The sequence below is a fragment of the Rana temporaria genome, chromosome 1 (genome assembly GCF_905171775.1).
Source record: "Rana temporaria chromosome 1, aRanTem1.1, whole genome shotgun sequence".
Classification (NCBI taxonomy): Eukaryota; Metazoa; Chordata; class Amphibia; order Anura; family Ranidae; genus Rana; species Rana temporaria.
In genome coordinates this window covers 242596267-242647519 of record NC_053489.1, presented here as the reverse complement: position 1 = coordinate 242647519, position 51253 = coordinate 242596267, and the positions used below count along the sequence as shown (strand labels likewise).

General features: G+C 42.3%; 1 protein-coding gene across 1 annotated transcript; it reads left to right on the top strand.

Annotated features, from left to right (window-relative positions):
* The first annotated feature begins 7878 nt into the window (after window positions 1-7878).
* PES1 (pescadillo ribosomal biogenesis factor 1) lies at window positions 7879-50983 on the top strand. Its single transcript, XM_040352099.1, has 15 exons — window positions 7879-8018; window positions 13902-13981; window positions 15714-15867; window positions 17481-17590; window positions 22436-22607; window positions 30057-30146; window positions 37785-37901; window positions 39194-39271; window positions 39477-39569; window positions 43980-44110; window positions 44795-44920; window positions 47690-47874; window positions 49581-49732; window positions 49831-49998; window positions 50655-50983. Exons 1-15 carry the CDS (start codon window positions 7995-7997, stop codon window positions 50730-50732), a joined length of 1758 nt encoding a protein of 585 aa, XP_040208033.1. The 5' UTR covers window positions 7879-7994; the 3' UTR covers window positions 50733-50983.
* Window positions 50984-51253: the final 270 nt, after the last annotated feature.

The following is a 51253-nucleotide window of genomic DNA, read 5'->3' as shown; positions in this document are numbered from 1 at the left end:
CGCTTCTGGGCGCTAGCTGTTCGTGTCTCATGACATCAAAAGAGCAGAGTTTTGATCCGTCTTCTGAAAGTCAGGTGGTTTTCCTCCAACCGAATGCTGGTTGGTAAAGCGTTCCATAGTCTAGGACCCTGAAATGGAATAAGTCTGCGTAGTAGGCGCAACAAATGGTGCGCTCCGCTGACTACTGACCCTATTTGTGCGTCCATTGTCATGAAGGTGTCGAATATGACTCCTAGACTTTTGACTTTGGAGCTAGGGGTGATGATTTGGCCCAGAATGGGCGGCGGTGTCCAGGTTGTTGCCAGTTGACTCTTTCGGCTAGCGCGAAACATAAGCAGTTCTGTTTTGGAACTGTTGAGTTTAAGATAACTCTTAGGCCCCGTACACACGACCAAACATGTATGCTGAAACTGGTCCGCGGGCCAGTTTCAGCATACATGTTCGGTCGTGTGTAGGCGCGAGCGGGCCGAATTCCAGCAAACATTTGCCCGCCGGGCCTTTTCCCAGCAGACAAATATTCCTGGACGTGTTTTAAAACCGTCCGCTGGAATCCTGCCCGCTCGGACATGTACGGTCGTCAGTACAGACCTACCGTACATGTCCGAGCGCCCGCCGTCCCTCGCATGCGTCGAATGACTTCGACGCATGCGTGGAAGCCTTTAAATGGCAGGCCCGCCCACGTCGCCGCGTCATCGCCGCGTCATCATCGCGGCGACGACGCGGACACGCCCCGCGTAATGTTTACGTGCGGACTTCTGTACGATGGTTAGTACAACCATCGTACAGAAGCCCTCTGGCAGGCATGTACGGTGAAAACGGTCCGACAGACCGGTTTCACCGTACATGTTTGCTCGTGAGTACCCGGCCTAAGTCATCCAGTTTTCTATTGAAGAGAGACATTTCTCTAAACTGAGATGATGATCCTTTTTGTTGCAGATGCGAAAATACAATTGCGTATCGTCTGCATAAGAGTGATAGAGTAGTTCTTGACTACTGATAATATCAAAGAGAGGGCGAAGATAGATGTTGAAAGCACTGGTGACAGGGGGGATCCTTGGGGGACTCCACATGGCACCGTGCGCTTTTCCGACGTGAAAGATCCCAGTTTCACTGTTTGCAAACAGTTTTCAAGAAAGGAGGAAAACCATGGTAGATCCGCTTCTGCGACTCTGGCTACCTCGGCCAGTCGCATCAGTAACAGTTTGTGGTCTACCGTGTCAAAGGCTGCGCTTAGGTCCAACAGAACCAGGAGACAGGATTCTCCTTCGTCTGCGGCCTCGAGGGCGTCGTCCCATATTTTGAGTAAGGCCGTTTCTGTCCCGTGTCCTGGACGGGAGCCTGATTGTAATGGATCCAGTAGATTGTAGGTATCTAGATGCTGTTGCAGCTGTTGTACCACTATTTTCTCCATTACCTTGGAGAGAGCGTTTAGGCCTGTTATGGGGCGGCGGTGTGCTGGGTCCTTGGGATCCAGGTTGGGTTTTTTCAGGATGGGCTGGATTGTGCCCTCTTTCAGCAGGGATGGCACTGTGCCTTCCTTAAATGACTGGTTTATAAGCTGTGTGATAGGCGGTGCCAGGATGTCGGCACATTCCTTCAGCAGTTTGGTGGGGATGATGTCATTGGGTGCTGTGCTGTTCCGCAAAGCACCAATGATATTTTTTGTGGCATCGATGGAGATCGGTTCCAGAGTGAACTTTGTTGATTGTAGAGCGTTTCTGTGGGTATTTTGTGGTTGATTGAAGGGGGGGTTGAGGGGGGTGTTGTTTTGCGGTATGCTTTCCCGGATTCTTTCAATTTTGTTGATGAAGAAATCCGATAGTTCATTACAGAACTCTTGGGTGTCTGAGTTGGGGACTTCAAGACATCCCGGATTCATGGTCTGGGTGACCATCTTGAAGAGTTCGCGGGGGCGGTTTAAGGCGCTGTTAATCGCCATAGAAAAATTATGTTTCTTGGCTTTGAAGATTTCTTTATGATATCGTGTTGTTATTGCCTTGTAGATGATGAGGTTATCATCTGAAGGTTTTCTTTTCCAGGCGGATTCCGCCCTTCTGCGCTCTTGCTTCAGTAGCGATAGCTGGTTGTTGAACCAGCCAAACTTTTTTTCCCGGATGCAGGCTTTGCGTTTCGGTGCTACTAAGTCGGCTGACTGTAGCAGGGCTGCGTTTATGGCATCCAGTGTATCTGCGGCTGTTTGATGAGGATGGATTGTTTTGATTCTGTTTTCCAAGGTAGATTTGAAGAGTTCCGAATGGAGCTTCTTCTGGGATCTAGCCCAGTGTATTGTCACCGGCTTGGGTGCTTTTATCACTGGGGGAATTTTGGAAATTATGAAATTAATTGCATGGTGGTCTGTCCATGGCAAAGGTTCATTTCCCAAAATATTTATTTTCAGATTTTGTCTGAAAATTAGGTCGAGTGTGTGACCTGAAGCATGCGTGGGTCCGCATATAAGTTGCTGTAGCCCTAATCCTTCCAGGTGATTGATGCAGGCGTCCGCAATGGGATCCTGTGAGGAGTTGGCCCACAGATTGAAGTCCCCGAGCAGCAAAAGATGTTTGCTGTTAAGGGTGTAAGTGGATATGAACTCCGTTAATGATGGTAGAAGCTGCGATTTTGGCCCAGGTGGCCTATAGCAGAGGAGAATGTGAACAGTCTCCTGGGGGGAAGTTTGAAGTTGAAGAGTAAGGGTTTCCATGGATGGAAGAGGATTTTGAAGGGCTGGCTTAGTGAATGCAATGTGATTCTTGTGGATCACCGCCAGGCCTCCTCCTCTTTGCCCTATTCTGTTTTCCGTTATAATGCGATAGTTTACTGGCACCAATTCTCCGAGAATGGTGTTGCAGTCGTCTGAGAGCCAGCTTTCTGTAATAAAGAGGCAGTCTAGATCATTTTGTAGTAAGAAATCGTGGATTTCTGATCGGTGTTTTACTGCCGATCTTGTGTTGATCAAAGCACATGATATGTACTTGAGCTGGGTTAAATGGTTAAAATTTTTGAAAGTCGATCGTCGATCGACTCTCCAAAGTTGCTCTATTTTTAAGGCCTTTTTGGTGACGGCTGGTAATATTGTTGCGAATTGTCTCAGACCCCGAATAGTCTCTGCAGAGTATCGCAAATTAGCCATTGTCGCCAGTCGCCGGGGGGGGGGGGGGGGGGGGTGATTACGGTGGAGGGAAGATTCGCTGAATCCTCTCTCTAAGGCCTTGGTCCAGAGGAAGGCAAAAAAAACCCTGGCAGTGCTAAGCCAATGTGCTGCCGCAGGGAAAAAAATTCCTTCCTGATCCCTGAGAGGCGATCGGACAAAACCCTGGATCAAGTGCTGTTGGGTCGAAGAGGGAAGGGGGGATGAGAGGTGTCACTATTGCTGGGGTGTACCAAGATGGCCGCCGACCGAGACACAAGCCTCAGGTTTGGGGGCTGCCAGCTTGGTAGGTAGAGCTAGAATGGTTATCCGGGGGAGGAGGGGTCCTCCAGGGATAGGGGGGGATATTGCTGAATAATTTCTAAATAATTCCGGAGAATTCCGGGCTGTTTGTGGGCCTGTATGCGGCGTGCCGCTAGGCCGCGGCTGAAGCCGCGGACTTTCCTGATTGCGGCGGCCGCGAATATGGGCAGTCTGGCGCGGATGCGGAAGAGCGCCGTGAATCGCCGCGAAAATCGCTACTATGAGCGACGGGGGGCCGGGGGGGGGGGGTGCTCAGATTGTGGGTGGCAGAGAGGGGAGCGAAAAAACGGCTTTAAAGAGAGGTAGAAAGCCGCCGTTTGGGTCGCTGAGATGGCTGTCCTGAAAAGGACGGTCATCAGCGACTCCTGGGGGGTGGATGGCCCTGAAAGACAGGGTCTTACCTGAAAAGAGGGGGCCCACGAGGGGGCCCAAGGGAAAGAGGAAGCCGGTCCTATGAGCTGCAGTTGTCTTTTGCAGCAAGGGTTGAAGGAGCCTGCCTGTCTGCAGTAGCTGCCTGTCTGACTGGTTCCTGGTGAGAGCAGACTCGAGCGGAAGGTCCGGAGCGTACTACTCCACCACTGACCCACGCTGTGCCCTGATATTGTCCTCTGCTCTCGGGTTTTTAATGCTTTTGGGGCAATCTAATACACCCGGCAGATAATCTAGGTTAGGCCCGAGGAGGTGGCAACATCTCTGATGTTGCCACTAGTGCTCCGGTCCAGCCCCCCAGTGATTTAGCAGAGATCTGCGGAGGTAGGTATAGTGTCTCTTATGTGACTGGTAATTTTCCACCTAGTCCTCAGGGGCTATTTCAACAGCGTGTATGGTCTAAGAACTTATAGTCCGTATATGCTTAAGCTCCTTGAGTGGAGCAATTTAACTTTTCCTTTTTTGTTTTTTTTAGTTAGTAGCCAGACTAAATTAATAAAATGAGGCATATTGGGTGTAGGCCTCTGGTGTTTGCCAACTGTGCTCCAGTACAAAACCCCCTCCGTGATTTACCTATAATTTACGGAGGTAGGTACAGTGACTCTGGGGTATCTGATGCTTTTCCACTTATCCCTTAGTCAGTGTCAGTGTCAATGTACACAACATACGGGGCTAAGAGATCTTGTAGACCATAAATGCTTGAACTCATTAGGTAGATATGAGGAGAAAAGAAATAGAACTTTTGCAAGACCACTACTAACACATGGAATGTTGTAAATAAAGTAGGTGGACTCCGCTTTCTTACCCTGCCCTCGCTGTTAGGGCTAGGTCTCAGGATCCACACATTGCTACAATACAGTCTTGTAACAGTGAGAAAAGGGTTAATATTACCTACTTGCCGATCTTCTTATTATATTTTTTTTTTTTCCACCTGGTGCCGAGATATCCTGGGATCACTCCGAGCAAGGAGGGGGGGGGCGGGCAGCCAACAAGCGCGCCACGGGTGGAAGCCTCCCTGCTGTTCCTCCATGCTTTGCTTCACCTGCTGCCGAGGGGGTGCGAGGGGGGCCGGAGGATGAGGGATTCCCGGAGAGCGGCGGGGGCTGATGTAGTCTGCGGGGTGAACGGGCTAACCGCTCGGTGGACTCCCTCTCTGCAACGCGTCCGTCGACGCTGGAGCACCGCCGGGTCTAGGTCCCTCCATCTCCCGCAGCCGTAGCCGGGTCAGATCCGTAGCGCAGGCTGCTCCTCCCTCAGACGTGCGTGCTTCACGTGCACCACGTCATCGCCGAAATTTGATTTTTAAACAATTTTTCTATTGGATATGTTTTAAAGCAGTAAGTAAAAAATATTGTTGTTTTTTTCTCAAAATTGTCGGCAGCGGCGGAGCGGATGCAATCGGGTCCTCTCTGCTGCTTGACATGGAGACAAGTGAGGGGGAAGATGGCCCCCACCTGTCTCCATATCATTGCAGGGCGGAAGCGACGTCAAAACGTTATTCCGCCCATAGCTCTTAAAGGGACTTTTTTTTTAATTACATTACATTTTTTTATTTTTTTTTGCATTTTAGCCTAAATATGAAATCTGAGGTCTTTTTGATACCAGATCTCATATGTAAGAGGTCCTGTCATGCTTTTTTTTCTATTACAAGGAATTTTTACATTCCTTGTAATAGAACATATACGTCAGTAGCCCCCACATATGAAAACAGTGTTCAAACGACGCGATTGTTAGAGCGAGAGCAATAATTCTAGCCCTAGAACTCCTCTGTAACTCAAAACATACGACGTGTAGAATTTTTTAAACGTCGCCCAAGGAGATTTTTAAGGGTAAATGTTTGTCACCATTCCACCAGCCGGTGGGTATCAATTTACTCGGTGTAACATTATCTTTCACAATATAAAAGAAATTGGGCTAACTTAACTGCTGCGCAAATACGGTGTGACAAAAAGTAGTGCAACAACCGCCATTTTATTCTCTAAGGTGTTAGAAAAAAATATATATAATCTTTGGGGGTTCTAATTAGAGGGAAGGAGATGGCAAAAAAAACTCCAAATCTCAGAAAGAAGCTTGGTCCTTAACCTGTTGACGCCCGCGCTAAAGATAAAAGACGTCTACAGTGTGTCGCTCAATTGCCGGGAGGCCGCCCCTGGACGTCCTCGTGTTTACTTCCACAATGTGCCCGCCGTGTAATGCGTGTGCCGATGCGTGTGCCTGGCGGCCACGATGTCTGTCAGTTACCCGCGATCGGCTGTCACAGAGCAGGGACGTGAATCTGTATGTAAACACACAGATTCACGTCCTGTCAGGGAGAGGAGGATGGTGTGTCCCTTGTACGTAGGGACACACCATCGGTCACCTACCCCAGTCAGTCCCCTCCCCCACAGTAAGAATCACTCTCAGGGAACACATCTAACCCCTTGATTGCCCCCCTAGTGTTAACCCCTTCCCTGCCAGTTACATTTACACAGTAATCAATGCATATTTATAGCACTGTTCGCTGTATAAATGTGAATGGTCCCAAAATAGTGTCAAAACTGTCCGATCTGTCCGCTGCAATATCACAGTCCTGACAAAAATCGCAGATAACCGCCATTACTAGTAAAGAAAAAAAAAAAGAATGTCATAAATCTATCCCCTATTTTGTAGGCGCTATAACTTTTGCAGAAAAACCAATCAATATATGCATATTGCGATTTTTTTTACCAAAAATATGTAGAAGAATACATATCGGCCTAAACTGAGAAGAAAAATAGTTATTTTTAAAAAAGGGGATATTTATTATAGCAAAAAGTTAAAAATATTGGCCCGGATTCACAGAGAGCGGGCGCACATTACGCCACCGTAGCGCATCTCAATGTACGCTACGCCGACGCAGCACAGAGAGGCAAGCAGGGGATTCACAAAGCCACTGCTCCCGAAACTGCGCTGGGTTTCGAAGGCGTAAGTCGGCGTAGGTGGAAGTAGGCGTGAGCCATGCAAATGAGGCGTGACCCCATGCAAATGATGGGCCGAGTGCCAGACAGATACGTATCATCAACGCCGGGACCTGGACGCATCCCTCTGCGCATGCTCAAAACCACGTCGGAACAACTGCCTAAAATACGCCGGATCACTGCCTACGGCATTAATGTAACCTACGCCCAGCCATATTCACGTCCAACGTAAACAACGTAAAATACGCCGGCTTGAGTTCCCTGGTGCAGTCCTTTGCATGTCTGCTGCTGGGTTACACCTGCTTTATGGGGCTTAACTTTACGCCGGACGTACAACTTACGCGCACATCGCGTAGCCTGCGTCGGGCTAACGTACGTTCGTGAATCGCCGTATCTCCCTCAGTTGCATATTTGAATAGAACATCAATGGGAGCGCCACATGCGTCCAGCGTAAATATGCGCCCACTCTACGCCGGCGTAGGCAAGTTACGTCAGTGGGATGAAGCCTGTTTTTAGGCGTATCTTAGTTTGTGGGTACGGCGCACAGATACGACGGCGCATATTTGCACTTACGCGGCGTATCTGGAGATACGTCGGCACAAGTGCTTTGTAAATCTGGGCCATAGTGTTTTTTTCAAAATTGTCAGTCTTTTTTTGTTTATAGCACAAATAATAAAAACCGCAAAGATGATGAAATACCACCAAAAGGAAGCTCTATTTGTGGGGAAAAATTATAAAAATGTCATTTGGGTACAGTGTTGTATGACCGCGCAATTGTCTATCAAAGTGCGTCAGCGCTGAAAATTGGTCTGGACAGGAGGGGAGTAAGTGCCCAGTAAGGAAGTGGTTAAAAGACATCAACTTTATAAAAACGATGAGATGTGATTCGGTTCAGTTATTTGTAAACCTTTCCTTTGTAATTTTAAACAACTTTATGTTACATATAAGGGAATGATTCCACGACGTCATACAGTACACAAAGCATTAGACTAGCACCAGTCACACACCAGTACTAAACTCATCGCAGAATGCCAAAAGCAAGGAAGGCCCCTTTGAGGCGTCCTTAACGTGCCTGTTTCCGTTTTCATCAGGCAAGTCACGGGCGGCCGCAGGGGTCCTGAACGGAGTGTGTGGACTACACGTGGGTTGTTCCGGTGAGGTCTGCTTAGCGAGACGTGATGGGTGGCTTGGAGAAGAAGAAGGTGAATATGACTTTTCAGACGTTTTCCTATCTAGTCACAGTGTGCTCGGTGTAATATTGGTTTCCCTGCTGTACACACAACACGACAAGGCCTGCAGTCCCAGTGATCCCAGCGTGCACATATACAGGCTGTGAGGAGACCATGTCGGCCTGCCCTGTGTGCTGTTTATACTGCAGATCATAGACGTTTACTCTGTACACCTACTTCTGTAGAAAATTGTTAGTAATTGACCCCTGCTTGCCTAACCCTGGCCTCCCTTAACCACTTCACCTCTGGAAGATTTACCCCTTTTTTAAGACCAGGCAATTTTTTGCAATACAGCACTGCGTTATTTTAACTGACAATTGCGCGGCCGTTCGGCGTTGTACCCAAATAAAACATTGTCCCGTTCCCCCCACAAATAGAGCTTTCTTTTGGTGGTATTTTATCACCTCCAGCATTTAATTTGTTTGCGCTATAACAAAGAACGAATGACAATTCAGGAAAAAAAACTGCAATATTTTTGGTTTCGTCCATTCACCAGTAGGGATGGGCTCAGGCGTGTTCGCAACTCCGCCTGCCCATGCCCACCAGGAAGCTGACACTGTCGCGGCACTCATCAAAGGTAGTGAGACATCTCCTGATCTATACAGCTCAGAGATGGTGACCTCGCCCCCCCCCCCCCATCAGGATTGGTAATGGAAGTGACGTTTCGCCGCCACCATCTTGTTACACCCACTGGAGTTTTGCATTTCAGTTATTTTTACCAGGAAATGGAGCTTATGAGGTAAAATACAGTATTTAGAAATCAGACAGACTGTTTAGATGTTGAATTTTAAAAGCAACGGTAAACCTACTTATCTCACAGGTTTGTTGCTGGTGGTCATAACCGCGCTGCTTTTAAAATTCAACATGTAAACAGTCCGATGGATTTCCAAATACCGTATTTCACCTTATCCTGTGAAAAATAAGTGTGAAATGCAAAACGCCGGTGGGTGTAACAAGATGTCCGCTTGTCCCTTCTCAGTGTATCCTTACTGTGGACGAGTGTGGGGTGTAGCAAGATGGCGGTGACGAAACGTCACTTCCGTTACCAATACTGAGAGGTCGCCTAATCTGACAGAACACAGCCGTGGATCAGGCAATGTCTCACTGCCTGTGATTAGCTTTCTGGGTGTCCGCTTCCTTTTGGGCATGAGGAGTTGCGAACGTGCCTGAGCCCATCCTTAATCACCAGGATCCATGTCTTCTGTACTGACAGAATGACACCCTGCCTTGTTTACATTGGTACACTAAGAGAATGCCAGTCTGCCTAACGATCAGCAGGGGTGTTGGCAGACAGCGAGCTGCCGGCAGCACGCACTCGCGCCCAAAACCCAGAAGTGCATGATCATGTATGTACACGTGATTTTGCACAACGTGGCCACCTTGTAGCAGTAAATCTGCTTTTGGGGTGGTGGGCAAGTGGTTAACTGTGTCTTTTATGCCCAAGGGATGATGAAAAGGACTGTTTGATCATAGTAGGTAAAGTTGAATAAAGACAATAGTCCATCCAGTTCAACCTGTGTAGGTGCACGTGTCAGTGTCTCTAATTATTTCCCATATCCCTGTATGTTTTGTTCTTTAAGATGCACATCTAAAAGTCTCCTAAAAATATCCATACTCCCCTCAGCCATCACCAATTGTGGAAGGAGTTACACATCCTTATTGCCTTGACAGTGAAGGTTAAAGCGGGGGTTCACCCTGTTAAAAAAAAAAAAAATGTTTTTTTTTTATTAGACCATTACATTCGGCATCGTAGCGCGAGCTACAGTATGCCGGTCTTACATTTTTTATCCCCGTACTCACTGTGCTATGGCTCATTGAAGATTCCGGGGAATGGGCGTTCCTATGGTGAGAGAAGGTGATTGACGGCCGGCCCTGGCACATCACGCTTCTCCGGAAATAGCCGAAATAGGCTTGGCTATTCACGGCGCCTGCGCATAGCCTGTGCGCAGGCGCCGTGAAGAACCGAGACCTACTCCGGCTGTCTTTGGGGAGCGTGACGTGCCAGAGCCGGCCGTCAATCATCCTCCCTCTCCATAGGCACGCCCATTCCCCGCGGGAGTCGGATTCTTCAATGAGCGATAGCACAGTGAGTACGAGGATTAAAAATTTAAGACCGGCATACCGTAGCTCGCGCTACTATGCCGAATGTAATGGTCTAATGATGTGAAGGAGGGTGAACCACCGCTTTAAGGTTAAACCGCTTCTCCTCCAATCTCATTGTTTAGCCCCGTGTCCTCTTACACTCCCTGAGACTTAATCGTTTTTTTCCTATGCTGAGATCGCCATTGACGTATTTGTAAATCGTATCTCCTTTTAAGCAAGGATACTTTTAGTACAAAGGGAAGGGTTTTTTGGATTTTTAAATGAGGCAATGGCCTTATGGTCCAATGCCTCAATTTCTATTAATATTGGGGGGAAAAGGGAGAAGTGGAACTTTACATGAAGCACGCGGTAGCAAATAAAACTAATTAGTGAAAAAATGTGTTTATTAATTCATAATATCTTATGTAAAATGTAAACACTTTATGATAATAGCATTACATAATTCATAATCCAAGAAAATATAATATATAAACATATGCAGTTAATACCAATGCGACCTGTTATCCTTCTGTCAATGTAAATAGAGGAAATTAAGTATGATGACAAAAAGTTTATAAAAAAACAAAACATATATTGAATAAACAAATGTCATAAAAAATCTTGTCAGCCCACGATTGATATAAGGTACGGACGGCAGTTGATAGTTCGATGTGTTTCGTGGCTTTTAGCCACTCCTCAGGAGCAAGATCGTAGCACACATTTATGAATAAAGAGCACTGAAAATTCACAAAAAAATAATATACTGTGTATATATAAATATTTTCTTTTTATTATATAATATAGGATGAGGGACCATTCCCCCGACCCCCCCCCCCCCCCCCAACTATATTTTACTTACAAAAATATCTGTTTGATGGTGTGGCTTTGAAGATTGTAAGCCAACCGAGGACATCAGTGTTTGCAGTCTTTCCTTGTAATTGAGGTCCTCCAGTCGTCTTATTCGTTTTGTTGCCCTTCCTTGGACTCTCTCCAGTTCCAGCACATCATTCCTGAGGACTGGTGATCAGAACTGGACAGATTACTCCAAATGTGGTCTAACCAATGTTTTATGTGGCCCCTGTGATTGACGGTCACACACTCAAGAGCTGGCCACGCTGGCTCCCAACCATTACTAGAGACTGTCTATTACAACTAAGAGCACACTTCTGGACACAGATGTCCTCAGCAAGGACCCATACGTGAGGCTGTCTGTTGCCATTGGGGAAAAACACATACTCTATTTGTCCCGGTGACTGTTATAACCCAGGGTGAAAGAAAAGGAAATGCCATGTTTGAGTGGTCACCAGAACAGGAATAGAGGGGAAATCTTCAAATGGGGACACTCATGCTGGTGACTTCAGGAATTTTCCTCACTTTGGAGCTAATCCCTTTAATTTCCATTTGCTTTTTTGACAGGGAGCAAATGGAAATCTCTCCAGTGGGACACAGATAGCAAACAAAAACCTCATAGGGGTTATAATCCTTGACCTTATGAATTTACTTTAAAGCGGAGGTCCACCCACTGCTGTAAAAATTAAAATCCAGCAGCTACACATACTGCAGCTGCTGGCTTTTAATAATAGGACACTTACCTGTCCTGGAGTCAGCTGATGGAAACCTCTCCAGTCAGGTGCATGCCGCCGCCATTGCGGGTAAGGGAACCCGGCAGTGCTTCACGCCGGGAACCCTACTGCGCATGCGCAAGGCTCTGCTCCTCTCTCCTTCTGGCCTGGCGACGGGGAGGAGGGGGGAGCCGAGTCGAGTGGTCTGCCGAGCCGTGGCGTCAATATCCGCGGCTGTAGCTCCCGGAAGTGGAAACAGAATACCCGTCAAAGACAAAAAGTGATGGAAGATCGCAAAAAGTTGTCACAAGGACAGGGTCACCCCCTGTCTTTGATGACTTGCTTATTGGGGATTTACCCTCACTCAAATTTTTTTTTCTCACTTCCTGTTGTATTTCTGGAACAGGACATGAAGGAAAATCTTTCCAGTGGGACCCACAAATCTGCCAGCAATTTTGGCTATACATACATGTTGGAGCCTTTTCACACTTGTGCAGTTGGATGCAGCAGAACTTGCATTTTGCAATTTTCTTCTTCATTCAAGTTGAGATTTACTTCTTCCCTCTCTGTGTTGCATACAAAGTAGAATTCTTACCTTTTAGCCCCTCTTTGGATACCTTCACTGTGAAGCCCCGGCCTTTACATGAAATATGTGCCAACTGCACCCTGTGCCTTCTGCAAATGCACATCCCTTGCTCTGTTAATTGCTATGGCAGGAGCCTTACCCCTGGTGGCCTAAGCTATAATATTAATGGGGCGTGCAGTTCACATGCACAGTAGGATGAGAACGTGTATGGGCCAGGTACCATGCAAACTCTCTGTGATAACAAATAGGACCTTTTTAACAAATGGAGGAACAAATAAATTCAAAGCAACTGTGGCACTAGTAATTAATCAGTTTTTACACGTGTAGGAAACGGCTTTAAGCCAGCCATAGATTGAGCGATTTTGGTTGTAGGAAAGAAATCGATTTTCGCCATCAACACAGTCAGTGTTGATGGGGAATCCCTCCCCCGGAGCTATGGTGTTCTTCTGGTGGGGAAAGCATTACCCACCAGCAGAATAAAGTGATCCCTGCTGCTGGCAATAATCACATGAAAAATCTGACAGGCTGGTTGTATCCAAGTTGATCAATCAACTCGGTTACATTCAGCCTGCCAATACATGGTTCGAATCTTTGCCGGTTCAGCCAGTCTATGGCTGGCTTTACTAATATCAGCACCACCTTCTAAATTATATGCGTTTTGTCAAGCCTATGTACAATTGTGTTTTCAGTCACTTTTTTTTAATTTATTTTTGTGAAAGAAACTCCATTTTTATTTCAAGGCATCCCATCTCATGGTTTGCTTGAGAAACCTTGAAGGTTAGACTATCATGGGTTGCTATCCAACACAAACATCAATGCTACCACACTGAAAAACACATTTCTGCCTCTTCTAAGGGGCTTTATTAAGGTATCAGCAAGGTGCACTAGCGCTTCACTGTTTAGTCTGTGCCCAATTCACACAGGGCATCAACTATCCCATTAAAAACTCTGATGGAGATGAGTAGCAGTGTGTTGTGACTGTGTTGGCCATCAACAAAAAGAGAATTTTGTGTATAGAGTGATATTACTCATGAAGTTATTATACAGAAACTTTTTTCTTTTCTTTTTAGCACCCAAAACTTTTTGTCAGGTTGATGGCATTTGAATCTTTGTTTCAGGTCTAAAATTGTTTTCTGACATCAGTTCATATTGCCTGAAGAGGTCAGGGTACCTTGAATGTTTTCACTACAATCTATTTAGTTAGCCAATAAATGCGATCACCCCAAACTACTACTTTTGCAGTTGAGATGAAAATGTGCCTCCACTGTGGTACCCCCATCACCTACACTCAGACCAAGGACAATATTAATAGAAGGTAAGTAGAGGCTTCAGAGAGCTCTTAAGAGTCACAGGTAGCAGATCTCCACACACCCGGAAGCAAGAGAAAAAACTCTTGTGTATTTCTCTGAGAGCCATCCTAGAAGTGTTAAAGGAGGTGAGGTCTGTGGGGGCTGCACCAAACATCAGAGCAGAAACTTAAAATTTTACCAAATCACCATGGGTGAACCAAACCTTATATGACTGGAACAGTCCTCGGTGATGAAATAGTTTAAGAAAGTAAATTCTTAGCGTTGGCATATTTGTCTTTCAATGAAATGGTGTACTCAAATGCATTTTCTCTTTCAGTACGAAAGTGGCGCTGCCACCAACTACATAACAAGAAATAAAGCACGAAAGAAACTCCAGCTGAGCTTACCAGATTTTAGGTTTGTAAAATTTTACCTGACATGTATTTGTAATTCCTATTTCTTTTAGAGTGGAAGTAATTTTGCATTTTCTTTAGCACTTTTGTTTTTCAAACCCCCCCCCCCCCCCCCATTTCATTAACACGGCAGTAAAAACTTGAAAGCAACACTCAAATTTATCCAAATAAATAGTTTTGACTGGAGTTCCACTTTAATCTACTTTAATCTAGTTGCTGGGGCGTATTGTTACTACAATCCATGTGTCCTCAGGATGTTTGTTGCAATGTAAAAGGTAACCCCCCCAATTAAAATTAAAATTGGAAATCATGCATTTAAATGTGTATTGGGGGCCACAAAAGATGTGTATACATATCCAAATTACCAGGGGGGACGTATTAAACCAGAACGCAGGGCGTTCTTTGGACATGCCTGATTTACAGCATTTAAAAGCACCCATGCTTGTAAAATATATATATTTTAAAGCAACCCTGTCAGTTTAAAGAAAATAAAATCCAGAAGAAAGGTCCTCCACAGTAGGACTCTCCTCTCCAGCAGCCCTTGTCTCCTACTTTTCCTCCATTTTTACTTAAAGCGGGAGTTCACCCATTTATTAATTTTTTTTTTTCTCCCCTTAGATTCCTGCTCGTTCGCTCTAGGGGAATCGGCTATTTGTATTAAAATATGATCCATACTTACCCGTTTTCGAGATGCATCTTCTTCCGTCGCTTCCGGGTATGGGTCTTCGGGATCGGGCGTTCCTTCTTGAGTGACAGCCTTCCGAGAGGCTTCCGACGGTCGCATCCATCGCGTCACTCGTAGCCGAAAGAAGCCGAACATCGGTGCGGCTCTATACTGCGCCTGCGCACCGACGTTCGGCTTCTTTCGGAAAATCGTGACGCGATGGATGCGACCGTCGGAAGCCTCTCGGAAGACTGTCAATCAAGAAGGAACGCCTATTCCCGCAGCCCATACCCGGAAGCGACGGAGAGGATGCATCTCGTAAACGGGTAAGTACTGCACATATTTTAAAACAAATAGCCGGTTCCCCTAGAGAAAACGAGCAGGAATCTAAGGGGAAAAAGTGCCCTCTAAGGGTGAACCCCCGCTTTAAGGGTACTTTCACACTGGGGTGGTGCCAGCATTGACGGTAAAGCGCCGCTAGTTTTAGCAACGCTTTACCCCTGTTATAGCAGTGCTTTTTGGCCACTAACGGGGTGCATTTAACCCCCGCTACTGGCCAAGGAAAAGGTTGAAAGCGCCTGTGTTTTGTGGCGCTTCGGCAGCGCTGCCCATTCATTTCAATGGACAGGATGTTTTGGGAGCGGTGTACAATACCGCTCCCGCACCACCCCCAAGGATGCTGCTTGCCCGTCCTGCAAGTGCACCGCCCCAGTGTGAAAATTCAGGCTTTCACACTGGGGAGGCATGAGAGGCTCTTTACAGGATATAGTGTGCTCCAACCTTCCTCTTTTCAATAACGCACTTATGAATGACAAGCCTGTGGTGTTAGTCCTGCCTACCTTATTCTGAAATATTACAAAGAATATTATCGCCAGAACCCCTACTTCTGCACAGGTAAAGGACGCAGAAAGTGATTGGCTCACAAGATTCCTGGCAAAATCATATTTGGCTAAATAAAAGGGAGCACGTTGGAGAAGTTTGTTTGGGTTTACAAACTCTTTTGCCATCTCCCAGTATGCAGCGTCACTATTACTGGTATAAATGGTAAATTTGTTTTTTCTTTTTTCCTTAGGCGGCTCTGTATTCTAAAAGGCATCTATCCTCATGAACCGAAGCATAAGAAAAAAGTAAATAAAGGATCTACAGCCCCTCGTACATTTTACCTCGTGAAGGACATCAAGTTCCTGCTGCATGAGCCCATTGTGACAAAATTCAGAGAATATAAGGTGTGTGTGTGTGTGTATATAACTTTTTAAAAATCTTACAGCGAAAATTAAAAAAACAAAATGTTAAAGTGGTTTTAAAGCGTTAAGGTTTTTTTTTCATCTTAAACGCATTAAGGTGAAAAACCTTCTCTTCTGCAGTAACCTCCCTTCCCCTTTTTACCTGAGCCCAATCCGTTGCTGTCTCCCTCCTCATTGGGCAGGTTGATAGCAGCAGGAGCTGTTGACTTCAGTTGCTGTCAATCAAATACTGTGACACAGGATGTGGGGGGGGGGCAGGCTCTGAGTCCCTCTTTATGGACACAGCAGCAATGCTCATGAGCGAGCACGCACGGGTGCCCCCCATGGTAAGTGGCTTTTCGTGGGAGTTCACCCGTGGAAGTGGAAAGGCCTGCAGCTCCAGCGGGTAACCCCAGAAGAAGAGGATCAGGCTGCTCTGTGCAAAAGCATTGCACAGAACAGGTAAGTATAGACATGTTTGTTTTAATAAAATCCCAAAGGTTTAATATCACTTTAAACTTCACTTTTATTTCTATATGCTTAAATTATCTGGGACCTATTTTTTTCCCATGGTTGGTGACTTATCTTTTGATACAGATCTTCAGTACTTCAGGTTGCTGCAGTCATAAGTCTGTCTGTCAGTCAGTCTATGAATTGCTTTTGGAGCTAGTCCCTCTAGCACAAATTATTAAATTAGGCTGAAACTTTTTTTTAAAGCACACAGCATTGATCACAGCCAGTGAGGATGGAGCTGATCCCCACTCGGTGTGTCTTATAGACATATAGGGGGAAATTTACTAAAACTGGTTCACGCAGAATCCAGAGAAAATGTGTGTAGTAACCAATCGGCTTCTAAGTTTTAGCCTTGGTTCACATTGATGCTGCTTTGAAATCACGCTACTTCACTTGAAGTAGCGTGATTTCAAAGTAGCAAGGTCAGCGCAATTTCAGGTCTACTTAATAGACATCTTTGTTGCTTCATGCACAGATATCTATTGATGCCACACCTGAAATCGTCAAAAGTAGTGCAGAAACTACTTTTGCAAATCGGTGTTGCACCGACTTGTCATGCAATTTTTATCTCTCAAATCTCTCCAATGTGAACCTAGGCAAACTGCTAAAGCTTAATTTAGAAACAGACAAACTTAGAAACAGATTTGTTACTATGCACAGCTGCACCAGATTTTAGTAGATTTCTCCCATAGAAGTGGCTCAGGAGCATGCATGAGCGAGTGCACTGAGCAGGGTGGGGGAGAAGAGCATCTGGGCTGCTCTGTGCAAAGGCATTACACAGAGCAGGTAAGTGTAACATGTTGTTTATTAAAGAAAAAAAAGCACTTAAGTCTTGCAGGTTTTTCTGCTCCTCCTCAAATGTATTATAAAGTAAAGCATAGTTCACTGTATTGGGTACCACCTGCCTTTTGAAGATTAAATGGCTTTTGCTCAATTGCCTCCACCAGAAAAAGGGCAAATTACTGCAAACTGATATGTAGCAGAATATGAATTCTTTAATATAGAATTAATTGTTATACGGGTGTAGAACACTCAGCACATGTAAATCTGTTGTATGTTCAGATGATATATACATTACATATGTTTGTCTATTTATTTTCAAGGTTTTTGTACGTCGTCTACGTAAAGCATATGGAAAGCAAGAGTGGGATGCAGTAGACCGAATTAGAGAGAACAAGCCAACTTATAAATTGGATCATATCATTAAAGAAAGGTAATCTATTCCCATTGATTCCACTTTGTTTCTACACTACTTCCTTTTTAGAACATTTTATTTAAAACAATAATGTGCATTGTGGCTACGTAATAGAAGACTGAGGTGCTGAACTTACTTGGCTTTCATGTACATTCAGTGCAGATTGCCAAGTAATAAGCATAGTAGTTCTTAATTGTCAGATTAGAGCCCACTATTAATCTTGTGTCTATTTATTTAAATCTTTTTATTTCTTCCTGGAAGCCCTGTTGATAAACTACAACATTACAGATGTATTTGCAAAGAACCAGGTTTGTATTTATGATGTCAGAAAAAAGAGCAGTCAGTTGTACAGCTGTTCAGGAAATACAGGTTCTCTAGGTGTGCTTAGTAATACGATCCATAGGGACCATGACCAGTCAGAAATACTCTTTCATCTCCATTCTTGGTTGCCTTTTGTTAATGCCACACCATGGCTTTTTACATGCTTATTTGATAAGCAAACCGATGCTCTAAAAGCCTTAGATCGTGGTACATCTGTTGTCCTCAAATATTGGTAGCCCAGCTTTCATGCTTATACTCGGAGAGAGAATTACTGGAGTGTGAATAATCTGTTGCAGCGCTGCATAGAAACCAATCTGCTTCCAGGTTTTATTATCATAGATTAATTGAACAAGCTGAAGTTTGAAGCTGGCTACCATGCAAAGCTGCACCAGATTCTGAGCGCTCCAGTTTTATTAAATCTTCCCCTTTGAGTCTTTAAAGTCATCAACGTTGGAACAGGAATGCTGTGATTTCTGTTTTTCATTTGCTGCCTATTTAAATCATATGAACTTTGATTTATTGAAGTCAGGCACAGCAAGGCAACTAACCTTCATCTTTTTTTTTTTTTTTTTTTTTTAAGAAGACCAGCAATTGCAGCCTTTTTTTCTTTTTTTATTAAACATATTTTTAGAAGACAGACATTCGGTGTGTCAACATGAGTCACCCACAAAATAGCAGCTACGCAGAACCCAACAGTCCTAACCTGACTAACATAGTCAACTAACCTTATCGTAACCCCCCCCCCCCTTGTCACAGCTCAGCAGTACGGGCGTGTCATACTGTAATCATAAGCGGTGATATTCCCTGTCCAGGTGATCACACTACCTCATAGTCACCATAAAAAGTGTTGACCACATACCAGGTTCCGGGTTACCTTGATGTTATCTATACATTATAGTCTATACCATATCTCCCCTACTTGGTACCTGCATTTGGAAACACCCCGCACCTTCTTGATGTAAAGTGGTACCCTAGGATGATTCAAACCTATCCAACCCTGCTGTTGGATTCATACCATGCCCTCCACACATTGTCAAATTTCTTACCACAACCCCTGGCCCTAGAAGTGGTTTTATAATGAGGTAACATGGAGTTTACCAGCCCTTTCCAAAATATTACATCAGGGGCTCTTGCATCCTTTCATTTTAGTAGTATGGCTTTCTTGCCGTAGCAGCAATGGCAGCCTCAATGTTTCTTTAATGGTAGGTGCCTTTTTACTCTTTTTCCCTGCATTTGCTTACCTTGAAGTGCAGAGACTGGAGAACCCATGAAACTCATCCCTTTATCTGGTCTTGTAGAAGCTGATTACTTACAGTTGCATACAGTATATCCCTTTCCAATCAGCTTTTTCCATTATGCCATTGTAGCACCATATTTGGCAATATTTTTTTTTTTTTTGACCTAACAGCTAAAGTAAGCATTTAATAGGCACTTTATATAATTTGCTCCTTTATGGAAACCTGTAGTGGATAAAGACCCAAGCTGTCCTTTTGAAGATACTAGTTTCAAGTGTAGATTCAATGAGTACTTTCAAGAGATAAATGTAAACGATAAACATTATAATCTGCATGCTTGTTCCAGGTCACCAACTCAATATATTAAAACCAGAGATAGCCAGGCACCTAGCATTTTTTAGGCAGGCCTTCATATTCTCAAAGTAATTTTTTTAATTTTCGGTAACCACTCGTCGCCTGGCCAACGTAAATATATATATATATATATATATATATATATATATATATATATATATATATTCTCTCTCCAGATAGCACATGTGTCAATTCGGGGGCGACATGGAAGTACAACCTCTTTCTCTGCCTCTCTGTGTGCCACCTATGCTATACACTGAAGAATGAAAAAACTGAGAGACAGGAACAATGTTGATAGAGCTGTGTTCACTATGGTGACCTACCGCTCTGATTAGTGATCATAAGTAATGCTCCATATTCCCATCGCTCAGGTTCCTGGATAAGCTCTCAAAAGTTTGGGTGCTTCAGCAACAACCAGCTGGAAACTGGTTCAGAAAGTCACACAGGAGTTATTTGCCAGCACACCATGGATCAACAAAGTAGCATCCAAACAGATTGTTTATCGCATGATCACGTGACAAGAACAGTGCAAAGTTTTGGAGTCACGCAGGGCCCCTTCGTCAGACATGCCTGATGAAGGGGGTCCTGCATGACTCTGAAACATTGCACAATGTCTGTGATCGTTGGCCAGAGCAGTACTATGTCATCTTGGTGACACCGCACTACCCTGGTGTCAGTGGTGTTACTTTTTTTTTTCCTTTTGTTTTCTTTTATAGCCTCATCACTGCCTGTGTTTAACCCCCTTTAAATGCTAGGCTACCACACCACAATCACATACATTGTGTGTGGTTGTGAGCCAGTTACAGCCCAGCAGTAGTGCCTGCTCAGCATGACATGGAGTATAATTCATGCTATTGTATGTGTACCCCCCCCCCCCCCCCCCCCCCCCCCCCCCCCCGGCTGCTACTTTCCCAGCAAAAAGGGGGAGTGGTTGAGGGGCAGTAAAAATGCAGCTGTGGGCTTTTACAGCCCCCCAACCACAAGTGTCAACAAGCCCTTACTCGCTAAACCAGCCAGTTATAGTGTCCCTGAAAACCACCAAACCAGTTCCAAAGTCACCATAAGGCCCTAGTCATATGGGACATATCAATGCATACCTTGTGCAAGTGCTGTGTTTAACCGCACATGAATGCAAAGGTGTTCCATTCTTCCCCATGCAGTTAGTCCTATTGGTGTCTATTGGGACACAGTTGCTGCACAAACACAGCTGCTGCTCCCAATCTGACATCTGTGTAGGAGCATAGCCTAAACACGGACCGTGTGAGATTGGGGACCTGCAACCGCATGGATGTCCGATTGGGAGAAGCCGTTGCATTCCAGTAGCCATAAATGGGGGACTGCCTGCACAGGAATGCAGAGAACACCTGTTTATTTCAATGACGGTAACACGGCCCTTGCATGGAGTACACATTGATAAACTCTTGTGTGAATGAGGCATAATAGTACATGCAGTCACAGTGCCCCCAATCGCATCCACACCAATCCCAGTGTCGGCATAAGGTCACGTTCACACAGGGCATATTAATGTGTACCCTGTGTAAAGGCCATGTTTACCCACATGGGAATGAACAGAACACCTTGCAGGCAATCCCATCAATGTCTATTGGTACGCAGTAGCTACAAAGACACAGCCACTGCTCCCAATCTGACGACATGTGGATGTAAAGCACCAAACGCAAAAAGTGTGACCATCCAGTCACAGCGTCTTTAATCGCCATCACACTAGTCAGTTTCGCTAGCCAGCAGCAGTGTTTCTGTTAGCTAGCCAGAAGTGCCAGTGTAGCCCTAAACAGTGTCCCTGATCTTCGCTGCACCAGTACAGTGTCACCAGAGCCAGTGCAACCAGCAGCAGCTTTCCTAATAACCCTCACACTAGTGCAGTGTTGCTGCTGCCTGTACTGATCCTGGCCTAATTATTGACAACATTTCTGCATGCTGTCTGGACCTTTGCTTGTTTATTGATCATGTCTCTGCCAGCCGCCTGAACTGACCCATGTTGGTCCCGCTGAGTACGTTCTTGAGGGACACCAGTCGGCCATCCCCTGTGGACAGCTGCACTGCTGGAACCACAGAAACTCTCTTGTTCACCCTTTGTTCAGCTCCCTGTACTTCCTGGCCGGTGAACATGGCATTCATGAGGGTAGCCACGTAGGTATGGCATTCATCGGTAGGCTTGTTTGGTTTATTGGAACGGGGACTGCTATAGGCGATGTTACATTAAAGTAGAACTATAGGCAAAACTTTTTTGTTTCCTTTATGGAAAGAGTAAGGGACGGTTATGACACCTATCGGATTTTTTTTTTACCATCTGTTTCCCATTGCAGAGATTTCCCTTCACTTCCTGTCCCATAGCCAAACAGGAAGTGAGAAAATCCTTGCAAATTGAGGGAATTCCTTGGGGACCTCTAGAATACAGGAACTAGTGTCAGTGTCCCCATTGGAATATTTCCTCGCCTTATAATTTTCTGGGGACAACCCAAAATTTGGGCTTTTCCTTTACTTTCACTTTCATTAATAATGGTAAATGGTACAAATGGAGAGGATGAATCTCCCTAATGGAAGCACAAACAGCAAAAAAAAACTGACACTCTTTCTTATCCATCTCCACTCTATCCAAAACTAACAAAAAAAGATTTGCCTTTTAGTTATACTTTACGCTATATTCCCTCACAATGCATACAGTGGCAACTATTACAGTACGTTGATTTTTGTGAATAACAAGAAGCAACGTCCGGAACATAATCGGTGAACATTTAAAAAGGCTCACACATGTGGTATCCCCATACTCGGGATGAGTAGTGGAATGTGTTTTGGTGTGTAATTCTAATATATATATATATATATATGTGTGTGTGTGTGTGTGTGTGTGTGTGTGTGTGTGTGTGTGTGTGTGTGTGTGTATACTGTAATAAAAGCTCTTAAATAACCCTGCAAGACATTTTTATTTTCTTAGGTATCCAACATTTATTGATGCTCTCAGAGACGTAGACGATTCCCTTTCCATGTGCTTCCTTTTTTCTACTTTCCGGCGGACTGGCAAATGCCATGTGCAGACAATACAGCTTTGTCGTAGGCTTTCTGTGGAATTTCTCAATTATGTCATTGCTTCCCGTTCATTGCGCAAGGTGAGTTGATATAAAGAAAAAAATCATCTATCTTGTTTTTTCGTATGTAGAGTTGTCTTAATTGAACACTAGATGGCGCTAATTGAATACAGGCTGTGGCTGATCTGTAATGGTAGTGTATGTCCACCCTAAAACTAAAATCCCTGCATCTACAGACATCCACAATCTAGTACTAACCTATATAGCCCTGTAAAGAAGAAATCCATATACATACCTTTTTTTTAAGCTGATCCCATCTCCAGCGGCAGAAGCTCTGCGGAGGACACAGCCGACATGCCATGGCTGACAGCGAAGTGTAGGATCGGGTCAGATCGGCTGCAGAAAAGGTATGTATACTGATTTCTTCTTTACAGGGATAGATGTGTTGGAACGTGGATGTCTGTAGAGGCAGGGATTTTAATTTTGGGGTGGATTTCTACTTTAAAGCTGATCTTTGGGAACTAAATAAACTACCCTCGCACTGGGGCTCCTACCACACTGAAATGGTTAAATGCTTGTTTTGTAACTGGGAAACTAGCACAAAGGGCACTTGCTTGTCTTATGCCTCATACCTCCAGCAGCAGGTTCTCCCCTTTTTTATCTACAAATCTCTCCCCATGTAACAGATTAAGCGTTCATGCATAAGGCAATTTCCTGTTGCTTTTTCATACCTGGGGAACTGTAGGTGCCATATACAGCCTTCTGTGTTCAGGAAATACATTGGACACGCATTTACAGGTAAATGCTGATTTAAAGGAGCATCTGTGTTTACAAGAGTACTGTTGCTTACAGCCGTTCAATTGCATGGCAAGCTGTATGCGGCACCTGCAGCTTGACAGACGTGGAAAAGCACTGAAAAATTTATGCTAGGCATAACAAACAAAAGCCTATATAAATCATGTGCGTGATCCCCCAACAGAATGGTAGAGCCAAAGTTACGTTAGTAAAGTGTGTTTTTTTTTTTTATTGTGGTCCTCTTGTGCGCACAGCCAGATGTTGGGCTTTAAACGTGGAAACTTAAAACAAGATGGGTATAAATTTGTACAAGAACAAAGAATTAAAAATGTTTTTATTTTGAGCAGTGGTGGACTAATGCACTTCTGTGGAGCTATTAAATATATACTATTTAAAAAGTGCAAGGTTTACAAGGTTCTGGGACTTGCCACATCTTGTAGCTGCATTTGGGAAAGCACTAACTCTTGAGTTGGTATAATGCCCAGGCAGTACACCTAAGAGTTAGGCAAAGATGAATGTTATTACTGTGTGTTTGGCTTTGTTTGCACAGCTTTTCTGTCCTGCCATTTATCATATTATACAGAAATAATATACGGTGTCTTTTAATTTAGTCAATTAACTTTTTTATTTATGTATGTTTGGGTATTGTTGGTTAATGTTGCATAAACCAAGGCATGGTTTATAATGGGTAAGTAAAATATTAACCTAAATGACTCTTAAAGGCTCATTATCTTTTAAGCTTTTATGTAACAAGTACTAAATACTTGGCTAGAGCTAGATCTGTTCAATAAAAGAAAATCAGTTCTGAAGATTGTTCTTTAAACTCTTCTTTATTACCAAGTGTCTTTTTTTTCTGTGTAATGTGCCTAGTTAGCACAATGGTTTATCATAAGGTTAATATTTTATGTTATCGGCTATATCAAACTGGGGAGACGTTGACTGGTAGTGCCCTTAGTAGGGTTATTTGTCAGCCAGATGTGCATTGCTTAGTAGAATATTGGAATGCTAATATATGGGAAAAAATTAGGGGTATATTTATAAAGCAGTGACTATGACATTCACTACAGGTGAATTTAAATTACCTTTTTTTTTCTTCCTAATGTTTGCTGTTGTTGAGACTACTGACAACTGCTTAAAGGGTTTGTAAAGCTGTCAGTGTTTTTTTTTTTTTTTTACTTTTTATTATCTTTACAAGTTTTTGTTTTTATCAGCCCTGTTGGGGGGGCTTTGGTGAGATATTGGGAGTCTTAACAGACCCCTGATATCTCCTCTTTGAGGAAGGGACTAAGAACACAGATTCCCCAGTGATCACTGACAAAAAAAAATCACTGGCTGTTCATTCGGAAAAGGGCTCCTTCCTCCGCTCTCCATGAGGACAAAGGGGGGGGGAGCTGAGGACGGCGGGGGACCTGAGCGGTACACCGAGGGGAGTGGAGCACGGCGGGGGACACGAGCACCACTGACAAAGTATCGGATTAGGCATCGGAGCATTTGCCCAAGTACAAGTACCCGGGCAAATGCTCGGTATCGGGACAACCCTAATCAAAACCCTACAATATCGTGTGGTGTCCAGTCAAACAAATTTTCCCTTTTATTTCCTAATCTGGAATGCTACCAAAAGTAAAAAGAAATTGCTAAAGTGAGATAAGTAGCCTATAGTAGACTGACAATTAAAGATTTACCCTCACTACTTTTTCTGATGACAAACTAAATTTGTAGATTGAAAAAATAAAATAGAGCCTGGAATATATGCAGTGGAGACACTTTTAAAGTCTATGTATAGCCCAAAATCGTTTTAGCTTTGGATATAGTAGGGAATGGTTCAAAAGCCCTGCTAGGTTTTTTTTTTTTTTTTGTTTCTGTAATATTGGAGAGGTTTGCTTCCTGTCCCAGACTCAACCGGAAGTTAGAGGAATTCCTCTCTTAGACACTTGTTCCTGGAGCATGTGTCTCCTGTGCAAGCAATAAAAATTGGAAGCGTTAAACATTATTTTTGTCTGTAATCTCCATGCCGTTACCAGCCATATAGCATCGAGGAAGCATCTTCCCACTGCTGCTCCTGGTTGCAAAAGTCCCACATGGAACTTTGCTATTTGATCTGTTTGTGCTGCCCACCTACAGTGGCTTTGGTCATCTTCAGCCTTCTGACCCTCATCTGCTGTTGGGTTTGTGTGCCTGAGGCCTTGCTTCATACTCTGAGCCTTACCGCCTCGTGGTTGCATTATGTCTCATTCTAGAAAAGGTGAGGGCGAAGTCCCTCTGTAACGGGGGCTTTTTTTTCACACCTTATTTATGCATACTGGGTTGCTTGAAGTGCTCCTATAGGTGGTCCAGTGTCTGCAGTCTGTAATCATGTTTCCCTTTGCTCATAGAGTCTGTTTTTGTCATCAGTCCTCTTTAGCTCTGTTGGTTCGGACTGGTTCCTCTGCCTTTTCACCTAAGGTTTTTACCATAGTCCTGCAGGACCTTATGGGCCATATGAGCAGTTTTTTGCTACAAGCACACTCTCACAGCTTCTTCACAGTGTCTCTATCTGATTTATACATTAACAGCTTTTGAGCCCCAGAGAGACTGATTCTGAATCATTCCAGTCTTTGTCCAATTAACTTATCCTAGAGGAGACACATTCCTCTGCTAGAACACCTAAATTAGGAGAACAGTTTGTCTCCTATCGCAGTGAGCATCATCCTGAACTTAGAGGATCAGCCTGTGCTTTTTACCAGTGTTTTTTACAGTCTTAAATACTTTAGTGCTCCTAAGGCTGCAAACACTTTCCCATTGCACACTATATGCTAACTTTCTCTATGGAGATCGGAAATCTGCCTCTAAGTAGCAAGTGATTCATGTGGCTTTCATATGACAGCCATTTTGTCAGTTCTGTTCTTGATAGGTAACTGCTAGCAGGATCACCAGTCTTCCCCATTGGCAGAAACTTAAGGGCACACATTGCAAAACTTTTTCTTAAGAAATGCTCCTTTTGATTTCTCCACACCTTCTACCACCAAACCCTCTGACAAGCCTTCTTCAGCATGCTAGTGCACCCCCACTCAACAGAGTTGGAGGATGTTTGCTTACACTTGGACAGCTTAATAAACAAGTTGTAGGTGGTGAAGGCAGAAAACATAAAATTATATAAAGTTAAAAACCATGTGCAATAAATTTTTTTTTTTTTTTTTTTAACAAAGTGCTAGAATAGACATAAAATTAAATCTGTGTAGTGCCAATATTCATACACTAACCAGAAAACTCATGAATCATCCACACGTGATATTACATAAGCCTATCAAAATATATAGTCCCAAAAGTGCGCAAATCCCACAAGTGAAATACACAACTTCAAAATGAACATCTTCCACAATGAGGTAATAAACCCATATATAATGACACCATGACAATGACTGGATTACAAGCTTACCAGAACTTTAAATCCTACAGTGCATTTCAAAGCACAGCAGAATCCCAAAGCCATGCTTCCTTACTCAGCCAGACTGCAGGGATGTTGCATACAGCCGGTCACAATCCTTCCCGTTGCTGCTTCCAGCGATATCCCTTCTAAATAGTTGTTATACTGCAAAGCTCAACCCAGGGCAGCATCCACCCCATCTTGGATCCTAAAGCTCCAAATGTCCTTTTTTGAGACCATTATCTCTACATGAAATACACCTGATCTTTCATCAACTCTTTGCACCAGACTTTTTGGCTTTTCTGGACAAGGATGCATACCTGTGTCCCATTATTTGCAGCACTTTAGCATTTCCTGCCGTTGGCTGCATGGCTCCTTCACTGCCAGTTTATTGCCCTGTAATATTGGAGATTTATTGCAGCATGGAGGATTTTGAGCAGAAACCTACACCTGCATGTACAAGGCAGTCCCTGAGTTGCATACATCTTGCTTGCATAAGACTCCTACTTACAAACGGAGGGCGAAGACAAAGCGAGAGGAAATCTACCCCTAGGAAGGGAAATTCACTCCTGTAAGTTATCATGGGACAAAGGCGTCTCCACTGAAGCTTCATCATCAATCCTCGTTTCCACGACGACACACAATTTTCAAAATCTGCATGTCAGACAAAGGTGAAATCTTATGAACAAAAGCACAGACCACAAGAAAAATGTTACAGGGATGTTAACACTTCCCTATGCTATCCTAAAAACTTAAATTATTTTGTGGGATGGAGTTGCACTTAAAAAATTTACCTGTTCCAAATTGAATTCAAATTCAACGTAAAGTGGTTGTAAAGGCAGAAGTTTTTTTTATCTTGATGCATTCTCTGTGCAGCAGCCCCCCTAATAGCTACCCGAGCCCCATCTCGATCCAGCGATATGCACGAGAGCCTCGACACTCCAGGGACTCTTCCTCCTGATTGGCTGAGTCTGTAGTCGTCGGTAAATCAATGAGGAGAGAGATGGGGCGTGGACAAGCTGCGGCTCCATGTCTTAATGACACACAGAGCAGCGGCTTGGGAGCAGGCCTGCTCGGGTGCCCCCATAGCAAGCTGCTTGCTCTGGGGCACTCCGTAAAGGGGGTGGGGGGGCAGGAGTGTCTGTGAGGGACCCGAAGAGAAAGAGGATTAGGGCTGCTCTGTGCAAACCACTGCACAGAGCAGACAATTATTGCATGTAAAAAAAAAAGCCTTTATCGCTTTAAGAACAAACTTAGAGCCTACATTGTTTGTAACCTGGGGACTACCTATAATGGGATACAGTAATGTAATACTGCAATGTGCGCTTTTAGAATTGTGGACATATGTGATTAAACTGGAATATAGGCAAGAATTATGATAAAGAAGCTACATGGTTAGTAAAAGCTTAAGTCAACTGCTGAAAGTGCTTAAAAGAAACCTGACCTTTTTAAATTGTAACAAAGGGCACTTTCACACCAAACGCAGTTGAATGCATTTTGAACTGCACTCCAACTGCAAAGATGGACCAAAATCAAGGTAATCTTATGGGCATAGTTCACATCATTGCAGTTCAGCGCAGGTAAATAAAAATGGAGCATGCTGCATTTTTCTGCACAGAAAATGCAAGGAACGTGCTGCTCCACAGCCCTTTAAGCCAAGAAAGCCAAGCCCCAAAACGTATAGAATAATGCACTGCAAACGCATTCAAGCACGCTTCAAATGCATGTAAATGTGCAGTCAAAAACATGCAGCTATGTGCAGTTTCTGGTGTGACTGGGCCCTAAAGGCAAAAGCTTTTTTCTTTTTGCAAGTCTTGCATGGAGTGGAGAGGGATTAGAACATCTGTCGGTCTTTATTGCGGTCTGTCCCCCCCCCCCCCCGTTAAGGAGATTCACCCTCTCTGTTTTCCTTTGACTTTGCAGAGATTTCACCTCACTTCCTGTTTGGCTATGGGACAGGAAGTGAAGTAACATTGATGCTCGGTATACTAGTATCAGTATCCGGACAACCCTAATTATAACACGTCAGATTATTTATTTTTTGCCATCCTTGTCCCATTGCAAAGATTTTACTCCACTTCCTGTCCCAGAGCGATATACTTGTACTCGGGGAAATGCTTTGATGCTTCACCCGATACCTGGGCAGTCAGGGATGATCGATGCGGCGGGGGGAGTTACATTCACCGATCTCCCTGTGTACATTTCAATAAAGCCTGACAGCTTCTCCACAGACCCCTCCCCCTTTTCAGCTGCTTTAGTGAAATTTGTACATCGGTGCTTGCAACTCCCCCCCCCCCCCCCCCAAAGCTGCAACGATCACCACTGACCATCCCTGTATCCCCCTCCGTGCTGCTGCTGTCGTCCTCCAACCTCTGTGTCCCGTGTGCCCTCCTTGCTGCTGTCCGTGCTCCGTGTCCCCCTCCTGCTGCTTTCCCCCTCTGCGCTTTGTGTCCCCCTCAATGTCGTCCTCCACTCCCTCTGTCCTCGATCTGTCAGGATGGAGAGCGGAGGTAGGAGCCAGGTTTATCGGCTCCTACCTTTTCCGAATGAACAGAGTCGGTGATCACTGACTCTGTCCATTCACGTAACTGAAACATCGTAATCTGTGTTTTACGATGCTTCAGTTTATGAATGGAGAGGAGCTTCTGTCCATTCATTTTAGCTGAGGCTGCTGAGAAAGGGACTGGTTAATCTGTGTCCTTAGTCCATTTCTCTGTCTCAAAGGGGAGATGTCAGAGGTCTGTTAAGACTCCTGAAATCTCACCAAAGCCCCCCCAACAGGGCTAAAAAAAAAATAATGAATTGTAAAAAATAATAAAAATTTTAATAAACAAACAAGAACCCCCCCACCCCCCCCAAAAAAAGAGCACTGTAAAAAAAAATAGTAAAAAAAAAAAAAATACTGACGCATGTTTCACTGTCACATGGCAAAAAAAAAAGGGATCGGTAATCGGCGAGTAGTTGGTGAAAAAAGTTTCAGGACAACCCTAGTTATAACCCTCCCTTACTCTATTCTATCCAAAAATGGGGGAAAAAAAAGTTTTGCCTATAGTTCTACTTTAATATCACTTTATTGGGATGGGACTGTTGGGTTATTTACCAATTTCACCAGTAAGGTTCCATGTATAAAATAATTGCAGGCTAGCACTTAATGGGAATCAAATTCTTATTTATCTCCTACTTTGGTAATTCTGGTAACACATGGTCCATTCTTATGCTGGCACTTTATTTTTTATTTTTTTAATAATTGTTATTGAAATTTTCGGTAGATGCTGACACTTTTAAAGGAGGAATTTGTTTCATCTAGTTTTTCTTAACATATATTTTTTCAGATCTTCTTGTCCATCAAAGGAATTTATTATCAAGCAGACATACTAGGGCAGACTGTGACGTGGATTACCCCATATGCTTTTTCACATAATGTAAGTTAATAGTTTTATGAGCAGAATATTGCAATGAAGTAATTGCTTTCATAACGATAATAAATGTGCAGAATGTTTTCTATTTTTCCATGTAAAAAGAGTTTTATTACAGGTATATTCCAGTCAACCATACAAATTGAGCATTGCCAAGCAAATGGGTTGCACACCCTTCTTACTCAGATTTTTTTATCAGTAACTTTTTGAGTATAACCGCAATGCATTATTATAGTACATGGGGATTTAGAATACAGTATCATGGTGTTAAAGATGCTTAGTTTTAATGCCCATGTTTGCAACATCAAAAAAATATATTAAAAAAATGTAACACTATGTGTAATGCCCATGTATGCAGCCATAGCGGACTGAAGGCTCATGCCATGTATTTTGTGCCAGGGCTCCTAGAGTATTGCTGCTTTATTGTTTTTTGCTTTTGTAAATTTTAGACTGCGAAATAAGGCTTGAGTATGCACGGGTTGAAATTGGTCCGCCGTGTGTACAGCTCCCTGTCTGACAGAAGCCGGTCTTGCTAAAATTGTTTGTTTGACGTTTTTTTTTTTTTTTTTTTTTTTTTTTATCCAGCCCGCTGCGTTGAGCAATTAAAAAACTTGGTGCATACCCAGCTTAAAAGCAAGGAAGCATAAACCTCTTCAGTATATTACTGCTTTTTACTAAACAAGAATGCTGTTCATACAAACTACTTATAATTGTTGTAAAACAATACTTGCAATATATTACAGGAATACTTGCAACACATGCACACACTACCTAACATTGCTAATGAATGAGCATGAACCATGGTCAGTGTACAATAGAGATACTCTGAAACTCAGCTTGGTTTATTGTGACCTAAAGGGTCACTAAAGGATTTTTTTTTTTTTTTTTTTTAGCTAAATGGCTTCCTTTACCTTACTGCAGTCCTGGTTTCATGTCCTCATTGTTTGTTTTTGCTTTGATGTTGCTGTAATTCCTCTCTGTTCTGGACACTTCCTGATTGTTTCCTGATCACCACAGTACTGGGAGATTTCTCACTGTGGTGACTAATCAAGGAGGTGTGATTACTGTGTGTCGGCACCAATCCAGTTTAGTTTTGCAAAACCTTCACTGCCCTCTATTGGCTCTTTGTCTCTGTACATCAGAGAACCAGGAAACAACAGCAAAAACTAAACTAAACTGCAGGTACATTATATGACTGGTTTTTATCTCCTTTTATTCATTTTTAAAAGGAATCGGTTAAAGGAGTTCTCTGACCTAAAAGTTTTAACCCCCGCTGTGCCCGGGCTGTAAAAAAATAGAAAATAAACTGTCACTTACCTGCCTACGATCCCCCGTTGTTCCGATATCGCCGTCCCGTTCTCCGGTCCCGGGCCCCTTCCGCTTCCTGTGTGTCGGTGACTCATAGTGCGCTCAGCCTATCAGCGGCCGCAGCAATGTCCCGTCGCGGCCACTGATAGGCTGAGCGCACTATGAGTCACCGACACACAGGAAGCGGAAGAGACCGGGACCGGAGAACGGGACGGCGATATCGGAACAACGGGGGATCGTAGGCAGGTAAGTGACAGTTTATTTTCTATTTTTTTACAGCCCGGGCACAGCGGGGGTTAAAACTTTTAGGTCAGAGAACTCCTTTAACTATTATGTCTCTATACCCTGTAAACAGTCATTTCAGCAAAAAATTTTTTTTCCTTTAGTGACCCTTTAAAGCGGATGTTCCATCCCCAAAAAATATTAAAAGCCAGCAGCTACAATTACTGCAGCTGCTGGCTTTTAACATAAGGACACTTACCTGTCCTGGAGTCCAGCGCCGTCCGCAGCAGAGCACGAGCGATCGCTAGTCACCCTGCTGCTCCCCCCTCCATCCACGCTGAGGGAACCAGGAAGTGAAGCGCTGCGGCTTCACTGCCCGGTTCCCTACGGCGCGAGTTGCGCCGCGCCCGCCGATTGGCTCCCACTGTGTGCTGGGAGCCGAGTGTTCCCAGCAAACAACGGGGGGGGGGGGGGGCGACGGGATGTAACGCAATGCCCATCTTTTGCCCGTGAATGCCGGGCCGGAAGTGGGTGCAAATACCTGTCTTTAGACAAGTGTCCAGTGTCAAATGTGACACCGGAGGGGGGGAGGGTTCCGATCAGCGGGACTACACTTTAGGGTGGAGAACCGCTTTAAGGATCTCTGTAAGCAACCATGCTCGGGCCTTTTGTTTGGAAAGTTTGTGTAGCCATTCCCCCATGGATGTATTATTTTTCTGCATCAGTTTTATGAGTGAAACATTTCCTTAATCTCTAAGTGATACTGTTGTATCATACATGCCATAGTTCAAACATTTCAAAAGGTCAAGCTTATTGTTGACACTTATTGATATAGTTTCGGGATCAATGTTTGACGTGAATTTCCTAAAACAATGGAAGCAACTAAAAATGCCATTGACTTATTTACATTGGCACAGTATACAATAGTATTTATTTTCCCATTGTTTTAAAGAACAGCTTGTGCAAACCTTCTATTGACATTTATTTAAAAAATGTCCACTCAAGGAAACCTGATGTTTAATTCTAAAACAAACCAGATTTTATATGTTAAGCAGGGTATGCACATATAAAATGGGACCAACCAAATTTCAATGTGTTTGTATCTGTCTCTGTTCAGCAGAAGCTAGTCATTGGATCAATTTCAGTCGAACGGTCCTGCTGGAAAATCAACTGTTGGCTGCAGCACTGATCTGTGTATTCTGACGGAAGGGGCAAATGAGTAAGAATGAGTCCCAGCTGTCGCAATACAATAGCGCAGCAGCACATCCTGGATACATGAATTTGTAAGATTCTGTGTATACCCAGCTTAAAGTCGTGTGTGTGTGTGTCATATGCAACACATGTTATAATAAAAAAAATGTCCTTGGGAACCGCCACCGAAAGTCTACTCCAGAGTCGCATGGGGTGGGAGTTTCTGGTATGTATCAGTGTAAATATTTAAACTTTCTAGCAGTGCTGCAGCTTTAAGTCAAAGTAAGTATTCCCAAGGGTGTGGACACAGAGGGTCAAAAGATGGCTATAGAAAAGAAAAAGAGTGAAGAATATGGGAAAGCAGAGGAAGAGGTCCACGCAGTGGTGTATTTAGGTTTTGTGCTGCCCTAGGCCTGACTAAACTCGTGCAGCCCCTAATTTAAATATGACCCGCCCCTTCCTGCCAAGGCCACACCCCTTGCTGTTTAAGACCCGCCCTTCCCTAAAAAAAAAGTGTTGCCTATAGTTCTACTTTAGGCACAAAATTCTGCAAATTTTATGGAGAGGACTAAGAAGATATAACCATGCCAATGGTGCAGCAGAAAATACATAGCACAGTGAGGAAGGTTTGTGGTTCAGGATAATAGGACAGTCAAAATTAGAAGCAACAATAACAGTGTAGTGCAAGCCGGCGGGGACTCTTTCCATGCTGCCCCCCTGCAACGTGCTGCCCTAGGCCTGGGCCTTGTTGGCCTAGGCCAGGATACAGCACTACAGAACTAACTACAACCCCAATTTCCAAATAGTTAGATATGCTGTGTAAAATCTGCATAAAACAGAATGCAATGATTTGCAAATCTCACAAACCCATATTTTATTCACAATAGAAAATATCAAATAGTTAAACCTGAGTAAATATACCATTTTAAGAAAAGTCAATTTTGAAATTGAAGGCAGCAACACGTTTCAAAAAAATTGGGACAGGGTAACAAAGAGGCAACAAGGAACTAATTGGGTTAATTGGCAACAGGTCAGTAACATGACTGGGTATATAGAATTTCTGAGTGAGTCAGATTATCTCAGAAATAAAGATGGGAAGAGGTTCACCAATCTATAAAAAGCTAAATCTAAAAATTGTACAGTTTCAGAATAATGTTCCTCGGCATAAAATTGCAAAGACTTTAAGTATATTTTCTACAGCAGTGGTTCCCAAACTTTTTGGCACCGGGGATCGGCATTGTGGGTTAAAATTGTGCCAAGGAAGTGCGGCAATGGTGGCGATCTCCCTGCTTGCCTGCGCACCTCAGATAGCACAGGTTGCGGCCCGGTAGTGGCCCGGGGGTTGGAGACCCCTGCTCTACAGTACATAATGTCAAAAGATTCAGAGAATCTGGAGAAATCCTCTGTGGACAAGGCCGAAAAGCAATATTGGATACCCATGATCATCGGGCCCTCAGACTGCACTGAATTAAAACAGGCCTGATGGACATCACTGCATGGGCTCAGGGTTACTTCCAAAATCACTGTATGTGAATACAATGTGCTGCACTATCCAAGAATGCAAGGTAAAGCTCCATGTAAAGAAGAAGCCATATCTGAATATCCCAGAAACATTGTCATCCTCTCTGGGCCAATGCTTATTTAATATGGTTTGTTGCCAAGTGGAAAATGGTTCTATGCTCACACAAAACAATTTTACTTTCTTGGCAACAATGGACGTCATGTTCTCTGGACTGAGGAGAGGGACCTTCTGCTGTACGGGTACTTGTAGTTTCCTGCCTCTCTTCTCTGCCCTTTTGACTGCTTATGGGTATGGTGGTGGGGATTCTTTTTTGGCTATTCTGGGAAGTTTTTTTCCCCCGCTTTATTACCTGGATCTCGCTCACCTGTATTGTTGGTGGGTCCAACTCTGGAAGCTCCTCTTCTAGACCTTTTTGGTAGTGTTCACAAAAATGTATGGCGTCCACACTGTAGTGTAGGTTACCAGGGTGGGGGGCTGAGATGGGGCCTATGGCGGCAGCAGACATTCGGCTCTGGTTCCCGCTGTCTTCCCCCTTGGTCCACATGGTGTGTCTTCCCAAGCTAAGGTATATCTAAATTAAATAAGGGCCTGAGCTCTGTAGGTCCCCAAAAATTTTACTCTCAAAGGCCGTGTTTAAAGAAAAGTCATGATAGGGAGGTATATATTGAAGAAGAAGAAAGGTGCTTGGTTTGTAAATATTTGAAAATGAGGCTCAGATTGAAGCATCTCACAGCCAGAGTCTGTTAATAAAAACAATAAGTAATGGTTTAGGTAAAACTAGGGTAAACATTATTGTGGATTCCTATATTCCAGCATGAGCAATGGCAGATTTCCAATAACCAAAATGAGAGGGGTATATGAAGACCTCAGGCTATGTACATTTTTCAGGTGATCTTCTATCTGTAAGGATAGTCTAGTCATCAAGTATGAATTGGGTGTGGGGCATTTCAATGGAAGTCATAGAATATTGACAATGGATATTCTGGAAGCCAAGTACCCCTTTAAAGAGATCCAAAGAGGTGTTATTTGTGTTGGTTGCCACATTATAATTACAGGGGTGTTTCTTTCCTCTTTGTTTCTTCATTTCTATAAGCAGAGAATTTTGTATTTTAGCACAAGGTCTGCTTTAAACAACAATGCCCATGTATTTTGTCTGTAAGACTGTTGCAGTGTAACTTAAAAATTACACCTACTTTACAGGCAAAATGAAGGATATTTTCAGTAACTCTGCAAGAATACATTTCTGGTGTGTCAGTATACAGGAACCATCCTCTCTCCAAAATTTGTAGATGTAAAAAAAAAAAAAAAAATCCAATACTTTTTCTTCCCCAGAAGTGATCACATTTCCTCTGTTCTCAGCTGCATAAGAACGGGAAGAGGAGAAACTGCACACTGCTTCCCAGTGAAAGGCTGTGCAGGTTAGGGAGGGATGTCGGGATAAGTCTGCTCATAAGAGGAGAGCAGGTTTGTGTTCCCAGCATAGCTAGAGAACTGACCACACTAAGCACGAGAACATACTATGGTCAGTTTTTAAAAGAAAAGCAGGGTGACTGACAGTATCGCCAGGGATTTTGCACAAAGGAAAGCAATACAAAGAGAACGCAATACTTTTTTATACAAGTATATGGTAGAACAGGCACATGTTGGGAATAACATATTGGGGGTTATTTACGAAAGGCAAATCCACTTTGCACTACAAGTGCAAAGTGCACTTGGAAGTGCAGTCGCTGTAAATCTGAGGGGTAGATCTAAAATGAGAGGAAGCACCTCTGATTTTATCATCCAATCATGTACAAGCTATTATTTTCCTTGCATATCCCCCTCGGATCTACAGTGACTGCACTTCCAAGTGTAACTTCAGTGTACAAGTGCACTTTGCACTACAAGTGCAAAGTGGATTTGCCTTTGGTAAATGACCCCCATTGTTTAAGAATGCATGCACTTTATATGAAAAAACCTACATGATGCCAATTCCACTGTAAGGTTATACAGTGGAGCATGAAGAGAAAAAGGACCCAAGTTTAACGTACATCCCAAGCAGGGTGATACTGCGGATGTACAAGTACTCAGTGTGCCACCGTCCCGATATTAATGGAATGGACTGGAAACTCTACTAGTTTCCAGTCCTATACAGTGGAGCAGGCACGCTAATGGGAAACTGCAGTAACAGGCTGCTCCTATCACCGTGCCGTAAAACCATTTATCTAAATGTTGCGTTGGTTGTGATATACGGATCACTTATTAATGACTATCGGATATGGACATAGGTCATGTACCTGTAAAACCTGATTTTGCCTTGTATAATTATAAGGTACAAAAACGTATTTTTTTAAAGCTTTCTTTAGTGTGTTCATGGTGATGGTTTTGTGTTTAGAGCAGTATAAATACTTTAAATGTGCTGCATGTGCTACTATATATTACGTGATTAAATCCATAAACCAGTTTATTGCTTTTACAATTTGTATATTTCCTTTGCTATATATATATATATATATATATATATATATATATATATATATATATATATATATATATATATATATATATATATATATATATATATATATATATATATATATATATATATATATATATATATATATTTATTTATTTATTTTTTTTTTTTTCTCCTTTTCGTCCCACAAATGGAGCTTTCTTTTGGTGGTATTTGATCACCTCCTTTTTGTTTTTTAATTATTGCGCTATAAATGAAAAATGACCGGGAGACAAAAAACCTGACCTGATGAGGAGCTACTGACAAGGCACTTTGATGGGCCACTGATTGGCACTGACGGGCGTTTATGGGGACAGGATGGCAGGTGGCACTAATTGGCCGCTGATGGGTGCTTTGCTGATTATTAGGACAGACCCCTCTCCCTGTCAGCGTGAACCGAGGAAAGCCGTTTACCGGCACTTCCTGGTTCACGCGATGATCAGCTGTGATTGGTCACGTCCGGAAAGGCACCAGGACACCTCGGCTGATGTCGGAAAGGCGGCTCGGAAACTGAGTATTTCCGTGTCTTTCCAAGCACCCCCCACCTCTGGCCAAACGCAGTACTGCACTTTGCTTTGGCCTGAATCCTGCTTGTTTTGCGAGACAACACTCGCAAACCGAGTTAGGATTTTTTTTTTAATACAGTGCTCGTATTGCGAAACGCTTGTTAACCGTGTTACTCGCAATCCGAGATTCCACTGTACTTGTATACTTGTATTCGTATTGCAATTCTTGGAGGGAATATGGTTGAACCTGAAATTGACAGCGTTTTTGATAGCCATGTATAGGCAGCTTTGCTGATATATTCATGTTGTCCGATAGTAAAATTGCATGAATATTTGTTTTTTTGCTGAATCTAAAATTCTTTACCCATTAACATCACTACTATGTTGATCTCTCTCTGCAGCACCCTACAGATGTGGATTATAGGGTTATGGCCACATTTACAGAGTTTTATACCACCCTCTTGGGATTTGTCAACTTTCGCCTCTATCAGACTCTTAACCTGCAATATCCCCCCAAGGTAAGAGACTAAAGATGCCCTTATGTCTTGCTTTACGTTAGTGCGTCTTCATGAATTGTTTGTTCAGAGCTGTTGGGGTCCTTTCACACGGGTGTCATCACTGATGAGTGCGGATTCAGGTTGCATCAGTTTGCACCGTTTACATTAGTTTGCACTTCAGTTCATTTTACATCCGTTTATTGCATCATTTTTTGTTTAGCTTTTGCAGAAACCAATCACTGGTGAGAAAAGTATTACTAAAAAGGAAACCGATGACATCTGTTTACATCCATTCACATCACTCTAAACAGACACTGAGACAGCCTTGTTCCGTAAAAAATAAATACCTGAAAGGACACGGATGTAGGCGGATGTAAATGGATGACCATCTGTTTACATCCACCTGCACATAGACATACATTGTGGTTCGGACTGGATCCGTCTGAAAAACTGAGAGACAGATCCAGGCTGCCTATTTGAGACACTTAAAATTTATACTAAATGTTACTTTTTTTCTCAAAATAAATTTAACTGGCTAAGGTTAAGACTTACCTGACATGCTGTCTTTTTGTTCCGTTCTTTTCACACCCTTTTTGCACACATGCCATGCATGTTAAAGCGGAGTTCCGCCGAAAAAAAAAAAATTAAGACAGTAGCTACAAATACTGCAACTGGTGACTTTTAATATATGGACACTTACCTGTCCTGGGCGCCAGCGATGTTGGCACCCGAAGCCGATCTGGCTCTCGGGTGGAGGCGCCGCCATCTTCGGTAAGGGAATCGGGAAGTGAAGTTTGGTCCCGGCTGTCTTCTGGGACCTGTGTCCCAGAAGGCGCCGAACAACCCTGCTTAAAAAAGGGTAGGTTGATTTGATGCAAGTAGGTACAATATTTTTTAATGATTAAAAACAAAAGTACACATTTTTGTCCGAGGCGTCGTTCACACATGAGCGTTTTTAGCTTGGAAAACGCTAATCTCAAAAGGTCCAAAACGCCCAACAAGCAAAATCCTATTCACTTAAATGGTCCCTGTTCATATATGAGCATAATGTCGCCTGAAGCTCAAAAAAGTACATGGGCTGCTTTTTAAGCAGATTACGGGTGGTTTTCTGTTTTTTTTTTTTTTTTTTTACATTTTACATTTTACCTTTACAAAAATGCTGCAAAATCACGTGACTTTCTGCTTGAAAATGATACGCTCAGGTGTGAATGCAGCCTTAATTGTAAATGGCTGCTTATGTTCTGTTGACTAGAAGAATATGTTCATATGTTCTTGCCTGTTTTAACATTGTATTACTTCCTGTGTTCCATCAGCTAGATTCTCAATCGGAGGCAGATGTGAAAGTGAATGATGAAGACAAATATGCTCTGGGATCTGAAGCCTACATGGAGGTATGTTGCTGGGACAGAAGGGAAAAAAAAATACATTATAGCTGATGTTTTACATCTGCTGTTTTTTAACTGGTGCTCATTCTGATGTGTTTGTACTTCAGTTTTTGTCCTCATTGTTTCTTCATCTGCTCTTATGCATCCAGTTGCCAAGTTTATATTTCAGTCTGCCTGACATTCAGCCCACTGAGTCTGCTTACTCTTTCAGAAATTGACGGCTCTCAGTGCCAGTCTGTCCCGAGTGATTCCATCTGAACCTGAAGATCCAGAAGTGGAGCTTGATGAGTTTCCCACAGATCCAGTGAGTAAGAATATGTGGTAGCTAGTTATTTCACCATTGTGAGTGCTCAGCCAGGTGCTGCCAAGTAAATTCATTCTGCATGAATATTAGGTTATACCCAAGCTCCAACTGTTTTAAAGGTAAAAATATTTTTTTTAGTAGGGTTTAAAAGAAGGTCTATATTCCTAGATTTGTAATGTGGACTAACTGTAATGTAATATAAAAACCATATTGCTGTATTTAGATATACTGATTGTTTAAGGTTGGCTTCCTGATGACACCTGTAGATGCATTTGGTTGAAGGGACCATTCAAAATCGTACAGTTACCATCTGAAGTGATAACATAACTACGATGCTGTTTCATAAAACTAAACTTTTCTGTGAAAAAAAATAATTGTTATCCCATACCTCCAAAAATCATAACAATCCGAAAGAAGTAAATTACATTTGTAGGAGAAAACTAAATAGGCGGTAGTTGCTGAACTCTTGAAAATGCTAGTTGGCTGGCTTGTCATGCTGATCAAAAGGCCCAAAGCTAATCTCACCCGAAGAACAAAAATGTAATTTATTGCAGCTTACCAGTCCTTGGATGTGGTGGCTGTATTTTCCTTTTTTTTTTTTTTGCTGTATTTTTCTCTTGGTGATCCTACTAGTTGGGCTCTTGTCTTAAAATTGAAAAGAGAAAATAGCTGACTGTCTGCGTTATCAGCACCTTTAATTGATAAATACATAGTAAAAAGCAAAAGTATGGGATTTTTAAGGTGCCAAAACGCAAAAAAAAAACAATGTATAAAATATATCAATTTTATTTAGAAACCTCTATATAACCATACAATAGCAAATGCAGCAGATTATATTCTCTACATGTTTCGCCAAACGATGGCTTCCTCAGGAGAACTTTTACCAGGAACTGCATATATGATCACTATGAATTAAAAATGACATAATTTAGAGTTGAAAATGTGTTGTCAATTTTACAAATATCACAATGAACAACGTGAGAACTTACAAACTGGTTACAGTCACAAATAAACATGTGTAATGAGTCAGCTCAACCGCTATCGCCCATAACTTGACTCTTATTGTTATACAATACACTGTTAAGGTTGACTACTGCCGCTCCATTCAAGGAGTGGATCCGGTTAAGGAGCCTTGTAGTTCAGAATAAAATTATATGCGCGAGTCATTAGAAATTAAAAAGGCGAGAGATAAAGGGGAAAAAAAGTGGTGGAGAGGCGCCCCCCAAGAGGGCCTCGCTTGAGGGAGAAAAAGAGGCATAGGAGAGGAGAGAGGGAAGGACATAGAGAAGCGAAAGGGCTGCTGAGGAGAGAACCATGGGGAAGAATAATTGTTGGGGAGGGGGGTGAATGGGTAGATGCCCAGCTCATTGTCAGTGTGTTAAGATGATCCTGTCGCGGTAGACGGCATATTCGTGAGGGTGTCTGAAGCGGAGCCAGATGGCCCACAGCACCTTGTATTTATCAAAGGTGTCGTCAAGAGCCAACATCTCCCCCATTCTCTTGGTATCGTTCATAATCGAGACCCACCGCAACAAGGGAGGGGTGGCCGTTGTCTTCCATAATGATGGGTTGAGCTGTAAAAATGACACAATTTTGAGAAGATTCATAAAGAACAAAGGTAATCATAACATGCATTTACAGAAATTATTTTTTTCATATATCTCGAATGTGTACGAGCCTGTACATTATTCTTTAGATCTCCGTAAGATCGACATGATTGATTTCCTGCCTACCTGTATTAACAGCAAGCAGTATCAGAATCCTGATTGTTATATAATGAATCCAAAGATTCTCAGCTATTTCCTTTTCCCAAGCTGAAGAAGAGGGGGAAAACGTTTTTTCACCAGAGCACACTATCTGAGAAAACCGCCATTAATCCTATATGAAAAACATATATTGGGAACTAATTATAGCAACCGAACACAGTGGTAACTTCAGACAAAATCTCTTCTGAGTCGAGGACTCCTTGCCTTCCTCTTCTGAGTTGAGCCATGGAATTTTGCTGCAAATTTGCATGCCTTTATACCCCTCCACCAGCAAGCCGGTGGATGGTGAAAGGAAGCTGGCGCGCGAGCCGTACTAGGAACTGACTTAATACGCTGCACGACACAATGTCTAACGTCCTGCGTCACATGACGCAGGCCGGACGCCATGATGGAAACACTGCCCACGGAAGAGCATTGTTATAGATGGAAAATACCACCCCTATAAGAATGTTGCTGCACAGATAGTCAATAAAGGCAACTGACAGACATCTCACTGGAGGGACATAGCACAACGCCCCGATTTATGAGCACACACAAGATATTTCCTAAGGCCCCCCAGAATGACACCCCGGACATTCATGTGATCACCTGCCCCTAATTAACATCCCCATTAATTGACCCACAAGAGGCGCCATCTATTGTATAAATATGGGAATATACAATTCTCACTCACCATACTGTATCTACGGAGGAGGTGTCAGCCTAGGCCAGGAATAGTTTTAAGGAAATGGAACATCTTCCTCAGATCTATAACATAGGTGAGAGGTGTTTTTAGTCCACACAGATGGTGAGTTACAATGCTGTGATAATACTGATAACAGTGAAGCCCAAGCACAGGAAGTTTTCAGCTCAAAAGACTTTTTACAAAGGCTTGCATACACTTTTAGATTTTAGTTTTTGTCAATGACCAAGAACAAGTGTACTTGTTCAGAGTTCGCTTTGATTTTATCTACATACTTATCCCAAGTCGGTGAGTCAGAAAATTCTGAAGCCAAAGACCGTCAAGTACTCTAAACGCAGGAAGTCAACTGCTTTGCGCATGCACCGTTCAGAGAATACTTTGGATTCTCTAAGTAAATGCAAAGTGTTCTCTGACTGGATGAGGTGGGACAGTGTTGTCACTTTCCATTATGTCTAATCAGAGAATGCCTTCTCTGAATGACACCTGTGCTGAGCGGCGGACCCCATCTCGCAAAGCCTCTCAGCATGGGACCTAGATGCTAGTGAAGGGCACTGAAGTAGCAACGTTTTTTTCAGTGGTTCCTACCTTCCAAGGGCAGCCAGGTATGGTATCTATGTAGTTAACTATGTAAAACCCTGGCATTCTTCTATAACTACTTCCCATTTGTGCTTTCGACTGCTTCTCTTTCTGGAAGCAGTCTTTCCCTTGCAGACATTTAGATGCAGATTTAAAGAAAGCTGGTTTAGAGTTTTAAATTGGCTGCTGCATGCTTGTTCCAGGTCGGTGATTTAAACAGAATGATGCCAGAGACCGTCAGGCATGTAGAATTTTCAAATATTGCTCAGTAGTGTTGTCCCACCGTAGGTGTCCGTTTATGAAGCAGTGAAATATATTCACTGCTTCATTCGCCAGCATTCACAGTGGAGATTTATCTCCTCTGGGTGCCTGTTTATGAAGCTTTGTAGATCGCTTCACCCTTGGAGGAGTGAAGCGATCTACCAACGCTTCCAACACTGACGAACGGCCCCTTATACTGGAATCTTGTGAGACTTCACGAGATTACAGTACCAGAAATTCACAGAAACATCTCGGATGTCCGTTTATTAAGCAGTGATGTATATAATTACCGCTCAGTACACTGACAGTGGGGTGGTTAATGTTAATAAAATAACGAGTCCCCCTGCATAATGTATATGTATACACACATATACATTGCATTGTGTGTGTGTGTGTGTGTGTGTGTGTGTGTGTGTGTGTATATATATGTATGTATGTATGTATGTATGTGTATATATATATGTGTGTGTGTGTGTGTGTGTGTGTGTGTGTGTGTGTATGTGTGTATGTGTGTATATGTATATATATATATATATATATATATATATATATATATATATATATATATATATATATATATATATATATATATATATATATATATATATATATATATATATATATATATATATATATATATATATATATATATATATATATATATTCACTCGCTCACACTATATGTGTGTATATATATGTTGGGGTCTGAACGAGGTAGGGGGAAGTTAAAAAATCTTCCTCCTTCCTTCCTCGGATCCCTCGGGATTCCCTCTTCACTCCCCGATTCACCACCTCTGAGCTGGTGAATCGGGGTGTGTGAATTCTGACACAGATCGCCAGTGAAGTGCTCAGATCGCAGCTTCATAAACTGCCCATTACTGTGTCATTCAATGAAGATTCTGGCTGTGCAGAGATCGGCGGGAGAACATGTTTAAACGCTTCTCCCCTGAATTATCTCTGTTTCATAAACTGTTTATGGACTGTGATCAGTGGTGATCCTTGGGATCACTGCTTCGTAAACAGACACCATATTTCTCACAATACAGGTTTCTCTGAACTGTCTTATGTGATGTATTGAGAGGTTATACAGCATAATAGGATTTCTCATTCTGAATTATCGTGCAGGAGAATGACAACCTTCAGGAGGAGCAAAGAAAGCAGCAGCAGGAGGAAGAGAAACACAAATCTTTATTTGTGGGTCTTAAATTCTTCTTGAACCGGGAGGTACCTAGAGAAGCGCTGGCGTTTGTCATTCGGTGAGTCAGAAAAATGCTAATTTATAATTAATATAATTATAATTATAATTTTTTTCTTTCCTTTTTTATTGTCGTGTCAAATTCTTCAATAAAATAGCTTTCTTCGAAAAAATGTAAAGACAATATATCCAGAGGAGGAATGTGTGTTGTTTTTTTTTTTTTTTTTTTTCTCTGCATATAAGTTGAACTTTTATTATGCTGTTCTTGCCATTAAAAGGAAAAGTGCAAGCTATGTTAAAGTGCAACTAAAACCCAAACTTTTTTTTTTTTTCCTTTGAGCGGAGACGATTAGCACACCCATCAAGTTTTTATTGCTATCTGTGTTCCAGTTAGGGAGATTCACCCTCTTTTCAGTTTACTGTTCACATCAGAAGTGAAAGAAAATACCAAGTTTTTGGGTTGACACCAGAACAGTGATATAGAGGATGTCGAGACATTAGTTCTGTTGACTCCCCAGGATTTCCTGTTTTGGCTATGGGTGGGACAGGAAGTGAAGGAAAATTATGTATGACTGACACAAATGCAAAAAAATAAATATTTGGGGAGTCTAATCCTCACTTACACTATGTAAAACGTTTTGCCTTTTAGTTCTACTTTCATAGTTCTCGTTTTTTTGTTTTTTTTTCTTTTATACTATTTTGCAGACTGTTGACGTATTGTTTTGCATGTATTTTGTCACAACAGGAGTTTTGGGGGTGAAGTGTCATGGGATAACACACTCTACATAGGAGCAACATATGACAGCTCTGAGCCTACCATCACACATCATATTGTGGACCGCCCAAATGTGCAGACTCAGGTCATCAACAGGTAACCTGATTAAAATCTCAGATATAGCCTCCATTGTATACTTGGTTGTTAAAAATGTTAAAAGATTGTAGTTATTTAGAGCTCGTCATATAGTACAACGTTCACTAGCATTTTTTTGGACGGAGCTTTAGTTCTACTGTAAATACTATTTCTCTAGGTATTTTGCTCTTCAATACAGCAGGCCTTTTGTGGTATAAACCTGGCCCTGTAGATGATTATATACAAAGGAAGCTGTTCTTCCCTTGTGTGCTTTGCTTGCCTGACCGACATTATTATTGTATCTCAACATGAAGAGTTTGCAGGAGCCTGATATTGCACCTGTGAATCCACCCATTGCTGGTGCAATGCTTTGCAGGCTCCAGTGGGAAAAAAAAATGAATGCACATTTTGTCAGCTAACTGTTACATTTCTGAACTTTCTGATTTGTAGTACAATCCAAGCTAATGGAATGTTACAAAATAAATTTGTATAACATCTAAATTTTAACCACTTCAGTTCCTGAAGGATTTGCCCCCTTAAAGTGGAGTTCCACCCAGAAAAAAATTTGAATAAAAAAATAGAAAAAAAAAAAGTTTTAATACTCACCCGAAATACCTGTTGCTATGCGGAAGTCTGTAATCTGCCTCTTCTATCGCCTGTGCAAAGACAGGCGAACACCTATGGCGGTTTGCACAGGAGAGCCAACCTGCCGCAGTATAATGGCGTCGACAAGCGGTTTAAGTTAATTTTAGTGGATTTTTTTTATTATTAATAAAGTAGATGCAAAACTTAACTGGATGACAGTTACTTTGTTAAAGCATTTTGTATCTCGCATAATTGCCTCCACTTTGTCTACATTCATGCTCTCCAAAGAGGGCTTCCTGATGCTTACAACAGTGAACCATGCCTGTGTGATATGTGTTGGGACTGTCATTTGTAGCCTCCATTGGAAGCCCATATAACAGGCTGACAACACAGAAGCATAATTAGGAAACGGGGATTGATGTTTTCTCACCCTAACAAGTGCCTTAACCAGGGACCATGATGACTGTTATGTTGTGCTATTTTAAAAACATTGAAAATAATTTTTGAAATTACATGGACATTTTACGTTTATGGTTGGGTTTGGGGTTACATTTAATCCTTGTTGCTGCCTGTGACATGTATCTTTTAGGCCTCATGTACACTGGTTTTTACAGCTGCTGTTTTTGGTTTCAGGCACTTTTTTCTGCAGTCAATAAACTCCCCAACATGCTATCCTATGTGTCCATGCACACATAGGCTGTTATCAGCTTTTTTTGGCAGGAGTTTTTTCTGGCTGGGGAAAAAAACCCTGTGGGTTTTAACAGGAGTTTTTCGGCTGTTAAAACACTCTAACTCTGCCCAAATGCTAAAAACGTGGCTATTCTGTGTTTATCAGCGTTTTTGAGCCATAAGCTTTTGTGGGAGTATAGTTGTGCTAACAAAATGCTGAAAAACTCTACTACAAAAATGCATTGCATCTTCCAATGTTTAGTGTAGGTTACAAAATAATTTTCAAAGCCTAAGGGTCCTTTCACAGAGATCCATTTTGGGTTAAAGAAAAAAGCGAACAAGAAATGCATATTTTTTTTTTTCTTCCCTTTAGGCTTGTCCCGATACCACATATTTACAAGTACCGCTACTTTTTTTTTTTCCCAAGTACTCGCCGAGTATTATTCATTATTCATTGCCATTTTTTTTTTTTTTTTTTAAATCAGCCCTGTTGGGGGGCTTTGGTGAGATATCAGGGGTCTTAACCACCCCTGACATCTCCCCTTTGAGACAGGGAAAGGGACTAGGGACACAGATTCCCCAGTCCCTTTCTCAGCAGCCTCAGCTGCGCTGAAAATGAATGGAGAGAACACATCGGCTCCTCTCCATTTATAAACTGAAACATCGTAAACACAGTTTACAATGTTTGTTATGTGAATGGACAGAGTCAGTGATCACCGACTCTGTACATTCGCAACATTAAGGAGCTAGATTTACCTGCTCCTACCTACGCTCTCCATCCTGACAGATCGAGGGGGTGGAGGAGAACGGAGGGAGAGAGCAACAGCACGGAGGGGGACATGGAGAGAGAGCAGCAGCACGGAGGGGGACACAGAGAGAGAAGCAGCACGGAGGGGGGGGGGGGGTTGGAGGAGGATGTCGGGACAACCCTACTTTAAATCCATCCTTGGTGCGCTTTTCGAAACGGCACCAAAAATACATCTCCCATTGAAATCTATAGAAACGCATCAGTATTGTCAAAGTTTCACAGGTGCATGATTGGAGTCAAAAGTACAGAAAATGCTGTAAAATTGTGGCAAAAACACAAATGTGTTTTTACTGTGCTTTCAATATAGCAGTGTGAAAGCAGCCAAAAGAACAGTTTGTCTACATAACCGATTCTTGTATACTGCAAGTATTGGGTGATTTTTGTTTTTTACCCCACTTCCCTGCTGGGACTGCATTTATATGTCACTATAGGTTTGCTTTGTCCCCTAATGAGAGAGTAACTTGAATTGTATTTCTTCATTTGAAATGGCATGGTGTTCTTACAATTCTCTTCTTTTGACTTCTTTCTACTGCTTGTCGGGGTGCATATTTTGCAGGGGAAGAATGTTGTACTGTCCTACAGGAGGGGCATATACCCCATAAATCTACTGCATCTGTTTGTAAACTTACTACAAAAAAAGACTTTTGTTTCTGTTGTATATTCCAGCATGACAGAGATTTGAATATTATAACTATATACTATTAAATGTGGTCTACTTTCCTCTGCAGAGATTATGTTCAGCCACAGTGGGTGTTTGATTCTGTGAATGCCCGTCTACGTTTGCCTGTGGAAGACTACTTTCCAGGGGTGTTGCTACCTCCCCATCTTTCACCATTTGTAGTGGAGAAGGAAGGAGATTACATTCCACCAGAGAAGCAGCGTCTTCTGGCACTGCAGAGAGGAGAGAGACTTGGTAACTATTCATCAAATAATGATAAAAGATAATTATGCATTTATTCTAATTTTTTGTTTTTATTCTAATTTTTTGTTTAACAGTTTAGTCTATTGCTACATACAAGTACAAGAACTAAAACCTATATAAAAAGGATTATCACCACGAGCAGGGGGTTTCTAAGAGCTGAGCTTCATCTTGTCAAATTGTATAACTAGCCCATAAATGGGTATTTTTCAATTTTAAAACACCAAAAACATTTTTATTCCAGAAATATATATGTAATAGAAATAGCCTAGCACCAATACTGAATAATGTACGATAGGTTTAATACATTCCTAAGTTAGAAAGCTGTGTAAAAACAATATTTTGAGATGTGTTGCTTCTATCGATGTCAAACGTAACTTCATTTTTTTTTTTTTCTTAACCACTTGGCAACCAGCGATTGTACCTGCTGGATTTCGAGTGATTATACCAGGATGATGCATCATCACAGTCGGCTTTCTTGTAAAAGCAATCCTAGCGGCTAATTGGCTGTCACTGGATTGCCTTTTACAAGCGGTGTGAGGGGACGTCTACCCCTCCTCCCGCCACCTTCTGTGCTCTGGCTCTCCTGTCTCACCAAGCAATCTGTTATTAGAAACTGGTAGCGATGAGCATGTATCACTTCCGGTTTCCCTGGATGTAAGATGTAAATGGTGCCAATTTTAAATTGGGAACGCATCTGATCACACCGATCTTTGTGTGATAGGTTTCTTTTTGGGGCGAGGAGACATCTAGGGTCTAATAGACTCCAAATATCTCCCATAAAGATTACCTGTCACTGCCTATTGCTATCACAGTGGCTATTGTTATATTCTCTGTGATCACAATAAAAGTGATCAAAGAAAAACATTTAACATTTAAAATTTTACAGTGTAAAAATCAATAAAAAAAGGAAAGTGCCCCCATCTCCCCGTGCTAGCGTGCAAAGGTGAACACACATCAATCCTGCATGTATGTAAACGGTGATCTTCCCACACATGTAAGGTATCACTACAAAAATCTGATCTAGGGCAGTAATTCTAGCACCAGATCTCCTTTGTAAATCTTAAGTGTTAACCTGTAAAGGCTTTTAAAGCATCACCTATCGATGACAACCTTTATGCCAGTTCACCCTGTTGCACGGGCATGCATAATTGTAAAGCATGACATGTTTTTTTTTTTTTTTGTTTTTGTTTTTTTTTGTGCATTAAATTAATAAAAGTGTTTTTTTCGCAAAAAATTACATTTGAAAAACTGCTGCACATATACAGTGACATAAATTGCAGCAACCAACATTTTATTGGGGCCACTGCTTTAAAAAAACAAATGTTTTGGGGGTTTTAAGTAATTTTCTAGCAAGAAATACTGTTTTTTACATGTAAAGTGTAAGAAAAACCTGCGTCTTAAAAGTGGTTAAAATGGTGCAATTTCTCCATTTAAACTATCGTGAATAAAATGATGGATTTATGAGATTTGCAAATGATTGAATTCAGTTTATGTAGATTTTACACAGCATCACAAGCTTTTTGTAATTGGGGTTGTATTTGCACAACCCACCTAACCTTATATGTACAGTTTTAACATTTGATTGCATGTTATGTGGAATGTGTGGTTTCATAATTATTAGCATAGCTACTCCTATCCAATAACCATATCTTGCTTGACTTGAGATGGATGTTTGTATTTTGTTAAATAACCAACAGACGAGGAGGAGGAGGAGGATGATGAAGAGGACGAAGATGATGATGAGGAAGAGGATGATGATGACGACGAGGTAGAAGAGGAGGAGAATGAAGAGGAAATCGAGAGTGATAAGAAGTTGAGAGAAAGAGAAGATGAACAATTTAAAGGGAAGGTAATGTACAACTTTCTCAAACCTTCTCTCTTGGCCAGATGTATTTCTGCCTTAATTTCCACTAACATTGATTGCATATTTTGTCCTGTCACACACAGAAGCTAAATGTAAAGGTAACGGCAGGCACTGTAAAGCTAGAGGACAAAGCTCGAGCAGTTGAACACGAAAAGAATGAGGAAAAGCGTCTGGCTATCATGATGATGAAAAAGAAAGAGAAGTATCTGTACAACAAAATCATGTTTGGCAAGAAGCGTAAAGTTAGAGAGGTAAGATTTCTCTATAAAAATTATTTATCAAAAATGGGGTTAATAAGTGAAAGTCGGTTTTAAGATCAACGAAACAAAGGGGGGGGGGGGGGAGAGAATAAAATAAAATGTGATTGGAAACTATGAGCCAATGAAGATAATGCTTCCCTTCGACACTCTTAAAAATTAGGTTTATGCGTGATCTGAAAATTAAAATATGTGGATTGTATTTTAGACTTCTTGTTCCCTTAATGCGGAATTTTTTTATTTATTTTTTGATCCTAGCATTAGTACTAATTAAATACAATAATGTTTAGACAAAGTTCCTTATGTATTTATTAAAAATATAAATCACTTACTGAATATATTCTCCCTCCTGTTCTGGACGTTTCCATCATTATTGTGGGCATACGAAGCCCAATCGATATCTCCTCCTAGTTTGCTTTGGAGTGGTGCATGGTGGGTAACCATGGGAAAAAAAACAAGACTTTACAATCACTTGAAAGTAGCCCAAGAGGGCATCTCCCATTGAAAAGATATCATCCTGTCACTTCCGGTTGAGTCAAAATAGACTGTGATTTTAACCCTTCCCTACTGTCAAAAATGGTACTGTTTTAAAAGATTAAAACTTTTTGCTGACTTTTTTTTTTTTTTTTTTTTTTTTTTTTTTTTTACAGGCCAATAAGCTGGCAATGAAGAGAAAGGCCCATGATGAAGCTGCGAAAGCTGAACGCAAAACCAAGAAGTCAAAATAATAGTGATATACGCCAGAGTAAACAGCATGTTTTAAATCTTTTACAGTGTAGTCTTAACTACATATGACGAAAAGATTTTGGGTATCTACACCTTCCCTATAATGCATGGAGAAAGCCGCACACGCATTGTCACTTGTATATCCATTAGTGTTTTTGGACCCAATGATCAGCTGGGAGATGATATCCTTCTAAAATCCTTCTAAAACCTGTTATACAGACTGTGTTTTGTAAATAAATGTTCCTGGACACAATAGTCTTTGGTATATTGCAGAGGGGATGGGGCTTCTATACAGAGCCCCCCCCCCCCCCCCAACCCGTACAACAGATGAGGAATTTCAAGTGAAACTTAAAAACGTTTTTTCTATATCTTTTGATTGGTCCAGCTAAGTTGCCTCCAAAAAGGTTTAATGAGTTGAGTGCCAGGAACGCAGAGCTGGAAGATCAAACTAAAAAGTATTTTGCCATGAATGCAACTAAGATTTTTAGCATCTCCAGCAGCCTTCCATATGTAGTATATATCC

Coding starts and splice junctions, on each gene's coding strand:
- PES1 (XM_040352099.1), top strand. CDS start 7,995: ATGGGTGGCTTGGAGAAGAAGAAG. Junction 37,902..39,193: donor ACCTGCAATATCCCCCCAAG/GTAAGAGACTAA, acceptor GTGTTCCATCAG/CTAGATTCTCAATCGGAGGC. Junction 49,733..49,830: donor ATGAACAATTTAAAGGGAAG/GTAATGTACAAC, acceptor TGTCACACACAG/AAGCTAAATGTAAAGGTAAC.